General features: G+C 38.8%; 2 protein-coding genes across 3 annotated transcripts; one reads left to right on the forward strand and one right to left on the reverse strand.

Moving 5' to 3' along the window:
* Positions 1 to 1,392: 1,392 nt before the first annotated feature.
* pik3ap1 (phosphoinositide-3-kinase adaptor protein 1) lies at positions 1,393 to 16,327 on the reverse strand. Its single transcript, XM_008284620.1, has 17 exons — positions 16,176 to 16,327; positions 14,949 to 15,374; positions 14,009 to 14,256; positions 13,568 to 13,712; positions 13,300 to 13,442; positions 13,083 to 13,215; positions 12,691 to 12,887; positions 12,398 to 12,575; positions 12,240 to 12,302; positions 11,895 to 12,158; positions 11,736 to 11,792; positions 9,988 to 10,181; positions 9,826 to 9,898; positions 9,455 to 9,622; positions 7,107 to 7,177; positions 5,694 to 5,794; positions 1,393 to 2,249 (listed from the first exon to the last, which is right to left on the reverse strand). The coding sequence occupies exons 1-17, from the start codon at positions 16,204 to 16,206 to the stop codon at positions 2,138 to 2,140; spliced, it is 2,604 nt and encodes an 867-aa protein (XP_008282842.1). The 5' UTR covers positions 16,207 to 16,327; the 3' UTR covers positions 1,393 to 2,137.
* Positions 16,328 to 38,551: 22,224 nt separating this feature from the next.
* On the forward strand, positions 38,552 to 56,130 carry fam204a (family with sequence similarity 204 member A). Of its 2 annotated transcripts, none has more exons than XM_008284621.1 (7): positions 38,552 to 38,925; positions 39,234 to 39,318; positions 39,986 to 40,016; positions 40,653 to 40,758; positions 42,346 to 42,435; positions 55,413 to 55,522; positions 55,725 to 56,130. In XM_008284621.1, exons 1-7 carry the CDS (start codon positions 38,683 to 38,685, stop codon positions 55,774 to 55,776), a joined length of 717 nt encoding a protein of 238 aa, XP_008282843.1. In that variant the 5' UTR covers positions 38,552 to 38,682; the 3' UTR covers positions 55,777 to 56,130. The 2 variants fall into 2 exon arrangements, with proteins under 2 accessions (XP_008282843.1, XP_008282845.1); XM_008284623.1 differs by having other exon boundaries at positions 40,656 to 40,758.
* Positions 56,131 to 61,398: the final 5,268 nt, after the last annotated feature.

The raw sequence follows: 61,398 nt of genomic DNA on the forward strand, positions 1-61,398 counted from the left end.
TATTTATTTTTTAAAACTTTGCTTGTGGGAAAGAATATAAGGTTCCCTGACCTCGACACCATTCTAAGCAACTCTGGGTTTGTTTAGTTCTGTTCAATATTTCTAATTTAGTGGCTTTATAATATTACTATAAATCACTCACACTTTACAATATTCATTTTGTTTGTTTTGTTGTTACCTTTTTGTAAAACGTCTTTGAGTATCTTGAACAGCGCTATAAGTATTATTACTACTATTATTATTATGATCATTAATATAATATATGGCCCACACACACCGGATCATTTGACACCTTTCTGGTAACAGTGTGTGGTTGTGTGTTCCCTGAACATTCTGTTGCTATTAAAGCTGTAGTTTTGTTTCACCATTACACCACAACGAGCGCAAAAGTTCAAAGTAATGTTATTATATCAGTGAGCACAGCTTCACAATTATTTGTGCACATTTACTAATCTACTATGAACCCAAACACTTTTGTCTATAGTTGGTGTTAAACATGTTACTAGAAAGCATTCATCAGCTGCAGTGTACCGATACACTGAAACTTCTGTTGTGACATTTCACAGGACTTCCTATTTACAATAACAGCAACATGAAATGTGACTTAACTGAGTCCACGTCTGAGTCGTGTTTGAGTTTCTCATGATTAAGACGCCTTCACCGGTGGTTTTTAAAGGTTAATGTGGAGCCTAATATTATACCTGACCAAGTCTCAGGCCACTGAGAGGTTTTTCTTTTCAAGTTTAAAATGAACTCTGTCACATCTGAGAAGACACAGACCTCAGTGTCTGAGACAGAAATCACTGGAAACACACTTTATGGTCGCAAATGTGGACCCCGTTTTTCAGTTAAAACAGTGGAAGCATTTAGTCAGCTGTAACAAACAAACAAACAAACAAACAAAACCAACTTCATCACATCTCCCATGATAACAGGTTTATGCAGTCAAATCTGTTCAGAGTTTTAACTGTAAATCTATGCAATGAAAATAAATAAATATAAATGTAATTATATTGCAACAGATGATTTCATTACATGTAGGCCTACACAGGGTTTTCACTCCAATGCAGTGTTTTTCAGTCCAGATTTTATCTTGAAAATTTCAACCAGAAGTCCTGGCGGGCCACACTCTGTCACACTTCACACGCGTCTCTCCTCAAAACTTTACAGGGGACAGTTTCTGCAGTCAGGACTCATTTATATTCTGAAGAGTGAAGAACTTTAATTAAACTGCTGTATGTATGCCTCATGGGATAAAACTGAGAGAAAAGTTTTCACTTACAAAAAGATGTCGGTTGAAGTCCACCTTTGAAGGACAAACAGAGAATGTGGAGCACCATCAAGTGACCAAACTGTATAACACATGGAATAAACCCAGAGGTACCCAGCAAAAACAAGGACTGCTTCAAGTTTATGAAAGGAACATATTATCATTGTTCATTATGAAATTCAGAAATAACACAAAGACTGATGTACAACAAAGACGACTACCTAAAGGCACGAAGATAATCTGACAGTACACACGACTCAGATCATTCTTAAAGACACACAATGGTGACAGTCATTGAGGTAAAATAAGTACATAGAATATAATATTACAAAAACTGACAATTAAGTGGGAGCACAAACAGGAATATCTTATATATTTCTCTAAAGTCACTGCTCAGTTATCAGGAGATCCACCACACCCAAATAATACAATTAAGAATACAAACACAACAAATAACTGGCCTGTTTTCAGTATTTCAACACTTAAAACCCACAACAACAACAACAAAGAAAACAGAACAAAGTACTCAGAACCTAAATTACTTTAATTAAGATACTTAATAATTAATCTTATGGCGTTTGCTATAAACTCATTAAGTGAAAACAGTATTTTACAGTGAAACACACACACACACAAATAAACAGACCCACACACGTATTCAGTGAAACATTATGGATAGAAATACTCTGTTAAGGTAAACTGGTGCATAAAATGAATTTTTTTAAAAACTGAATGTAAAACTTTCTCTTTGCATGGGTTCATCTTAAATGCTGACAAAGGTACAAACCATCACCTCCTCCCTCCTCCTCACATAAAAATAACACTGAACTCAAAAGATTCAACAGAAAAAGTGACGATAAGTGGCCATCACCGCAGGCGTCGTGGCACAGGAGGTGCTGAGTCTGTTTGTCGGTGTGACGGTCTCTGAGGAAGCGCTCGCGTCGGGCAGGATATGTAGCGCTCGTTCACCTCTGGCACCCTGCAACAAACACACCGTTACTGTGATACCAGCTTATCCTGTCTGACGCTGAGGTAAAGATACCGTACAGGATGGGTGAATGGTTTTTGATCAGCATTGAGCAAAAATAAAATAAAATATAATTTAAAAAGAGGCAGTTATATCAATCCTCATAAGACTTTGAACCTGGTGTTTCAGACATTGTTCCATTTATTTATCCACAGAATTGTTTTACTTAACATTTGGGGACACTTATTGGTAAGTAAGACAAAAGAATATTTGCTGATTAGATAAATCTATGCAGCATGCGATTGTATTTTTATCAATTACAAATATTGTTGAAATAATAGTTTACAGTTACACTTATTGTAAACAATCCCTAATAGCTTTTATCAAATTGAAATTTCTCAAAACAATTACAATTATAACATTTGAAATCTAAAAATGGAGCTCAAGTTTTATATTTAGATTGCTGGTCTGAGCTACAAAAAGGTTAAGAGCAGTTCCTATAACTATAAACTGGCTGGCAGGCAAACTGTGTAGCAGTTCAATATTTAAATGGCTCACTAGGGGGACTAGTTTATCCACAGAATCATTGCAACAGAACCGACAGTACACGACAGTGAAAAACGCAAATACCTTTACATCTACAACAAGAAGCTTTTCTTAAGCTTTCATTCACATGAGAATGCTTCCACTTTGTACTTAATCATGTGTATAGATTTGACTGTACAGTGTAGTAATTCAAATGTAATTATTAATAAACTGAATTACAGCTACTAGAGATGAAAGTCTGTAAATTTAGCTGAGGTTAGCTGCTGTGGTTGTGTCACCGGCTTGTTCTGCCAGAAACACAGGAGTTCTGTTGTTTTAGCGATCGAGTGCGAACTTGAGTGCACTTACTGTTTGTCTTATCATAACTGAAAATGTAAAAAAAAGTACATGCAGTTTTTCTAAAGCATATAAAAAAGTTCTATTCTCATTTTTAACTAAACTTGTAGTTGTTGTGTGGTGTGTACTAGAACTTTAAATGGTATCATATCATTATTTTAGCCCTAATTGTTAAAAAATATTTTAAAAAACAAACAAACAGTGAGTCTACGGTAAGTTTACAGTAAATTATTGCAAAATAAAGTCGTAGCAGTTAGGTTGTTGTGTTCTTTTGTGTCTTTGGATAGGTCTGAAATAGTCTCCATATATTATTAAGCAAATATAAAGCCAATTTATTTAAATGTACCAAAAAAATTAAAATAGAAAATAAAAGTCAAGACTTCAAAAAAACCAAACAACAAATCACCTGTGCAGTTATTTTTTGGGTGGTGGTATAAGCAGATATTAAACTGCATAGGACAAATAAAAAGCAAAAAAAAAAGTTGTTGTCCAAGTGCTGAAAAAGAAAGACAAAGAAACAGACTCTGTCTCTCTACCATAGAACAATAGAGAGAAGTCTGAAGGAACTGTTTTCAGTGGAGCGTAAACAGCCGATCAGTCGTGTGATCATCACCGCCACGTTAGAGCTTCCTCAGAAGAATAGTTTCCATCGCCAATAAAGCTCTTTTACTCTTTTTTTTTTTTAAAAGTAAAAGAAAAACCTCAAGCAAGTGTAAAAGCATTTCTTCCTAAATTGGGTTAGTTGTTTTCTCATCTCCATTTTCTAATGTGGTATTTCAAAACGTGCATAAAAACGTGTTGAAGTCGTAGCTAGTGTTTGCATCCTTCAGCCACCTCTGGGGTTAGCTGAGGTCGGGAGTCTCTGTTAGTTTGAAGGGTCGAGGGCCGGGAAGTTTGGAAGCCCCTGGGATATTTTATTGTATTGATTATTTGGTTTTTAACTGTATTAATCACACAGTGTCCTTCCATTAAAGAAAATGCAAAATTCACAACAGTCACTCAAATAACTAAAAACTAAAAAAAAAAGCAATAAAGAAAAATTTGCTTAATTCTAATTTAGTGAAGTATGACATTGCTTTTGAATTGTGGTTGAAAAGAACAATTTAAAAAAACAAACAAAACTGTCCCAGACAAATTAGAGCAGTTTGCTGATGAGCAAGATATTAGTTTACGGTCCCATCGTGCTTGTTTTTTTTTGTTTTTTATACTTAGTTTATTAGTTTTAGTTATTATTCGTTATTAATACTAATAATATTTTTAATACTAATTACTATTATTATTAGTTATTATTAGTTTACAGTCCCATCATGCTTGTTTTTGTTTTTTTTTTCTTTTTTAAAAAAAAATATTTCGGTTAAACCACAATTCAAAAGCAATGTCATGATTTTCATTAAATTTTTATTTATTATTACTTTTGTCAATTTCAACTTATTTCAGTGACAGCTGTTTGTTTCCTTCTTTAATGGGAGGGTATGAACACATGTGAGGACGACTGTATCTGGTTGCTGTCGGACTCTATCGTGTCTCATAAAGTCACCTCGTTGCATCACATCATCCGTGATAACTGTACGTACATGCAACAAAGACAAACTTAAAAAAAAAAATCAAGAGTAAACTTTAAAATAAATTAAATCCGTATAGTCTAAAATTAAAAAAAAAAACTTCTTGATACGATCTCACAGTGCTGTAAAGATGCAAAAAATTAAAACCACAGACTGGACTAAATCACATTACTTCCAGCACTTCAAACTTTCTGTCCTCTTTAAAATGCATTTAGTAAATATTAAACTAAATCTCACAGAACTAGAATCTCTATCGAGCTACTACCCTGAAACTTCCTAAACACTAAACTTCAAACATTTTAACAGCATCGTGAGCTTGTGGGAATTTCTACATGTTGCTCACATCAAAGGTCTGACATTTAATTTCTGTTTTTCCTTATTACTGTAACTTCAAGTTTACAAAAACAGTACTTCACACACACTGACAGCACAAACAAGCAGTAAGATGACAGATACAGCACAAGATACCGTAATATACACGCAACGTTCAACGGTTGAGCAAACCAGGAGTGTATCAGATGCTGATGTTGCCCACATGACCTTTTACAAAGATAAGAGAGCAGCTTCTATCAGGTCAAATTATCAGACTGTAGAGTTTCACGAACTTACAGGAATTCACTGCAGGTACAACAACAAAACTCCTTTTAGAGTCACTTTGAACTTTGCTTTCATTTTAACGTGTTCTCAACAGAAGCTCTATCACCTCTGTGTAGAAGCTATATATATATACATGTTGATATCAACACCTCCATCACTTTCTCACTCAGGCTTCCTCTGCAGCGCACAGCTGTGAATCACTGGTGGGTGAACGTTTCCTCTTTACCACTTATTGTCTCGCTCGTCGCTGCTTGTAGATTCTTAAATGGCCTCTCTGTCTGCTTCTGTCAGACCTTCTCTCACACACTTATCATATCTACGCTTCTATTTTGATTGCAATGCGAAATATTTGCTCGATTGCACTGTTTCTTCTACAACAGCATCGATCAGTGATGCGACTGCTTGTTAGACTGACCTTCCTGGGATCCGTGGAGGAATCCTGGGTGGGAGAATGTGGGGCGCCGCATCGGATGGCCGTGGAGGTCGTGGTGGAGGAGGGAGACTTTCTAATGTGTCCTTAAAAAACAAACAAACAAACAAACAAAAATGTAATATGTGATTGCACCTCCAAATAAAACTTTTTGACAAGTCTAATAAAAGTTCATCTCTGTGTGTCAGACTTACACAATTAGTTTCCGTAAAAATAATCACTTCCTGCTTTAAAAAGGTTTAGCTGTGACTCTATGAATGAGCAGATCCACATATGTAGCCTCTCTCTCCACCCAGCCCTCCTCACTCACTGCAGCTGGAGCACACCAGCTCACACGTGACTCTGCTCAAACACTGTGCTGTGTGTTGTAATTTCTAACCACAAACGTATTCTGAAGAAGGAGAATGACACAGACAGAACGCTCCAACCTGAAAATCGACAGGATTAAATCCTTGTTACATATAAAACCTCGACTGTCTGATTCTGTGTTTCTCAGACTGTCGTTAGTACACTGCAGTTTTAAAGGGGACACTTTAAAATATTTTCAAAGATAATTTTACAGTGGCTCCCCTCTGGACGTCGCCTTCGCTGCCCAGGCTGCCGGACTCAAAGAATTTTTGTTCGCAGAGCTGTTCTCCTTCTAAACGTACAGCCATCTTTGACCCACTGACTCCCTGCCAATGTCCATGTAATATAATGTGATATTTATGATGTGGTTTATTGTTTTGTTTTAATGTCTTGACATTAAATACTCAGTGAGCTTTTGAATTGCCCTGAGGTGACAAATTAAGTTATTTGAATTGAAGTAAGAAGATGTTGACTGCTCATTGCATATATAATATGTCCTCTAACATATACAAAGCATTATACAGGCGAAGTCTATTGGTCTTCAAAGACCAAATGAATAATTAATTATTTACAAAAATCTACCATCTTATTCATGAAATGTTGATTTAACACTTTAGGTATGAGTGGGGGTTTCATTAGAAATCCTCAGACCTGATTACACCCGAATGAGTTCTAAGAACCTGCTGAGCAACGACACCAAGACTTTACAAGACAGGAACACACACGTTTTAGTCTTTTAAAATTCTAGAATATAGATTGATCTGTACTTGTATGTGTTTCAGGAAATTAAAAACGGACGTAGGCGTTAAAACAAACAAATAAAAAAAGCTGAACACTAGACTGTCCACTTCTCTGTTCCACATGTAGTTCTATCAGACGTTCCAGGTGCAGAGGTCAGACATGTGGAGCATCAAAGACAACTTGAACTCTGAGTTTGGTGTATAGAGAGCAAACAGCAATAAAAAGCCGTTCTGATGTAAGTCTGTGTGAAGATTACTGTTTCCACAGGCCGCGAAGATGCAAATGCACCCATCGTTAACTCGGACTTACCTCAAATTCGGGTTCTGTCCCGCTGCTCAGGCTAAAAGTGCTGTGAGTGCTCAGCCTGTTGCTCTCGGTACCTGGTGAGAAGCAAAAGCAGGTTAGTCAAGAAAACACGTGATTTCAAGTTGCTCTGAGGTTTGCTCTTGTGGTGAATTGTGTCGTAACGCTACTTCACCAAATGTGGGGTAAAAATATCTTTAAAAGACAAACGACAAAGGCGCTACAGTTGCACCAAGTGTCAGCAGGAAGAGGTAAGAGCGACGAGAGCGAGAATAAACACAGAAGCAGGTCGAGAGCAGACTAATGTGAGAATCACGAGGCTGCCAGCAAACGACACTTGAAATCCTGAGAATATATCAGCGTGTTTAAAGAACAGTGTCCGAACCGTTTAGAAAATCTCAAATTCAAACTAACAGCTCACGTCCTTACTATTCTGTCAGAAAGCACAAACACCAGATGAATGAATAGTGAGTATTTATTATTATTCTTAACATTATTAACTAAATGTCTGTCTGCTCTCATTGAACTGGGAACTCTAAGAAAAGTTCAAGTGCTTAAAATACAGCAAGAAAAAACCACAGCAGCTAGATTTTAGCATAACCTTTGCAGTTCCTCTACTTCTAACCACACTGTAGGTGTTTTACTGTATTTGGCTACTGATGAATGCATTCTGGGTATTTCAAAGGTTAGACATTGACATATTTCTCTGTTACTGTTGTGCCACAAAACAAAATGAGGAAATGTTTTTGTTCATAAAACACAAAGACACAATTATATTTGTATTATATTTGAAGTGACGGCGGGTTGGGACGTAAACAAACTTCACAAGAACGTGATATTCTGTGTGCAGGACGACAACGACTTAGGCAGGACGTTATGATATACACTGATCCGCCACAGCATTAAAACCACTGACAAGTGAGGTGAATAAAACTGATGCTATTCTGACATGTACAACTCAACTAAACACTGCTGCAGAGCTGTTTTAGCGACAAGACGAGGTCCAAAACAACACTAGGCAGGTGGTTTTAATGTTGTAGCTAACTGGTGTAGATTATATGTTCAACAGCTGAACAAACTGAAGGTATATCAGAGTTCAAACTCAGTACGCTGTAGTACAAAGACGATCGTTATCCATATTACCTTTTAAAGAGAACAACTTCTACCTTTGCCAGGACTTAAAATTAAAGATCTAGGCCAATTTTTGTAGATTTTCAGAAAACTTTTTTTGTTGTTGTTTGCTTGAGATGATATCAATCAAACTGAAGCTGAGTGGATCTGACTCAGTAGAAATGACAAAAATAGAGATAACTGAAGTTTGATTGGTATTGTCTCAGGTAGACGATGGAAAAGTGGGTTTTCTGAAGGTTTGTGAAGATGGAAATATCTGTTTTGCACATCAACTCTTCAAATATATTTATATTTACATTTTTCCTGGTACATCCGTTTTTTTAATAAAGGGAACATGTCAGAAGTCAACATGTGTTGCCTTTCTGGGTGTGAATCTGTCATCAAGTTGTGTCTGTTATATATCTATATATATGGAGAAACACTGTTCTCTCTTTAAGGAAATCGGAGATCCAGAAACTTTACAATGGGTTTCGTCATCTTTCACTTTCTGAGCAATCTCAGGAAGAACGCTTGTGCATTTTTTCTTTGTAACTGAGTCTGGTGTATCGTCTCCTTTCTCAATACTCAAAGCCCTTTTAGAGATTTAATCTAATTTGCATTCATAGGGGGGAACACTAACAGACTGAAAAATGTCACAGACATAAGGAACAATCATAGCAGGACTTGTTCATTAGTCGTGACATCTGTCAGAATCAGCTCGTGAAGCCTCTGTCCATGAGTTCATCTAGTGTTGGATTATTCCACTGGATTTAACTTTTCCTCCCACTAGTCAAACTACTCCCAGCTAGTACCGCTGCAAATCTAGTGCTTCTATGTGAGTGCTCTAGCGATCCTTTCTCTCACATCCTTGCCGAGTTCCTTTAACCGCAGATAAAAGAAATGTACAGAAAAGACTGACTGGTGATCAGAACTGGCACTTCTAGAGCCCTGTCACCTTCAACAATTTCCTCCACCTACTTGCCTGGGTAATGTGGAGGCAGGAACTCAAACAGCGAGCAGGTACAGCACCGTAAACAGTGACATACACATGTTTGAAGTCTGGAGCTTCTGACATATGTTTAAGCGGAAGTGGGAAGAACGCCACACAAACAAATGAGGAAAGAGCTGAGAACTTGCACTTTGGTTCTCTTGTTTAGTCATTTTTTGAGGAAGCAGTTGTGACCACGGAGCCATACTGCTACGAAGAAACACATGAAGGGAAACGAAGCACAATAAGGACTTACTGGATGTGCTGGATGTGCTGCCTGTCTTCCAGTTGCCCCTCTGGATAACCTGAACTGGTGTAGGGGGCAGAGCCGCCACTCTGGGTGCAGGCTCGTACACGGCACACTCTAACGTCATATTGGAGCCCCAGTATAAGTTCCTCTGCAGCGGAGCGCTAATCTCATAATCTAGGAGGGGAAACCACACCAAAATGTAGCACTTCTAAAAATACTAGCATGCTCTCTTTCACCATTAACAAGAAATTTCATTGCAATAACATATGTTCATAGTTCTTTCATCATGGCGACATATATTAAAGCTGCATTAGTGCAATTTGGTTCCAAGTAACACAATCGATTTACGTCAATAACAAACTATCAAAATGTTCTACCCAGTTCCTTTCCTGTCTTCTGTCTCTCCTTGTGACGTCTGGTGATGCTGTTTCGTAATTTCTTTAGATTATCCTTAAGAAAACAAAAAAGACACACGTTAGATTTACTGCTTGATAATCAATCGGCATCCGTCAGATCACAATTTTAGCGTATTTATCTACCTGCTGATAGCGTATGGAGTTCGCCCTCCGCTCATGGTCAAACTGCCAAGCCTTGAACTCCTGGACAGCCTCATCGACAGTAATCTCCCCGACTTTGACCCTCTCCTGCAGGGATATAAGCTGCCTCTGTCCAGGGGTCTTCATCCCAGCATAGGGGTCATAAGTAGGTGTGGGGGCTTCCACCACAGGCTGAGCTGCACGGGTGGAAAAAGTAGTGGTCATTTAACACAAACAGAAAGACAAGTTGTAAAACACTGTCAAATTCTCCACCTTGTAGCATTTTTTAATTTTTTTTACTGATGTTGAAAAAAAATTTGGACATCAATAAACATCAAAAATTAACATGAAGTAAAAAAAAACAAAAAATTGGAACAACAGTTTCATGTAGGAAGCTGATGCTGAGGCAGAATTAAACTCGTTGGTTAAATTAAACTTCAATTGGTAGAGAAAAAGATGCACTAGGAACAGTGCTTAAACATATTCACAAGTATTAAAAAGTATTTAACTGAAGATAATTTAACAAAAAAGAACTGCTTTGTTAAAATAAAACAAAAATAAACACAAATAATCTTTTTTTAAAATGTACTCAGGGCACTATAGGGCACGAGGGTAACAAACAAGCCCACCAAAATAACAAGAGTGCTATAGACTCTGCAGTGTCTCGCAAAAAGGTTTGAACTTAGAACCACAACCACAGAGCGTAGCGTAGCAACGCGTGAGAAAAAAAATTATGTGCAAATGCCTGTTGGCAAAACGATCTTGGTTTTCGTAGCGTGCAACGTTTCTGGAGCTGTTCCCACAATATCATGAGTACACAACAAAGATGTAATGATTAAATCACTGAAATGTCAACATTAGAAACTGTTAATCCTTAAAGTATATTTCAAACTCTGCAGAAGGTGTAACCTGTTCTGTTGATCAGCGTCACTGTTATATTGTATTGCTGCAGTTTCTTTGTTTTTTATGATGCTACAATGCCAGCTTTGCTATTTCATAAATCAGTTATTTCATAAAGTATCAGGGTGTCAGCCCCTAAATAATTTCTGTCTCTATTTCTAGCCATGGTTTTGCCGTTTCCATGGTGGTGCTGGGTTTTATATTGCCGTGAAAAATGAGGCCATGGTGGGTAAAAATGTTACAGGAGCAAAAAAAAAACACCCAAAAACTACTTTCAGAGTGTTCATTTCAGAGGGCGGAACAATTTCTTTTTAGCTTGTATTTTTAATAATCCTTTAAGTTTAATACATGAACAACATGAAGATCTTGCATTTTCTCCACCTGTGCCTTAGCTGCTGGGTCACGTCTGAATGTGGGCTGTAAAAAGCACCTCGAGGCACCAGAATGTGACTATTTCTCCTCAGCGCTGACATACAATTAGCTGTAACCATGAAGCTAACTACAAAGTTTATTGGTTTAATTTGACTAATTTGGTGTCACTGAAATAACATTAATACCACAAAGGATGATTTATTGTTGATTGGTTAGAATCAAGAAATTGAGACTGTGTTTTTACCATTTGTGGTCATGTGTCATACTTTAGCAAAGCAATGAGCAACCTCACTGTTGTATACAGCACGTGTAGGATGTAAAATATTGGGTCTTCCATGCTGAGGCTGTTTTAATATGTAAACTTGAATTGCAAATGATGACAAAACAGAATGAATCCGAGCATCTGACTGTACTGGATGAGGTCAAACGTCAATAAATTGAGACAAAAAGACTCTCATTGTGATTGAACTGTGCTTTACCTGCAGGATATCCCATTTCCATCGTGGCATTCTGGGGCGCACCTTTATCTGTAAATACTGTAAAAAACAACACAACAATTTACTACTGCTGCCTGAAGATCAGTTTTATGACACAAATACATAAAATGTAAATACATTTTTAAAAAGTCTGCACAGTACCTCTAGAGATGTATGTTACAGGCCTTTCAGAGTCAGACTCAGATTCAGGTCTGGGGATGGGGGCCGGTGGACGGTTCAGGAAGGCGGCGTTATAAGTGCTGTCTGCATCCACAGTATCGTAGATGTCCTCTGGACACAGGTTGTATGGATCCTCCTCTTCCTCTTCCCCTTGATCAAAGCTATGAGGCTCATCTTTTTCCTCATCCTCACTTTTCAGGTCTTTGTTGTTGTTGTTGTCCTGGACGTTTGTGGCACTGGGCTTACCTGAAGGACACGACGCAACTGTGTTACACAAAGGGTATCAAACAGTATTTTTAAAAAAAATATATGTATGAGGATGCACACCTTGGAAGAACTTCCTGAGCATAGCTTCCTCAGGGTTCTCGTCTACAGCACTCATCACCTCATCTGAAAAAAAACCCCAAAAAACAGCACTATCAGCCCCCAGTTTTGTAACTATTCAGCAATGTTCGAACCAATAAATAAAACCGTGTTCCTCTTACACAGGTCCTCTACACAGCCAGGGTCGATCTCCACCATCGACATGTATATATCCTCTGGGCAGCCTGAATACTTCTTCATGATATCTTGAGAGGTGGCTGACATCATCTCATACACGTCTGCACCATCGTCTGTGTTGATGGTTTCCTCAAAGTGAGACTTGAGCATGTCTGCTGTCTCCTAGATTTGTTTACAGATAAGACATGACCAGACACTTACAAAAACACGACCACAAGAAGAAAATAGCAACTACTCAATACAACGGAATAAGAAAAAAAAACCTCACTGAACTTACAACAAAGTCATCCATGAACTGTCTGAGATCGCTAAAGCCACTCTTCTCTGCCAGCTTGTTTGGGTAGTCTCCATGCTTGTTCATCACACTGTAAGCCTGCAGCGCCCCAGGACACTGCAGGAGAATGGTGGTCAGCTTCTTCAGGCCGTACTTAGCAGCAAAGTGGAGCAAAGTGGGAAGTTCCTCGTCCCGTTGATCTAAGGCACAAAAAAAACAAACAGACAACCAGCTACGTGACCACGTGTTGACTCTCAAAACCCCCAAAAAAGATCAAAAAGGCATCGCAGAGACGGAACAAACTGTGAGGTTTTACTGTTGTTTTCATAATACCTGAGCAACAACAGCGATATGTGGGCAAGATATAAAACAGCAAATGAGAGCGCTGAACTTACATGCAGACATGTTGTCTTCTTCAATCTGTACGATTCCAAACAGCTGAAGGCCAGCTGCAGGCATCCTGGATTTTATTGAGTCAGTTAGCATGTTGTCCAGTGATTCTGTTGTATTGGTTGTCAAGTTAAAGGCCTGGAAGTAAAAAAAAAAAAACATTACAGAAGAACTATTTAACTTGCGAAACAGCCAACAGTGCTGCGTGACATGATGTCTCACCTGACAGATGAAGTCGACAGGATCAGTAACGTTTTCAAGATACCGACTGACTTCCCCCATTTTGGTGTAATATGTGACAGGCTTCAAGCTGACACATGATTGGTCAGTGTGCAACGTGAGCGATATGTTCCCAGCAGGCATATCTGAGGAAGGCAAAATTAAAACCGTCATTTGAGCAAGACAATGATTTAAGTTCTGGAGATCACATTTTTAAAAGCAAAAAGACGTGTAACAGTTTAAAGTCCCACAGCTTCCTGTCGATACTTACCCGGTGCAATAACACTTATTGTGTATTCGTTCTCCATTGTGCCTGACACTCTTTTTGCAGGTACGTTTTCAGATGAAAACTCCACCTCTGGTACGACCTGATCATCTATTTTGTGTGTGAGAATGATATAAAGTGTCTCCTGCCCCTTAAAAAAAGAGAGAAAGAATACAATTAAATAGAATGAAATGTTGTGTTAGCAGCTGTTATCAACTCGGACATTAATAGTTCATACCTAAAAAACAGGGATTAGGGTAAAATATTTTATTGATACCAAAACAGCCTCTTTTGCTCTAATGCAACACAATGTGAACACAAAACCTCTCTCTAGCACAATTTTATGTAGAAAAAGTGGACATTAATCCTAATAACACACTTGTGGTATCTATGATAGACACAAACATCGCCGTTAATATTGTTGTTATGTAATTAATTCATTCTTACCCCGCAGAGAACTCTGTTTGGTTGAACGGTGAGACAGGTGAGGTGCGTGGGTGAACTCATTTCCTCGCCTGTTGAATTCCCTGTGCTCGCAGGCTCTTCATCCTCCAGGACAGCTTCTTTCTGCTCTTCTGACACCACTTCCTCTGTTTCATCAGCGGTGGGATTTTCAGCTGAAGGGGCTGCTGAAATGTGCAACTCTGCTGCGGCTGCACCACTTTCGCTGTTGTGGTCAGCTAATGCTCGTCTGCCTTTAAACAAAAATCAAGAAGGAATCTGTTATTGTTGTTGTTATTGTTGCTGAAATATTCTACAAACAAAAACACCTTTAATTCATTCTGCATAGTTTAAAGATGTTTTACTCAGTCACGAATCGTTCATAACAAGTTGCAGGTTTCCTTTATGCAAAAAAACAACCGTCTTTCTCACTTACTTCTGAAGATAGTTTCGGTTTTACCTGTTAACTTTTAGGTATTTAAATTTTGCTACCACCCTAACCCAACCAAGATGGACGTTATTTCATTTATACTTTTTAAAACATCTGAAAATCTCCAAGTAAAATTTAAAAAACAATCGATCTATCAGCAATCCCAATGAAACCAGACATTGTCTTTTGAACACTAAGATGCTTTTGATTTTTTTTCAAGCATTTCTTTCCAAATCTTAACCACCATATGAAATTTTGCTCACTGCAATTCTAGTGGATCAGATTTTAATGTTTGAAAACTTTAGCACATGGATTCCAAACTATCTACTTATCAAGATACTACTACAGATAAATGACATGTCTTTTTGTAATTTAGAAGAACAGAACCTAAAACTGACTGTTTGCTCTCCGGGCCTCTCAGCAGTTTATCTAAATATCCCATAGCTGAGACATGTGCCAATCACGATACAGCATTTTGTGTTAAGGAAAACTTAAATGTGAGAAAATGTTGCATACTGTCAGTGATTGATTCCAAAATGGTGGAAACGTAAACAGAAGGGTCATCGTCAGCGTAGAGTTTTCTCCAGCTTGCCCAGTCTATAAAATGTTCTTCTAGCGCGCTGTCCTCTGATATACCACACAACAGCGCCACCACTCTGTGCGGAGGATAAAGCAGTCTCTGAAGGGCTTCCTGCAGTTCATGGTCACAGAGGTTGTCCAGGAATGCTCCTGTGAGGAGCAGCACAATGCACTCGCAGCTTTGGAAAGATTCAAAGTTGTATCCGTGGATCTCATCGGCCGGGCCGACCGCGTACAGCAGAATAGGCCTTGTGTGGAATTCCTGAGAACTTTGCAGGATCTGCTGCAAATACGACGCCCATTCCTGTGCCTCTGCAGTGTGCAGAATTAACAGCTCGTATGTTGAGAGGGAGTCAGAAATGGCTGCAAAACAGAATATATTACAGCGCGGTTAGTATGTACAGTACATGTATTCAACCAGCTGCCAAATTGCCTTCGCGAAGCATAAAGCTGGAAAAAATTAATCATTAGTTCCTCTTAAACTTTGCTGATCCTGTCAAATGAATCACAGTCCTGCTCAAAAATTACACTAATGACATGACACTGGTGATATTATGTGTTGGCTCCGTGTAGCAGCAGGTAGTGTTTGTCATGGAAATGCTCCACGACATACCAGCTGTCCGGCTGTGGAATGTCAAGGTGACTGTGGTTGGAGAATGAATGTCCGATCTGTTTGATATTTCAGTCCAGAGCCAACAAGGAGTTGTGCAAACACTGCGCTGTGTCAACACTGGTCAGAGTAATTTTGTTTGACTCATTACAGTGTTTAATCAGGTCAAGTTCACCTCCGTACACGCTAACCGGGAAAGAAACCCAGCATGAGTATTCACCTTCATCACAGTTCCTGCTAATGACAGGGCACCGAGACCTGCCATCTGCTTTGTAATGAGCCAATAACATGACTGATGCAAATTCAGACGTGTGGGAAATACTGAACTAACCAACATATAGCTTTGCCTATACGCGACAGCTAAGTGACAGCTTCCTCTTTTAAAAGCTCGGATAAGAATTCTCAATGAAAGGAATCAAATTAAATTAAACAAACATGTATTCAAAACATTCTGAAAGAGTAATTAATATTGTTTAAGAGTGACGTTTTTGTTTTTCTAAATCTTTACTGAGTGAAAGTAATTTTAAAAAAAAGCACACATAAATGATCTTCACCTGATTCGGCGCCTGAGATGGACTCCTCCATGGTTGTAAAGCCTTAAAAACGCGCAGAATTACTCCACAACGTGCATCATTTGCCCAAAATATTTCCTTTCGTGTCTCAAGCGTGCCGGAGCTCTTTTACTCATCAACTGAGACTACATCAGCTTTCACCAGCTATAGCCCTCCGCTCAGTTGTATTAATAGCAACACTTAGTTTCCTGATTTTGGTGACTCTGCCTCACTTCCTGAAACACTTGAAGAAGTGAGAAAACGCACCACGGTCATGTCAGAATGTGCAACATGTGTGCGACTGCATTTGCCTTTGACTGCTCGACCTACATTAGTGCAGATGGTTAAATATGTGGGGCCAAATTACGACAAATGAAACGAAACGATGGACGAACTGAGAGTTGATGTGCTGAGACATACACTCGCAGATCAGAGAAAAAAGATTAAACAACGCCTCCAGTCTTTATTGTAGGCTACACTTCTCTGTTCTCAATAATACAAAGTACCACACACACCAACGATTCACCTGTTGTGAGCGTCATATATGGCTCTTCCGTTTTTTCACTTCCTTATCAAAACGCAGAGTGTCTGAAGAGTTTTACAGTGAGAGTAATTCAAATAAATAAATTCGCTTATGTCAAATTAGTAGCATCATGACCATGTCACCTACAGCGGCGGTGACATCAGAGTTGCTGTTGAACTTACATTTATACACACTTAAAAAGCTGACTTTAAGCATTTACATAAACTGTTTCTGTTTCCCTGCAAAGTTTATTATGTATACGAACACTACGACCACTTCAGAAACAGTCATGTGACACTCAAAATGTCTGTGTAGATTCTCCGTCATTCAGGTTATGGTAATCGTAAGAGCTTCCCTGGAAATCAACTGGACTTCTCTTGTAGGTTCGTGCAGGCGTTTCATGTGATGTGTTGCATTAATACACACACGCAATCACACACACACACACACACAGACACACAGACACGCGTAATGTATTTCTCAAGTAAAAAAGAAAATGACAAATGCCTGAGTCAATGAAGTGAATGAATCATCTGAATGGCGCAACTATTTCTCAGTATGTGAAGTTCCAGATTCCCCGAGTGTTTCTCCACGAACACAGCATAACTGATCACAGCGACGCACGGCACCGCACCGGTACAACCACTAGAGGGCAGGAGGCATTCACTCACATTAGCCATGAGACGGTCTCCATCACTGGTCGCCATGTAGACGACAGGCAGAAGAAAGCAGCGATCACAGGGCATGCAGAGCCAGGTACACCTACACAGGTGCAATAAGAACGCTAAATATCACACTATGATTCCACAACAGCTGTTTTTAGGAGGTTAGTACATGTATGCTCACTTGCAGGGAACTTTGGCTGACAAAACAATTTTCAATTCTTTCTCCTCAGCTTAAGACGATGTTGGTGTGGAACACTGAACTAAAGACATCGACAGTGGAAAATGTGTTTTTGGATTGGAGTCTTCTAGATGAATATGGACAGACCGACTATGAGAATCTGGATGCAGCCGTCTTGCATATAGTGATAAAGCAGAAGAATTGACTCTTCACTCATCTATGGCGTTCTTATACATATAAAAACATATATATTAATTTTTTTTCTATGGGAGACTGTATATTTACTGTCCTCAACTGTATTTGAAAAAAATAATAATAATAATTCAACAGTCAAACAAAAAAAGTTCAGCGGACAGTCCCACAAAGCAATTCATCAAATTATACAGAAGCGAAAATGACCGCAACTTTACACCTGCCCTTGATAGTGCAAAGTAAAGATAACTATGATGATGATTAAATGTTCACAATCTGATTTATTAGTTTTAAAAAATTATTAATTAAGTTAAACCTCACAAGCAAACTTACATTTCTTTGTACTCGGCCTGTAGTCTCGAGATTGACCGATCGATTGGTCGGTCAGGTCGTGCTCATCCGACTAAATTTTTATTGTTTGGAGCGCAGGTGTTGGTTTCATAAGGACACAGCAACAGCTTTCCAGGATTAATCCATTATTTTTGCCTGAAGGAGGCTGAACTCAGCCAACCTAATGGACTCTGCTATGTCTAACTTATCTAATGTTCACTGACCACTTACTTGAAGCTGGATCCAAACTAACTAGAACTACGTCAAAAGGAATCGATGTTGCTGCATTTTATTCAAACTGATGGCCAAAAACTTTAACTTTTCAGCGTCGGGATGTTCGGCCAACTTTTGCGTATGAGAACCGACATACTGCGCTACATTTGGTGTAATAATCGTTTGAACAGCTTTAGCGTCGGCCAGAAGCAGCAGCTACACCCAGCCGACGCTAAACCTCCTTTCTTATCAAAACAGAAAAATATCACAATGGGTATTGTCGAATTCATTGTTAGAGTTGTGGAGGCTGAAGGATTTAAGGAACTGATTCAAATGACAGTGATTGTTGAAAGCTGTTTGCACACTTCAACACCTGGTCCTGAACACGCAACGCTGTGATTAGAGAAAAAGCCACTTAACTGCTTAAAACTTCGGAATCTACTTTATTATAATATAACAAGGCAAAAAAATTATTTAATATGCTTTAAATACTAGCTTTGCAGGTTTATTATTAATTAATTTAGGCTCATGATGTTTTACTCCTCACAACCAACCAGTTTGTGGAACAGCAGGTACGATTGACTTCAGCCCTACTTTTTACATACGCTTGTGCTGCTTGTCATTCACACAGAAAGCGCTCAAGGATAATCTAGAGGTACACTTTCCTGGCATGACTTGGATCCACTAAAGCAATTAGAAGGTGAAGCAAATGCCAATAAACACAAGGCCATCATTGGTGATCGTGACCAGTGAACGAGAGTTGATGAACCTGATCGCAGCCCAACAATGTGCTCACAGGAGATTCAAAACAAAAACGCCCCATCGTCACAACTCTTTGAGAATTACTTCACCAAAACTTCAGGACGCTTGTCAAATCAAAGCCAAGGAGCTGTTGTTGGTGGTTTACGGATGAAAACTTTTCAGCTGGTGTTGGCACACACGTGTAGGTTTTCTTTGCCCTCAGTGTCGAGTTTCTTTAATTGTAGTCACAAAAGAGTTTATTCACTTGTCAAGCTGTGATTCTCAGCCACGAAATCAATTTGCACAGCTTTGCCTTTCTCCAATAACACAATTAGTTTTGTTTCTGCTTTAACCTCTCTCTACAATGCAGACCTTGTAATGGCCGCAGCAAAAGTTCACCGTCTGACTTCTAAAGCTGCCTGTGAAGAGCAGGGTGATCCATGACCCGTCTTTAAGTACAATTTCCTGTAGAAAAAGAATCCCCTAATTTCTTTTAAATCTGCCATTAGCTACCATAAGCATGACCGGCCCGTTACCTTTTGTTTGGGCTCCCTTGAAACCACTATCTATTAGGTGGCTCAAATCAAATCCCTGCAGCCTGAGTTTAATAAGAGAATATTTTTGCTCCTATATTTTAACCTTGTTATCCAATATCCTGCCTTTTTAGTGCTCAGTGTATTTTCAGTACACACTACCAGCGAGACCTGACATCCTGCCTCTCGTAGCACAAAAGTTCAGACACGGACTAACAGCTCTTTGATATTCTGTTATACAGGCACTGGATTAGCCAACGGTACATACAGACCGGTTTGCTCGTGCCAAAGCCAACTATTCGTTTTTAGCGTGACCCCTGCCTAACGGAATATGTTAGCTGAACTGCTTAAAATGAGGCTCAAAATAAACCTGCTCAACTATGTTTGGCTTATTTTTTTTAAAAATTTAATTTATTTGGACAATTACCTAATCCTGGGCAAAGAATTCTGTAACTTTTTTCTTTTTTTATTGAGTTAACTCATTGTTATTTAGAGCCTTGAAATCTCTGTCGTAGCTGACAGACACATAATTACTGCAATGGGTACTAGAAAATTGATTTGTGCCAATTTTTCAAACTGCATTAGATTTCAATAACATGTGAATAACGTGCCTCCTGGGTAAAAAAATAAAAAAATAAAACAACTTTCTATTTCCACAACGGCATTTTTTTTAAGCAATAGAAGAAATGCAGCTGGATTTTACCCGTGATGCATTTCTACACTTTGAAACTGAGCTTATGAAATTTGCTGCGTTCATAGAGAAGCGTGTAAATGACTGAAAACACGGAAAATATCAAAAAAGCACCGAGCACTCCAAGGAGGGAAGCTGCAACAACAACAGAGGAGGAGGAGGAGGGGGCTCAGCACTGTACACCTAATATCGCCGACATAATGGTCATGTTACCGTCTCGTTTACTGTACTTCCCCATCCCGGGAAAGCTCTACCTCGTATCTGCACTGCCTCTGAGGCTGTTTGGGAGACTTTTAAAGTGGAGGAAACTAGAAACAAAGCGCGGTCCGAGGAGATGGAGCGCAATCTTGAAATGGAAAACTGAAATGGGGAAAAGGGGTCTCTAGCTGAAATGTTATTTGGATGATAGCCTGCATAAGAAAGGAACTGTGTTTGGTTTCTCATTGAGAGTCACCAGCAGGGCTCATTGTGATAAGAAAATAAGTCTAATGTTACCTGATCTGGTATAATGTGGACCAATTACCACTCCATTGCACTTCATTACAGGACTGTAATAGGGCCGGGGGTCAGTGCTTGAGATGGAGTGGCAGAGGAAAATTGAGTCGTCATTGATAATATGATAAAAACTGACAGTGAGAGGCCCCTCCAACAAATTATTGAAATTTACAGTTGATAGGGAAACACTATAACCTCATTTGGTAAGCAGCTGGCAAGCACTTGTACAAAGCAGGTCCTCTAACAACAATGAGAGGCTTATGGAGAGCGAGAAATCCAAAACTATCACAGAATAGTTTTAGACTCCTGCTCATTGGCTTCTGGCGCTGAATGTGCATGTATTCAGTTTTTAGAAATATCTAAAGTCACACAAACTCCTCCGGCGAACAGTATTTTTCTCCTAAACAGGTGGATTGTTGAGACTTTTGCGTGGAACGACATTACCCCTTATTATATGTCGCAAGAATAATACGCTGGCAAAAAAAAAAAATCTTCTTCCACAAACAAATCAACTCTGGCCGACATTATTTTCATTCTTAGTGTTTCTCCGCAGTGCAATAGCGAAGTGCAGAGGCTAACAAAATAAAAATCTCAGTTTCTGTAAAGCCCTGTGTTCTCGGAAAAGGTATGGAAACCGCTTGTTTGCCTCAGTTAAAGTCCCTCCATTTGAGGTCCCTTGAATAAATAAATCTAATAAACTACCGTCAGACATACATTTTCAATCCATCAAGGTAATCTGATTCTGTTTACCTGAATGGGAACTATTCTAAAATGTTATTAAAAACTTAAATGGAGTTTAGGTGTGGAATAACTAGGCCCAGGAAATGATGAGCAAACAGCAGGATAAGATTCCAATTACTATTAAACAAGCATTGCATTGACTAGTAAAGAGGAAAATAGCTTTGACATTTTCCACAGCCGGAGCTCCCACCTGACAGGCTTTGTCGTGGGAGAGCACGGCAAATTCAATTCATAAGCTTTTAGACATGAGGTGGTAAAAGCTTTCTCCTGAAAAATTACCTAAAGGTCCGTTTTCAATTATTTGACCGGTGGTCAACACAAACAGGTACTTTAAGTGGAGTAATTGTTTATGTTTCTAAATGATGTTCCAGATTGTTGAAACCACTGAGGTGAATAGCACAGGTAAAGAAATACGAATTTAAACATGTTATCAGACATTACAAACTGAATTAAATACATAAGTAAATACATAAGGTAAAATAATTTCAAAATGCATCTTTCCAGCTCTTCTCCTGAAGCATTTACAATATGTCCCAACATTAGGAATTCAACGAGGCCACAAAGTCATTACCTTGTACTGAAGGAAATATAATTTATGAACCATTTAGAGGACCAGTTAAGTTTATCTCACATATCTAAATAGGCAATATATTGAATGCATGCTTCATTGATCAAAACTGTTGTGGAACAACTTATCGAGCAACCATCATTAACTACTATTTAAAGATCATTTTGCTTTCATCTACAGTCTCCACTCGGCTGAAATCACTTCGACATGATAAGGCAGTCAATTTGGATGTCAGCTTTGGCTACAGTAATCACACTGGCCACTAGATAAGTGTGACTTTATTTATTTATATTGAGCCCTGTGCGTGTCTAGTTGAAGATAATAGTTTCATTTTTCCAGAGAAAGTTTGCCAGCTACCCTCATTGTGGAGTAAATGTGACAGATTTCTGCTTCATTAGGATTCATCGGGCTGACAAAGATGGATTCATAAGATGAATCAACAATAGCAAAAGCAATATGCAGGATTCCATGAATCTCTTTACTTTCCTTGTAGCGACTTAAATAAGTCCCTTACAAGTTGAGATTTACAGATCGCGAGTGACAGCGAGGGAATGAAGATGAAGAGCCACAGCCCTGAAGAAACGCTTCAAGGAAAGCTACTCCAACATTTAAACAAGTGCCACAAAAAGAACACATTTTCTGTGTATTTTGTGTGCATGTGTGTGTGTTTTTTTAAAGCAAATTTATCTTCACATTCAAGAAAATAACTTAATAGCTTAAAGTATTGTCAGGGACCTGTTTAGTAAGAATTAAGGGCTTTTGCAAGTGGATATGTTTTCAGGATTTTTGTGGAAGGCTAAACAATTTAAATGCTGGGTTAGGGACCACCAGCACCTTCAGAGAAAAGGTTTTTAAAATAATCTAAAATGCTTTTAAATGTGCTTTAATCTACCTGTTTTTGTTTTAAAGTTCTGGGGAATTCCTCAGCTTGTTGTGTTAATATTAAAAACTATTACACGCTATTACAGCAAGTTAAACATAATTTATAAAATGGACACTCCATCCAGGAAGACACGCTTTTTAATAGTTTATCACTGAATTAGATATATTGCTGTTTGACACACTTTTATGAAAGGTAAATAAAATGGAAGCAGTTTGAACACATTCTTCCCTGCATGAACTGTGTTGTTACTATTATACAGAACAGCATCTATCTTACTGTACTGTTGTCTCCCTCCTTTCTCAGTTTGTGTACATTTTTTTTTGCAATCGTGAAATAAAGATGAAATGATGGTAGCTCTTAGAGAGGCAGTACAGCAGCACTAACTGGGCTCGCTGATGATTAAACCACCCTTTCTTCATCATTTTCCACATTATCTCGTGTTGTTCCTGGGACCTCTGTTAATCTGATTCCTGGAGCTACTTTGCAGTCCACAGATGCTGAGGTCAGCTGCCAGGCTCCTTCGGCTCCTCTTGCTTGAGAGCAACAACCCAATGCATCACTGCAGCGTGTCCTCCTCTGTGTTTGAAATATGGGACTTCTCACTTTGCAACACGCTTGGTTGTTTCTCTTATTGAATTTTCGCTTTTGTATATTTTTAATTATATCAAACTGGTCTGCTTCCAAAAGTGGCTTCTGAGTGACTCCCAGTGTTTCAGTAGTTGGCCCTGTGCCAGGCTGGACTGTTTGTCCAAGTTAGCAAAAGTAAAACTGAGTGGCCGAACCCACAAAGCAAAAGGTTGCTCATCCTATGACTTTGTTGCATATGGCAGGAGTTAAAGAAGCACTGCTGAAGGATTACCGAATATTAGGAATACTTAATGGCGTTTCTGCTGTGTGCAGCGGAGGAGGACGGGAATGACGAGACAGCTGTGGATGTCAGACTGCAAAGGTCACGAACCATGTGAAAGAATAGAAGCATTGGGCAACACTATACATAATTAAATGCTGATCTGATGATGACATTGAGTCCAAATTTTCCTCTGTTACAAGTTGGTACAGTAGTCTGGGTAAAGCAGCACCGGCATATGGCCTTTCAGAAGCTGATAAAGGTTCCTTCACAGTTCCAGTGTGAACATGCCATGAATGGATCCTTGGGGATCATTTCTTTGGGCTTTTCAAAATATCACCAAACCTGCTCCTACTGGGACTACTATGGAGGTTTTCTGGAAGTCACCTGAGGGGTTCATGAAGTGCCACATGTGGAGGAACTGTGAAAGAACCCCCTGAGAAGGTTTAATTTCTAAAATTAAAGTACATACTTACAAAGATATTGCATTACAGAGCTTGTTATGACCAGCTCTGCCAGTGCAGCACAAGGATTTTGCACTTCCACAATGAAGCACAAGAGGTCAGAGTTCCACTACAAATATTATGAAATACCTTCAGCGTCTGATCCACAGCCACTGTATGCCAGACATGCACTATTCATCGTTATCACGGAGACCATTGCCTGAAAGATGTCTGTTGAAATAAGTTTGCCTAAAACATCATTACAAATCCAATTAATACTGTCATTAAACGAGATGAAAATGGTGACAACATTGTTCGGTCGGAAATTCTTTTAAATTACTAAAAGCTTGTCCTGGACCAGGTAGCAATGTAATTTGTCAGTGATGGTGAAATGTAGATGTTATCGAGGACGGTACGGCTATGGGCTCTACTGTTTACATCATGAGCTGCGCTGCTACGTTACACGTTAATTATCAGAGTGAATAAAAATGGCAGACTTTATGTTTAGCTGGAGAGTATGTCAGAATTGTGTTGTTACTAACATTAACACTATATAATTTAAAACTGACACGAGGAGTACATTTAAAATTCATGTATTATAGCTCGCTGCAAACTGATCTTGTCATGAGTGTTTTAACTTAAACCCTTTGTCCACAGTCCATGACATGCGGTACCTTTGTGACCAGGTCTATCTCTAACAGTCCTCTTCTGGCACACAAAGACAACATAGCACCGCCCATGTCATGAGAGGATCAGCAGGCCAGAGGAAGTGGCTTACTAAAATTTTCCAGCTGATAAAACGTGTATTGTTTGCAAAAGCCACCTCTTAATGTTTCCTCGACGAGACTTTAAGTTAATGGAGATGCTGGCTTTAAATGGCAGACTGGTACAGGGTTCAAATTTCCAAAGCCAAAATTGTAGATAATATATAATAATGTTTTTGTTTTGTTTTGTTTTTTTAAACAAACGTGAATTTTGTTTTATGTAACATTTGGTGCTTTTTGCTTAATTTATATTGAATACTCACTATAAGATATAGTATATTTAATATTTATTTCATCTGACAAAACAAATTCTTCATTTGTAAAATTATATTTGTGTTTCAATATTGTACGTAGTCGTGCTGCCCCTAAAGACAACAATTTGTTGGCGCCTTTGATTTGCTAGAATTTCTGTAATCGTGAAAAAAAAAAAGTTTCAATATAAATAAATTGAACAAAGTCTGTCAGATGAAGAGTGACACAGAAAGACGATGCAGATGTGAGAGGTCAAGTCAAAGCAAGAGTTGCAGTTCCTGTCTTATGAAAACCAAAAAGGAAAGACAAGCTTATTTAAGGTAGTAGAGCCACATTAGGCATGTAACATTAAGGTAAAATGTTCAGGTGAGCAAAGAAACCTGCTTCAACATTAGGGTATAGAGCAGCAACAGTTAATCACTTCATTGTCAGCTAATAAATTAACTGTCAACAATTTTGATAATTAATTAATTGGCTTAAGTATTTTTTTCAGGAAAAAAGTCAAAATTGTCTAATTCCAGCTTCTTAAATTTCTTGACTCCTTTCTTTTGTCCTCCATGACAGTAAATTAAATATCTTTAGGTTCTGGGAAAAAAAAAAAAAACATTTAGTGAGGATAACTTGTGCTTTGGGAAACACTGATAGAGTTTTCTTCACTATTTTATAGATACATATAATAGATCAAACAGCTTATAGATTATTCCAGAAAATATTCAACATTAATCAACATTTATATAATTAATTCTGATTTCTAAATTTTTACTCGCAGCACCAACACTTACAGAAAATGGAAGGTGACAAATAAATACTACAGTATAAAATACTAAACCTGCACAGTGACTAGCTTTTTAAAAAAATTTTGCTAGATGGCCTATAAACATTCTATAAAACAATCATTTTGCCTCACTCGGTGCCACACAGGAGAACCTGAATACCCACAGGAGCGCATTAACACCATGTATTCCATTACAACTAATCTGTTGTCTCGTCTGGCTGTCAGAAAATGTCCTCCATCTGACACGCCATTCCCATTTTCTCCTCCGTCATTGACGACATTGACACTGAGAGGATTACAGGGTAAATCAATAAACACCACTGCTTCATGAATGAGCACAAGTCTCAGTGAAGTGATACCTTCACACCAGGTTAGACCTATTTACCTGTGATACCAATCCACAGCGGGGATCTCCAGGACCTGCTCTCTACAGTTAAGATTAGATGTCACCACGCTTAACAATGAGAAGACACCTCACTGCTCGACAGCGCAGATCCACATTGTGTTGGACAATTATGAGGTGAACATCAGCTTTACGTTAAATCAGACAGAACAGGATATCTCAATGTTATCTAACACAAAAGATCCTTCGTTATAACGCCCGCCTCTCTCTTTAATAAGCTCTTCACATGTATCCTAGTTGGAAGCCTTCGCGCCTTCATGTCTCCAGCTAGATATTCTTCACTTCCTGCAACTTTAGCAACTTCATGTTTCCATTTTCAGTTGGAAAGTAGATCTCTAACTTTCAGCAAATGGCACGGGACAAGAAGAGGCAAGACTGCCGACCAGACAGACGAGCGTTCCACTCTCCAGCTCTTAACAAGCATAGTAATACATCAGTCAAAAGCAATAATTTTACTATTAATGAAATTCCAATTTGCCTTCAGTGCATTTCACGTTGACATTTTCCACATTGCAACAGTGCTTTGATAAAGTTTTTAAAATGCAAAAACGCATCTAAGAGGCTAAAGACCAGCCCGGGTGTCAGCGTGCCTGGCAGAGGACTATGGTACTTAATTTTTATCGCCATGTGCCCGGGGCATTGGAAGCCTGAATGTTAACATTGGCTCCATTTTCATTATCATCATATGATTATGGATTTTACTGCATTTAGCTGATAATACAACTAGGAGCTCACCTTAAAAGAAGTTGCTCGAAGGTTTCATTTCTGCCCAAATGAAATTTTCATTTGACAAACAAGTATAATTAGGCTGCACTTCTTGTTCAGTGTCAGTCTGTTTTCTGATTGAACTTAGACCAATTTGCTGCCACTAAATGAGTTTGAATAATTTCCATTCTGAATGTCTTGGGGACATTAGCTTTAGGAGTGCTAAGTGGCAGCATGCTTTTTGAAGTTGCTGATTATTTGATGCCACCCCTGTCTACCTATACGTTTTTCAGCTTACTTCAAAGTTAACAAGGGAAAAAAAAAAAAGCTCCACATAGCCTACCTTGGAGTACAATGAGAATTTGAAAGTGTTTTTGGCCAGGTCTGGGAGGCAAAGTGAAAATTACTTTAATAAGTGTGTAATACACTTCGTTAGCTTCAATGCTCTTTGCTTCTTCACTTTATTTCTTTCATGTGGCCACTTTTATTGTACTGAATGAGCAGATTTGTTTCTGTTGAAACTGTGCACCTAATAACTAATATTGTGGTATCAGTTTCATTAAACCCGCTAATTATAAATTAATATATTATGAATTATGAAACCTGCCACAGCCTGCTCTCGTGAAGCCTTTCTGTTAATGATAATAACATGACGCAGTTCAATATCCATACTGAGCAAGTGGTAAAGCTGCTGACTGACTGGTGGGCAGTTATAACAAAGCCTCCGTGTCGCGTTTACTTCCCACAACAAAATGACTATAAATACATCAGGAGACTAAACCGTGGCAGATTATCTACTCCAAACATCACTGTTAAACTCTGCAGCCGCGAGACAGCAGACCACTATGGATGGCAGAGAAAAGTGGGGTTATATGTGTATTTTTTTCCTAATGGATTTGGTAGATGACCCAAAATCTGAGTAACAGCTATTTCAGTAAGGGTAATCCAGTCATCCTCGAAAATAAATAAATAAATAAATAAAATAAACACCAATGTGCAGCAACACTGAACGAGAGAAATGGAGTGAATAAAATGAGTGAGGGCAAAAGAAAGAGAGGATCACAAATAAAGCTCAGTGTGGGATTGATGAGAGGGAATGGGGATTTTGACAATGTGATTAAGTAATGGTTCCAAAATATGGAAGTAAGGGTAAAAAGGGAATAATTTACCGAGCATAAGAGCACTGCATGTCAGTAAAGGGTGGAATTACATTTCATTATCATAAATAAGGAAAAACCAAACTGTAGCTCAGTTATGAGGAGTTTACAAGCTGCTGAGCTAAAGACTCAGATCCTCCAACACAGCGGTCAATGTTTCATCCAGACTTTTTTTTTTGTTGTTGGCATTTGAACATTCGAGGTATGTAGCTCTGACTAGTTTAACAATATCAAACACTTAAACCTGCGAAATAACTGTGAGGTCAATTAAATATGCAGTTATACATCAAGATTAAAAAGAACAAAGCATTCATTAAAAGACCACATCTACTGTTCGTGCTTTCTTAGGGCTCCGAACGCTGCCGAGGAACTCTGTGCCCAGAAACACAAGATCAAGCTCCATCTACGTTCCTCAAAGTGGCACTAAATAACAGAGCTCCACACAGAGCACTGGTGGTTTACAGTACAGAGGACTGCTGGGCTAATTTGACAAAGGGCCCATAGACCACTACAAAGTGGAGATAATGGTGTGGAATCAACTCAAAAGACAGAATTACTGTGGGTCCTGAAGGACTGCAGAACATCTGTAATTTATTTGCATTGTACTTAGTTTTCCAAGGAAAGAAAGAACTCCAAACTCCACAACGAGCTGACTCACAAAACGATACACTGTGGCTTTGTCAGTTCTCGTACCGATCGCTCAGTGAAAATCATTAGAGAGGAAAAAAACCTCTTCAATCCAATCAAGTCATAAACAAAGCCAGTAATGAGTAAACCATGTTTCAGCATATAGCAGCATTCATTTCATTTAAGGTTGAAATCATAACATCAGTTTGCTTACGTTGGGTGCAACACCACTTTGTGGCTAAAAGACAGTGGAAAGGACCATTTATTTACAGTGGACAACTATTTTCTATGACAGGTTTTTATTGGGGTTTAATACTTTAAGTATATTTGACTATTTCATGTCATTATAAATTGTATTTGTCAGAATAATAATCCGTCTCACAGACTACACTGTGGAGAAAGTCGCTGATAATGTCAGAGCACTTACTGTACTGGTATTTATTAGGAAAAAAATCATATGTAAAATAATCTTTGTTCTACACATTAATCTACTCAGAAACGGCTATTTTTTAAGTTCTTGTAAAACAAATAGTGTCTTTTCCAATATAAATCATATAACAATGTTGTTCCTGTTTTTCCTCTTATGACTATTTCTTTAGCCAAAGTGCTGTGTACTGACAGGACATGCAATCATTACTATGAATTCTGCATCAGACAGATGTGAAAAGACACCTCTGAACACTACCCTACCTGAGAGTTTTAATCAACATGGGGACATTTTATGCATGAAGCTACGTCTGGTGTAATTCTATGGCAGTAGAAAGTGTTGACTTTTACATCTGCCATAATGATTACCAAGAGCTTCGCAGCATCGTGGAGACAGACTGAGTGCTGCTGCTTTCTGCTGCCTGGTTTTGAGATGTTGGTGCTGTAAGTCTCAACTAGACGCAGCACCAGCTGCTGCTCTTTGCCACATATATGTAGGGTGTCATCACTTGGATAGAACTAAAACACACTGACAGTGAGACACATCACAGGTAGCGGCTCTGAAGCCAAGTCAGCTACGTGAACAGGTGTACATGCACATGCTGGAGACATTTCTAAATCAGGTGAATACTGAACCAATGTCACACGTATGATCTGTTTTATTCTGACTCTTACTGGTTCAAGTTGCTCAGAGTCAGTTTTGTGGCTGGTGCATATTCTACATTGACAAAGGACACAACAGACTCTGTTCTGCCAAGTTGAAATGTCACAATCCTTATAATAGTAATAATTTAGTGCCTCTGCTCTCTGCACTTTGTGAATAAACTGATCTTCAGTCGTGCATTACACATCACCTCACCTTTGCTCGCTGACTGCATTGCAAACAAAAAGTTTTGGAACTAATTAGAACAAGTTAGAGATGATTTGTCATCTCCCTTGGTAAGGATTTCTAAAGATTAAATCTCTCTTAACCCACTCCACAAACACAAACAGCGATAAAGCCAGAATCAGATTTTGGTATCTGCAGCCCACAGTTTGTATCTTTATCCATAAGAAAGCTGCTTAGCCTTGGCAGCTAGCGGACATGTGAATTGCTCCAGAGTGCAAAAAGAAAAAAAAAAAAACACATCTGAGCTAACTCATGACCGAGCTGTTAGGAGCACAATGAATAAACAGGAAGAAACAATGAAAATGATTTACAGCCATAATTACTGGAGGCCCTGAGATGCGTCAGTTTAAGCAGCCTTTTCATCGTTAATAGCAGAGTCGATGGTATGCTATTGCTGGTGGGAGTTTACTCAGCTTCAATAACTATCGAAATTCTCCCTCTATTCAGATCTATGGCTAAATCCCAGGTGAGTGACAGGTGCCAGCTACAGGGCTGTTAGGAGAGAGCGTTTGTTGATATAACCGTGTTTTCCTCTCTTTGAGCGACTGATCTGCAAAGGTACACATAAAGGCCCTCCTTCAGCAATGTACACAGAGCACTTCGAAAGGAGTACATAAAAATGCCTCCCCCCCTCCCTCCCTGCAACATTAAACAGTGTGGAGGGAGGGGTGGGGGGGGTGGGGGTGGTTCAGTGGGAGCCATGGGGGGAGGCTGGGGGACTCAAACAAATGCTGGAGAGTGGCAAGTTTGCATTTGCCCATACCAACAAGCTCCTATCTCATTAACAAACCGCTGAAATAAAAGAGTGCTTTTTTGGCTCACAGCTATAAAAAAAATTATCATAGTGATGATGTTCCTCAGCCGTCAACAGAGCTGTGATAACGTTGTTTGATGATGACTTTCCCATGAATGTTAAGCAGCCGCCGCGGCAGAGGAAAGGAGCTTATCAGCGCCTAATGCCCATCTCTAATTCCTGCCCTTCTTGAACTAGCCATTTTCTAACAGCGTTAACTGTCAAATTTACATCCCGTCTTAATGCCACTAAAGAGTACGGGGGATGAAGAGTAAATGACAGCAGTGTAATGAGGAAGGCAAGGCATTCCTTCTCCCACTTTCTCTCCCCCTCTCTTTCACTAAGGAGAAGGAGATTTCCACAATATGGGGGCTTTTTTTCCCCCCTCCTATGCCATGATGCTGTGATGGAGAGCTTACCTGTGAACTTACTGTAGGTGTGTATGAGCTTAATTATTATTGGGCTCTTTTGTGAAGGAAGGAAGAAATAGAATTTATTCCCTATACTGCAAATACACAGCATACAGAATATTCTGACAAGGATTTCCTGCAAATAAAGCAAATGAATAGCAGGTTCTCGAGAGGCTAAAGGTGAAAGGGATCAACTTGGGCTGAAAAACTGCTTTTGCTAAAAAAAACAAACAAACACCCCATCATGTTAATATGATAAATGGAGGCCAGTGGGGCGTATTTAGAAAACAGCACGACTAGCAATCACATCATACGTTTGCTTTCCAAGAAACGCAGGCTGGATTTCCACTGAATAATTATTTTTCAATTCCGTAACACAAGGAAGAAGATAATCTATACATTGTGATGATTTACTCAACAATGATAATGCTTCTCCTCTGTACTTCACCTGATTCCTACAATCTTCACCAGATCACTGTAATGGCTTTTGACAGGCTTTAGTGAAAAATAGACATCCTCTTATCAAATCCCTTCCACTAAACCTCTTTTACATGTTGTGTTATTGGTCCCTGGTGCCTAGAGCACATAATAAAACAATACAATGAATTACAACCATATTTTGATTCAGTACATTTGAGCTTTTGTTATCTGGGAACTGACCACTTTAATTCCCTCTCTCTAAATTGGCATTTCGTGCAATAAGTCAATTAAAAATGCTGAACTACTGCGGGAGACAATCACTTTTAACATTCTAATATAGTGAAGGGAAAATTGCAACAGCTTCAATGTGAAAACAAATTTAGTTTCAAAATGACAGTGGATAAGCTCTGATGTATACATACACACACACACACATGCATGCATACATATAATCATGTATGTATGTACACACACATACAGACACGCATAGTCGTTTGTAATGCGTTTTACCTATTTCCTCCTCATTACTGTGTAATCAATAATTTATCATTTCTACACTAAATTGAATCGTGAGTGTACTTCCCTGTCTTCCAAGGAAATCTCTATTAATGCATATTTATGTTGTGCTCCTTTTATGCAAATTAGACAAGTTGAAAGTTTTCTAATGTCTGCATGTAATTTAAGATGGCATTTAAGCCTCCTACCCTAGATGCTATCATCATAATTAATTCATCAGGTAATATTTCCCATTATTCCAAGACATTATTTTATGTCAGGGTAAGTAATGAATAGCTACAAGGACACACACACTATTTAGCTATAAAATAGAACACCGTCCTCAGCGTACAACATACAGCAGAGGGCTGGAAAGGATAGAACGGGAATGTTTAAAAATGATAACGACAGTAAGTTCAGGAATATGGACCGAGTGGTTGTGTAAAAGCAAATGTGATTTGTTCATAGATTCATTGGACAATCAGCGAGGGGCAATTCTTATTTAATATTCAATCTTCACTCTCACATAGGAAAATTGGAATAAAGAAAAACAGAAGAAAGGTTGTACCTTCCATCTGTGCTGCTATAATCAACCATGCAAGTGAACCTATGAATATGTAGTCCATTTCATCTGAGGGGTCGGACTCTGGTAGGGCAGGCCAGCCAAGATTAAATCTCAGCAGCTCATCTGATTGGACCATATAAAGATTCAAACTGAGCTAATTTCATGCCGATCTGGTCGCCTCCAGTGAAACTATCCAAAAGGCAAGAGGATATAATGATTTGGAAAGGAACAGACAACAGATAAATGGTGAAATGAAGTTGAAGGGCCTTCTTACCTTTGAGAAGAAATATTTCAATTTAAATGTATCATTTTATCAGGGTAAGGTCCTCCAGCTTTGCAGCTGTGAGATTACACCAATTAGATAGCAAATATGAGACTAACTGCAAATGAACAAATGCCTTATGTGCTCCTGTTTGGCGTTCAGAGTGTTCAGAGACACTCAGATACAGCCACGCTCAGATCTGCTGCATGCTTTAAACAGCTTTACACTGTCCAGAAGCACATCTATTGTCACAATATGACTTCATTAATAAGTCTCGTAATGTTTGATTTCGCTTAGGATCGTAAATTAATTCTTGGTTTTGGTAATTTAGTCAGATTGAAATAACAATTATATTGATATATAGTTTTATGAAGACAAAGGGTTGCTTTTATTTTATAGCCAGTCAATACATACTTACATATGAGCCTGTGGTCGTGTTATTCATATACATACAGAAATAATGACATTCCTTGACTGTTGTATGAGAGCCTGGGCAGACTATGTCTACTGTACCTGTGCTGTAAATATATGTAAAAGTACTACCAAAGCAGCATCCTTTGCACTACTTGTATAAAACCATGTACATAGTGTACAGTGCAGAGGACACACATAGTATACAGATGGGCCTGCTGGTACCTGCAGTGTATATAATGGCTACACATTTGCTTGTGTTTCTTTAGCTTGCCTTTGTTTAACTGTCTGACTGTATGTTTCTGTATTTCTATCTATGCACTGTCTCGTGTCAATCATGGCTAATAAAGTTAATTATACATCTAATTCAGATTTTTAAACATGCAAATTAGAGCTACTCTGGAAAGTGATGCTTTTAAACTGCTATCTGTTGAAAACTATTATTTTTCACATTTTAGTAGTTAATTAGAAATTAATCAACTAATGACTAATCAACAAGTTAAAAGAAGAATCAATAATGAAAATAATCTTTTGATTATTCGAGCTGTTCTTTAATGCTACAGTATATTAAACCTCTCGTTATGTCTACGTAGCTCAAGCGGCTAAACATTTCTGCTCCTGTAAAGTAAAAACAGTGTATCAATATCAAACTCCGAGGTTGATATTTCAGCTGAAAGATTACCTGACTCAGTCTGGATAAACCAGGAAACATCCGGAGGACACAGCGCTGGTTTGTCTCCAACCCTTCCTTTGCTCTGCAGTTTGCTGCAGTTGAGCTCTGCCTGTGGGCACAATAGATTTGACACAAGAGTGCTGATGAATCTCATCAGTTTAATGTGTTTATGCTTGCTAAGCCCTAAAAGCTTATTGCTGTTCAATGGAGTGCTACAAAGTTACCTAATTTCCCCCTGGTCGTCTCTCAGCACGCAGCCTCTCTCTGGGTCTGCTGGCAACACAGACTCCCAATAACATGATGTACTCTGCAACCTGTGGAAGACAGAAGGCACGCTGTGTCTCACTGATTTGTGTTATCGGGCAGAGAATGGACCTTGACAGAAATACAGTGAGCACAGATATTACTGTTTTTTTCCACCTTAAATTCAGCCCATGACTGTCTCTCTCCCTCCACATTGATCCCTTTTTACAGCCTTTTCACAGTAAGTGCTTTAGTCTTATCTTCGCTGCCCCCACCTCGCCTGTCTCATATTCTAACCAACGAGGCTGGCTGCCTATATGACAGCTAACACCCAGTATTAATTAAAATGTCATGCCTCCAAATCAATATTGTAAAACAGTTCAAACACAACTCATCGCCACTGCTGTGATAAGTGCTTTTGGGTGACAGGTAAGTCCAAAGAAAGAGATGCAAGAGAATGGTGTGACGGAATTATCCAGAGAGAACATGTACATTAAAATTTATGACCCCCCTATGTGTTACTTCATCGCTCACAATTGCAAATTATCCACACTGTCATGAAGTGTGCAGCGCTAAACTGACAGATCCATAAGTCAGCAGCAACAGGCCAGGAGGCTTGACGCAAGAACTCTTTAGCCTCACGTCTGACTGCAGTGCGTTAAAAGTGACTAATACACACTCATTTGGGAAGGAGGCTGTCAGGGATTTATCGGTGCTACTAAAAAAGCTGGAATCCATCTGATTACGTTCATGTTAGCTCTGCTATATTAGCACAAAAATGCAAAATAAAAGGACGCCGCTTCATACCAGCTAGTTTCCGTGGACTTGTGCGACACAATGTGTATGCTTTTGCTACTGAAACTTTCCCTGAAAAAGTCAATAAAACCGAGAACTACTGTCATTTTTCGCAATAATCCAACTATTATAGGGGTTGAATCGAAACTTTGTAAGGCTGTACGTGTTCGCACATACTCATTGAAAGACAATGTTCAAAAGCAACGCTCAGGATATGGATAGAATGTGACAAATTCTGTCAGAGTAAATATGGTTTAATAAATGAATTAGCTTCATAAATAATGGCTGTAATGACATTTTAGGGGACAATAAGCCTAAGCGTTGTCAGGAAATAGTTGATGTATGAGTTTCATGCCTCAGCGGTTCCTCAAAATGAATAGGCTTGGGAAGATAGCAGGGGCCTGCAACCAGCCTATTTCCTCGAATTATCTACTTGTTGTCAATTTGCACAGTGGAATTACACATGCAAATTGAACTGCCTGCACAAACACCACTTGGAGATGATAAAAACAAATTAACAAAGGCTATAGAAGGAGGATTTATTTCACTGGCTAACCCAGGTCAAGCAATACATGTATTTTACGATTGTGTGTACCCAATTTTGGTGTAATTATATCAGCAAATTATTCTTTGTAATCTTATTATTTTTTCCCCAACCTTCTCCTTACACACATAATTAACTTCCTTCATATCCTCACAAAAAAAAAAGAAAAAAGAGCTTGCCTCCGCATCAGAGTAACACAGTTTAATCTGATTTGGAGTTCATTTTTATCACCTTCTTGCAGCTGAAATTCCGAAGAAGGTGAGAGGTCAACAGTTTAGTGGCACTGTTTAGTGTAACTGCTTGGTAAAGGAGCAGACAAATCTACACAGCAGAAGTCACAATGTTAAAATATATATAATCACCTCTTAACATCATCCCTCATACTGGGGAGGAAATTAAGAGTCCCCAGACCTCCACGTTTGCTATTAGATATCTCATTTACTTTGTACACACAGTGCTAATCTGCACTAATGAATTCTGCCACACCAAGCCAGATCGAGATGACTTAAAATTATTACCACTTCCACAGATATGCCTTTCCTCATTTGAGGCTCAATTTGGCTGGCTCGCAAAAACAGTCTGTCACAGTAAGATACTAATAATTAGGGTTTTAAGATGATTAGTTTATCTCTGTGCTCTTACAGTCCTGCCTCTTATCCACCATGGCCAAAACTTAATAAGAGGCTCTAAGTTTTAAACAGCCAACTCCAAATTACCAAGAAATGACAGAAATAATGAACTGGAGCACATGCCAGGGAGAGAGACACAGGGAGCGAGGGAGAGACAGAGAGATGGATGGTGGGAAAGCTGAGAGACATTAATTCAAGTGTGAAATAGAACACAAAGTCTAGTAATCAATAAGGAAATGATTCAGACCTGTAATGCCAAAATTGTTTAGTATTACCAGGACTTTGTGACTCTCATTTACCTTGAGACGCTGATGCGCTCATCAACTTGTCACACATGTAATTAAAGTCACGATAATGCTGAGTGAGTGATACCAGTTAATGGTTGCATATTTCTGAGGATGAGATAGAGATTTTACATGTTCGAGATGACATTCAATATAGCATAAGCCGTATCAGGCCAACTTTAATATGCGCTGCATTTTGCAAAAGCGAACTGAGTAAATCTCTCATCTTGGGCCACGGGAAGGTCAAGGAGAGAGCAAGGTCTGCTGCTTTTATTTCTTTTACAGTTGGGCCAAAAAGACCTCAATACTTTTTTTGTTAGAGACAAAAATGTCTGACTGAAAGCTGGCACTGAATGTCTGATCTGATTCATGATCTATCATCAGACATTTTTTAGATTCTTTGTAGAATGACGTGTCTTTTATCTTTTTAAAATCTCTAATTTACACATTAAGTCAATTTTAAGGTCTAAGTGCTGATTATTTTCATTATTGGTTAAGCTGCTGAGTATTTTCTCGACTAATTACTCTATTAGTCATTTGTTCTATAAAATGTCACAAGATGGTAAATTAGTTTTTTCCTAAAGTCCAATTGCTTCATCAAAAACCCAATGGCATTTAGTTTACTGTCACAGAGTGGGAAAGAAATATGAAAATATTCACATTGAGGAAATTCTGAAATCAAACAATCAATTATCAAAATAGTTGGACATGAATTAATTAGTTGACAACTAATTCATTAAACAATTGATCCCTGCAGCTATAGCATTGTGAATGTACGCAAATAAACACAGAAAAACAAAACAGCAACAAATACTTGTGATTTTAGAATCTGCAGTCGCTAAATACTTTGTATTTTTACTTGATTAAAGGAATTCCAAAGTTAACTAACTATTACAATTGTTCTTGATTGATTTTTGATTTGCTGTTTTAGCACTATCTCATTTAAATCTTTTTTTTTTCTGGCAATTAATTGTGTTTTTTAGACAAAGGTTATGGCTTATTGACATTTGAGAGGTTGGGAATACTAATAAAGCTGGTGAACATTATTTTTCTGTCCAATCAAGTACAGCTATCTTATTGGTTAAACTCAAGAAAAGTCTCTCATACCTGAGCCTGACCACTGACCTGTACATGTATACATATAGGTCTCTGCCTTTATATTACATTCATACGGCACAGAAACTACACGCTATAATTTATGTATATTACGGGCCCTGCAATAAGATGCAACCAAAAGAAAGCCTAATGTGAATGAGTGTGAAAGAGCAATTTAAGGGTAGATGCCTGTGCCAGTGCCAGGGGCTATACAAGATTTGCATGCTAATCATTCTAATAATAATGTAATGCCCAGAGCACTTTGAGCAAATTGCGAACCATTGGTCATAGAAGGAAGCTTATCTCACCGAGAACATGACACAAATATAGGTTAACATTTGAATGATTCCTGGTAATTCACGGACCTGTCAGTAGCCTGGCTCACCTCAATTAGAAATGCTCCACAACAGCTTGTTCTTGACTTTACTTTACTGGAAAAGGCGAGCTCAGAGTGCCACACGCCCCTGAATGTCCTTAAATGTGAGCGAAAAATATCACCATATCCGAATAATTACACCAAAACGCGCCATGTTAGTTAAAATAAAAATAAAATACACAAGTTTGACTCAAAGTTGTCAAACGCCGCTCCGACCAAAAACAGCCAATAGGAACTTCCGTTTAATCTGCATGCGCCGCTGTTAGGACAGTTCTGATTGGACAATGTGCTCAGCGCTGCCCGCTATCAGCCAATGAGAGCTTTCTAACAAGACGCGTCACCGTGTTTACCCGGAAATGAGCGTCTCCGGCAACAACTGCGGTCAAAATCTTTATTTGTATCGATTTTTAAGCGTTTTTATTTTAGTAAAATAATAAACCACAGTATACTATAGATGTAAAGTTTAGACTCGCAATGTACAGCGGACTCTTGCCCAAAGGCATAACCGAAGACGACCTCAGTCCAGATGAGGAGGCTGAGCAGCAGGAGGACGTGGAGGAGAGAAGGGAGGGTGAGAAGGGCTCTGCTGAAAATTTGAGCTCTGCGGCGGAAAACACAAGTCCGGTGCTGGAGACACAGTCGACTTACAATGCCGGTGATGCAGACAGTGATTCTCCGACATGCAGCATGCCTGGTATATCCCAGGAAGCGTGGCAAGTATGTTGTTTTTGTATACATGAGCTAAACTTAGCGGTTATTTTCTGAGCTGCATCCGAGCTGCTGTGGTTGTGGTGCTGCCTGTACTTGTAGAAGTGAGCCTAACTATCAAAGTTACATTATTAACATTTGCCATTGCTGCAGTATCCCCAGCCCTGCTTGAACTTGAGCTAACAGCTAACTTGAAGTGATTAACGAGAGGCTGTGAAGCCCTGTTAGACTGTGTGTGTATCACAACATTGTATGTGTGCAGCAGAAATAAATCAAGGACTGTGATGTTGTGAATTCAGTCTGTGTGTGTATTTAAGAAATTCCAGGATCTACGAAGGAAGAAAGATGACATTAAGATGATGAAGATCCCCGGGAGAAGAAAAAGAAGGCGGCACAAGAAAGGTAGCAGTGATGCTACAGTAGAAATTCAATTCTGGGTATTTTTTTGTACCTGTGTTGTTAAAAAAAACATCTAACTTAATATCTGGGACATAAGAAAAGACAAGACAAGACAAGATGAATAATACCAACCCTGCCCATGATAGAAACTTAGGTAATCACCTTGTATATGTTTTTTTTTCATGACCAGTACTAATACTGATTATTAATAATCAAGGAGAGCAATAACCAATAAGTGGAACAATACAAATTTTACAGTAAAGGTGTCAAAATGTAGAAGAACACAAAGTTGAACACCTAACTTCTTTAACAAGGCTTTGCATAGTGACACTCTACAAATGTTTAATTAGAAACTAACCTTTTCCCCAATCATCCTGCAGTGTTGATAAGCCATTACTCATGACGTGTACACAGTCAGATAGTGCTGTGAGTGGAACATCGCTGAAGACCACAGAGCGACTACAGATAGAGTTCATTTTACAAGAAATCCGTTTAGAAAAGAGAGAGAACAATACATATAATCAGAAAAATCCTGAATATTAGATCACATAATCAGTCGACCTCTACTACTGATACACCGGGTATGCTTTGAAACGTTTGTTTGTGTGTTGCTAATATGTATCAAAGTATTTTACAAACCTTTAACTGTGTCTTTCATGTCAATTAACAGGAACAGAGAGTGAAGAACCTGCAGAGACGAGGTACAAGCACATTGCAAAGGCCACATGGGGCAGTTTATATTTAATAGCTGACTATAAATAAGAAACTAAAGTGGGACACATTTCTACTGCTAATTGTCAAAAGGTTGTGTACAGCCAAGTGTTGGTAGTAAATGTGCAGCGAAAAGTATAGACTGCAAGGGAAACAAAGCCTGTATATGCAACACGTCTTGGCAGATGGCTCTGAGATCTCATCAGGTGAATGTTTACACCAAACACGTCAGATTCTTCACATTTTCACATAATGATAGCAAGTTCAGTTTCATACCTTTAGAGAATCTAGTGGTTACCTGACCAATAGTATGCTTTGTATATGGTTGATTCAAAATACATAGTGTTTGTGTTTTGCAGGGAACATAAAAAAACAGTGATGATTATTGTTACATCCTCTATATATTAGCAAGTTTTAATTATCAACCAGTAAACTTCCTTCTGTAAACTCTTTCACAGAATGCTGATACAGTTAGGTATGAAAACGTAGATCTGGTTTCTGCATTTGGTAAAAAAAATCGGAGTCCAATTATAAGACGAACATTGAATGGAACTACTAAACATACTTAGCCTCATTATAATGCTGCTCTACGTGTTATGAACCTTAGCAGATGTTTTGTCTGTCAGCAGAGAGCGTCAGGAGGAGCGGGAGAAGCACTGGGATGAGCTGCAGCAGTATTTTGGTGTAAATGATCGATTTCATCCCCCTGCATGTTCCAAACCTCCTCCGAAGGTAACAAAGACTGCCTTCCAACTTATCTTCTGAGGTTTAATACTGTGTCTGTCGTCGCCGTTTCTAACACCTTCACATCCTTTGTGTTTCTGTGCCACTGTATCTCCTCATTGTTTTATGTGATATGACATATGGATTAGAAGAATCGTTGTGGTAACTCAACCTGACACTGAGAAGAATATTAGGGATTATGTTCAGCTACGTTTAGTGATAAGATTAGGGTGAATCTCCTTTCTAGTGTGGTTAAGATTAAAGTGAGATGTAGGTTTTCTCTGCTAAAGCCTAATGGAAATCTAAATGTTGCTCGACAAAAGAAGACAGCGTTAGACTACCTGGTGCAGCTTCTGTAATTGCAGCCAGGACATTTAAATTAATGGCTCGGTAATAGATAGCAATGTGCTGCTCCTTCTGTGGAATTCATAATTTACAAAATTAAAACTAAACTTTTATCCTCTCACATACATTTCTGCACTTGAAGATGAATGAACATTTTATGCAAAGGCTTGCAAATTGCCAATGAAGCAAAATATTTGCAAGCTTGATGAACGTTATAAGTGACCCAGTGAATGGGAACTGTTCTCATTCCAATTTGAAATCCTTTTAATGATTATTTTGGAGTATTTTGTGCTTAATTTATCTCAAAGCAGCATAAAATTGAGTTTTTGCTGATTTTAGCCTCATTTTGAATAGGCCAACTATGAAGGGATAAAAGAAATGATTAACAAGCTGAATGAAACAGAACTTGTCACATCAACATAATGAGAGCCTCCTTCATCCCTCAAATGCAGATCCTTGTAATTAATATATTTTTTTTTTATTCTGGCAAGTCTTTCACACAATCATTTGAGGAAAAACTATATCATAGCTGCCAGATGCCATTATACATCTGCCAACAGCATTTCTTCAGTGACCTTAAAAAATTCTAATAGCATAAACGATGATGGTCTGTCAGTTTGTTTGTGAGATGCAGCAGACGATAATTGAGATCACGAGTCAGGTTGTATCAGTGTCAGCTCCAGTATGTATGCAGAATAATAGAGCATGCTAAGGCAAGGTGAATCAACTAAAGTTATAGAGAAAATAGTTTTACTGAAATAATTACTCTGGTTTTAAACCTGATGCTATTGTCCCTGTTCTTTTACAGTGAGTCAACAATACATCAGAGGGGACACATTAATAATTACAGCCTCTTTCCAGTGTATCTTTTTACCATGATGAAATTTTGGGGGCTGAAGAAATCTGGTGCTCGGATTCCTCAGATAGTCTCATCACAGCAGAACTGCCTTGCCATCAGTAACCGGGGGCTTCTCCGCACCCCCCTCTGCTTAGGCCTGTAATGGAAATGTGTAATTAAAGAGTCACATTTATGTTTGGTAATCTCCTGTAGCATTTCTAAGATTTCCCCACTAATATCCAATCAAAAAGGTTTTCATTTGTGAAGCAAAATCTACATATTTGTAGTAATGGCAATCATATTAAAAATAAGGCCCTGAGGACTTTTGAAGTTACTCTTTGATTTTTTTTTTCTCGCTACCCCATTTCAAAAAAAAAAAAAAAAAATCTGAATTTTTTTTCCCTCTTCTGCAGTCCGGCCTAGAAAAGAGCATAGAGAGGGCCATAGCTGAAGGGGACATTGCAAAGGCGGAGGAGATGAGCGACAGACTCGCCACTCGAGAGGTACGTTGTGCTGATAAGAGATCTTTGGGGTGCTCCTGCTGTGACAAATCAGGCTAATGGATCCGTGGCCATTTCTGCTGCAAAGACATAGAGGAACAAAAACACACGCAGACATCCACCATTCAGTCCTGCAGCCCTTTTCCATTGAGTTAATGGAAAGCCCTCCCCTTAGTTTTGAAGTGCTGCAGTGTCTAAAGGACTTTTGGCTCTGCTTTTTAATGAAGGGTACATTGCTTTCAAGCCAACTGTTAAATCATTCTCCAGGTAAGAGTTTCATACCTTTGAAGTGTACATGTCCCTAAATGCAGTGCCTGAAGTTTTGTAACTAACCGCCTTGGCAGGCATCAAGGATCAAGTGGTTTGAAACTAATTTAGCATAAAATGTAGCCCACACACACATATAATTGTGGTTAAAAAGACATACAGCCGCGGTGTTACTTCTCCACTGGGGGAATTGCTGCACTTGAAGCATCAAAGTTAAACTTCTTTGTTTTATGATGCATGTTGCTTACAGCATCACATAAGCTTTTTCATTTTATAATAGTGGCAACAGAAAGATGGGACATACTGCAGGCTCAGGTTTTATTGTCGGTCAAGGCTTTCAGTAGAGTAGGAGGGGCCACTGGTTCCAGAAATATTTTTTACTCTGAAATTCCTTTTCACTTTTGTCTGTTAATGATATGTTCAGTTTTGCTCAACATAAAAACACAAGCATCTGTCCTATCATGTCATAATCCTGTAAGTTAGACTTTGGTCACCGGTTTAAGTTATTTTAATTTTTGTGTAGCGGACAGCTCTACTGAAGTACCCATAAGTCATCATTGCTTTGGAGAAGAAGCAAATCAGAGGCGCAAATTCATTTGAAGGCTTTGCCATTGTAGTTGTGAACAAAGCAGCGCGCACTAGTTTAGTTCGTCCAAAACCGTGTATCTAAAAATAACTCATTTAGGCAATAGTTCAACATCTTGGGCATAAACTTCAAATAAATGCATAAATTTACTTGGGAAAATCAAAACCACTCATGTCTGCATGCTAAATGTGAAGCTAAAGGCAGCAGTCTTAGTAAGCTTAGTTAAGCACAAAGACTGCAAACAGCTAACCTGTTCTAACCTTTACATTGGTTGCCTGGCAACTGGTCCCAGCACTGTGATTGGCTGTTTCTCACCGAAATTCACCTTTGAGTTGTAGCCAACTTCTCTTCTTACGTTTTTATGTCCTTTTATGTCACCTTTTGTGCTTTTTTTTTTTCTCTTTAGAAAGAGTTGTTAATCTTTGATCTGTTTTGAGGAGTCATTTGGGAGTTAATGGGGAGTCGTGTAACAATATCTGAGAGAATAATTAACGGTAGTTTACTTGTAGAACCAGCAGCGCTTGAAATAGTTGCCCCTGTTTTTGCTTTTGCAATAACACTGCAATGATGAATCAGAAATCAAGAAAAGATATTTAGCTTGTAATGGCATCATAGACTGTAAATAATAGTCTGAAATGTGCGCTTTCATAATATTTAATCGGTACATGTTTTCCTCTTAAATGTCACCCTCTTAAATGTGTATGTTGGCTCTGTGCTTAAAGTGGGGAAAAAAGCAGTTGTACTATTCATTGAATTGGCATTACATATGTGCCCCGGTATCTGTAGTGTGTAATAGACGTTGATGTGCAGCATCAGAGCCCTTTCATATTCCCATCTTAACTGCTAGCAGAGTGGTCAAATATGGAGGAGTTAAATGTAAGCTCTTGTGAGTGGCACCTGCGCTGTACTTTCAGAAAGCCTCTTAGAGCGCTGGTGGATTGGTTTTAGTCTGAGCTGAGGTTCTCGCCTCCCTGGCACCTGCCTTGTGTCTTGCCAGAACGGTGATGGGACGTGACAGCAGTTTGGCAGCCGCAGCTCATTGTTTAGCAGTGATAACTTCATTTCAAGAGAGTATAGAAGTGACCATTTTGAAATCCCAAAAACCCGAGGTGATGCAAAGTTGTACATGTTTACTTTTGATCGCAAAGGAAGGCAGTCCTGTGTGTGGTAAGAGGACAAGAGATAGCAGCTAAAAGCCAAAAAGTCTAAAGGATTCTGAATCAGTTAGAAAGGATTATAGTATATCTTAAATGATGCAGCCTGTAATGCAGATAGCTTTAAGACCAACATGTTTGTTTACAGCGCTCCTGTTCACTTTTGACAGGAGCACTGTGACAAACATTTAGAGGATCAATAATCTCCACTGTGGCCAGAATCAATTTCAAGGTTATAATTGAGTGGCTCATTTGGTACGGAATGGCTTAGATGTTTAATTTGTTTACGGTCATAACACCAAGACATGATTGTGGCAGGCTTTTCACTGGAATGGTAGGAACAGGTTTTCTTCACAAAAAATGCAAAAGCATTCCGACAGCTGTGAAGAACTAAAGAGGCCTGTTTGTCCCTCTAGGCATTGTTTTGTAAAGAAAACGCTGGTACATGTTGGATGACAATGTTTCAGTGTATTTTCATCCTCAATCTAACGGATTCCCACTTATCTCCTCAAAGCAAAGGGAAATGGGAGGAAGATAGAGAGCTTGCTGTCAGAATCCCTTCTTTTATAAGACGAAAATGTTTGTTTCTTCTGTTTTGAGCTCCCTCAAATCAATTAATGATTTCCATTTGCTCCACTTTCTTTTCTTTTTTTAATCTGAACATTAAAACAATTTGGTACAAACCTGTTTTGAAGGCTCCTTACAAATTCTAAGATACGTGCTCTTTCATCTGTCAAACTTCTGAGACGTGCTGCTTGGATATTGCAGGTTGAGGTTTTTTATTCTCATTACAGTTTTTAAATGTTTCCCAAGGCTGAACGTCTTTTGTTTTAGATTAATTCATGAAGACATGTTCGGTTTTTCAAGTGAAAGTACTAACGCCCCCAAAGATGGCGCAAAGAAATCACATCCCCTTTTAGGTAACAAAATATTATTAATGTCTACATTGCTTAGACAAAGCTCCCTAATGTATTTCTTTAAACTGTGCAGATAGGGTTTCTTTTCTCATAAAGATGTCTGTTGATCCTCCTCGGCACGTTTAGATTGCTTTTCACAAGCCTTAGAAGACACAAAATAATGTGAAAAGCTTCTTGCCTCTAAAGTAGTCCTAGTAGTTCAGTAGATTAAAAGGTGCAAGTCCTCCAATTAAGAAGACTGGGTCTCCATCCTTTGATTACTGCACATTATTTTACACTGCAGCAAGTTGCATGTGGGCTAATTAATTCTGTAATTAGCATAACATGGAGTGACTGACACATAACAGTATAAACGGCTCAAAGCCTGTCAGGAGGCTTGATAGCATCCAGCGGCTCATATTTGACAGACAGATTTTTCAGCTATTCCTGGTAAATGAGCCAAAAAGATGATTACTGATGAGTACTGCAGGATACTGTGGGGCTTCCCAAGTCTGTGGTTTGGTCTGTCAGTTATTAATTGGGCAGCGTTTGCCAGTAACATTTCTTTATTTCCCTCTGTGAATTTGAATCGGGCGTTAGATTTCTGGAAAAGCAGACTTACCAAAATATTTGGATCAAGCAAAGCACCTAAGTCATGTACTGAGATGTGCACTTCATTTGAAGAACAGGCTTCCATCTTGAATCCATTGCAGTTGTCATTAAGAAATTAGGTCAAAGCAAGTTAATTTTTTAAGGCAAGTAAGAGAGGTAATTTAGGGAAATGTACTCTTTTTCAAAAGCCACATTTTGCTATCACAAAGCGGCATCATCGGCATAGAGGTGTGGACTAGCCATTAGAAAGTTCGGGAATTTTTCATTCGGCTGGTCTTGTTAGTGCTGGTCTATTTTTGCCAAACCCGGCATTGTACATCCCACATGCAGACATTCAGTGGGTCACCTTAGCTGCAGTGACATGGTTGGAGAAATCCATAATAGCAGGCAGCAGTTGCCGTCACAACTGAACGTATCTATTGCAGTTCTTATCTAATACTTGTTAAAAGTACGTGTCATAGGAGGGGAGTGAGTGTTTTGTCATCGTCACCAACTTTGACTGTATCAGCCTTGTAACCTGTAAGGAATATATTAGTTGACAACAAGGCCAACAATCAAAATAATTTATTAAATACTCAACCTAGACAAACAGGTAGACATGGCTGTAAAGAAGAAAGGGAAAGGATGGAGGAGGAGGGAGCCGGAACCAGCACAGATCTAATCAGAGGAGCGCTATTACACAATACATCATTCATATGACCAGGTTGGATTACTTCATTCAAGCTACATATTGTTGCATCACAATACGTAGAATGAATGGCAAGTGTGTTGCAGTATTTCAGCAAAGCAGGCTATTAGGTGTCAGGTGATCATCACATTATCTCAGCTTAAATTTTTTCCTTTTTGCACATGCAAATTTCAGGAGGAAAGCCTTGTAGAATTAACACAAACAGCACAATTTAACTGATTGTGTGTATGTCTTTTGAAGAAACAAATGATATTTTTGATTGGTGCAGGTTTTGTCAGTTCAAATTTGGTGTGTCAAATTTGCCTAACAGCTAATTCCTAGGTTGCTTTTTGTTGCCTTTCCACCCCTGTCAACATGTATAACACACTCGTGATCGTCTAGATTTAATATCATTTGCATTGGAAGAATAAAGGCTCTAAGGTAGATCCCTGCGGGACACCTTACGTAACCACTCACACTCCTGGATCTGAAGGGGCGCCTTTTATGTCTACACACAAAATATGATTACTTAGGTATGATTTAAACTACAAAACTGGTAGTTTAACAAAGCTAACCACCTTAAATCAATTTAATCAAATTAGACAGTTTACTACATCAATAGTCTTATAAGGATGGATTAAAACTAAAAGATTTTCTGAGACTGCATTGGTGTTGCCACTGAAGGTTACAACTAAACATATAATGATCTTTGCAACCTAAACTGAGAAAATAAACTCAGCTCGACAAAATTTGCCTTGTCTACTTCAAGCTTTACAGTATTTTTTTGACACGCCAATCTTCTTTCTCGCAGTATTTCATTCAACATTATCCTTACAATAACTATTTGTTTTATAAAACAGAGCCACTGAGTTGCTTTAAAATTGTCAGTAGCTGTACTTTATATACTGTAAGTGGGTATATTTCTTGACAAAAGACCGTCATGCTGTGTTAGAGCTTACAGTTCCCCCGTAGCACTCATCACAGCTATTAGAGTGGCATTACCACTTCAAAACAGAAGCTCTCTATAGTCTCTCACAATAGGGGATGTCAAGTCCATTTCATGACTTCCAGGAGCTAAACAATATGTAAAATTAAAAAAAAGTGGTTGGATCGCTGCTGGCCTCGCTTGAACCAGCAGGAAAGAAACACACCTGTAAATGGTACCAAATACAAAGAAGCATGTTCTGTATGTTCTCAAATGTAGTTTTTCCTTTTAGGAGTAGAAAGATAGGCTCCAGGGAGGATCAGTATGTTTCAGACGTTTCTGGTGTTGAACTGTTTAGGCAGCTTTATACTATGAAGAGTATTGTCTTGTCTAGTTGGAACTGCCACCAAGTGTCTACTTTTTATGAAAATTGGAATTTTAAACAATTAGCAAATCACAAAGGCTGCAGTTTATCAGCGTTATGCAGTTCGTCTGACCCAGGGTTTAAACAGTCATGTCTTTGGTTGTTACAGATTCAGACTGTTCTTCTTGTGTGACAGTCGTGCTTTGGGTTGTCCTGTGGTAATGAATATCAAACTGCTTGACTAAAAAGAAATCTATCGCAATATCTGTAGCTAAATCATTCAGTCTTTCTGTAAGCCTTCACACAGCTCACACAGGGCAGTCTGAGTGGCCTTTTATTCACATTATTAGACTTTATTAGATTTTAAGTGTTGTGAATGTTTCCTGCAATAAGTTGACCTCATAGATGTATTGAGAACAATCAACCTTTAGCGTCCAACTCAGGTCTTTTTTGTCTGTGCAGAAACAAATGGAGTATAAATAAGATATTACAGAACTGAACCACAGTTTATTTACGAGTTGCTGTTGTGTTGGCTTCTTAAATGAATGCCTCAACAATATTTGTGTCACCCCAACAGCCTAATGTATGAGCGGTGCATTCCTGCAGTCTGGATGGACCTTTGGGGGTGGATTTTTCTTCCGACACCATTTTGACCAAGATTAACCTGATTAGTCAAAATGGTTCAAAATTGGTCTCTCCCAATAGTTAGATTGTACAATAATTAGCTATATGAATATGTATTAACTGGAGCCCTTTATGGCTTCTGTAGCTTTTGAACATGTGGATGGTTATAATATCCCTCATTATGTTCTAGCTCCTATTTCAATAGAAGCAGCAGCTGAAAGGAAAAGCCCCACTGTCCTTGAAATCTACCCTTTGGAAAGCCTCGCTTTAAATGCTGTGAAACAAAGGTGGCGCGGCATTTTGTCAGAGGAGACATGGTGGCTTAGTTGAAACAAAGAGCTGAACTAAGAGTGTTTCATGATATTTATGTTATTTAACACCTTTTTCTTCCCACCACCTTCTCCCTGCCATGCCCCGTGTTTGTAATCAAAAAATTAATGAGCAGGGCCTTTGTGAAGAGTGAGCTTTATCAGATCCTGACTTTCCCCGCCCCACATCAGAGAAGGAGTCTGACTCTGTCTCCCCTGCTCGCCCCCCCTCCGGGCCACCTCGCAGAGAGTTTAGGGAAACTCTCCTCTTTGTTCATTTTTCCTTCAGCATAAGCAATTTATCACTGAATGAACTTTTATTGTATCTCTGGATGACTCACATTAAATTTTCGCCCATTAATTTTGAAATGGATTTTGAAATGGGTACTAAGCTTTTATCAAATGCCTGGGAATCTCATTTGGATTATTGTATTTCATTAATTACTTGATAGACAAAGCATACTTTTCAATGTAGATTTGTGTGCTGTTTAATTAATTAGCATGTTTTCTCTTTTAATTAAAGCCATTTTTTTTTTTTAAATTAAAGCCCACAGCAAAACACATATATAATTTGTTTGTAATTAGGCCTTAATTGGTGGTAGTGGAAGCTTAGCACCCTCGGTTTCTTTTTTCATGATTGCCATTTTATTGCCAGTCACTCATTAATTAAACTGTTTTTTCTAATTAGCTTATAAAACTGTTGATGGCATATTATTGTAAGTGTGAGTTCAAAGCTTGCTAATAAGCCTACCCTACTCAGAAGAGGCAAGATAATGGAATGTGCACAAAGCAGGCGAACTTTCAGAGATTTTTTTTTTTTTTTTTTTGTCTACTCCCTAAAGATGACATGTCATGTGTATCTAGCATCAGATTACTAGAAAAGAAAATGGAGACATGGCTTTTCTTCTGTGCCTTCCCTGGAGTGGCTGTCTTTTTGCTTGCCATGTAATTCTGTTTGTCAAAGTGGAGGAAAGATTACAAAAAGCTCTTATAAGGCCGCCCCAAAGAGCACTGATAAACTTTTGTGGGAATATAGCAGCATGAAGGTGATATTTGGACTCGTAATAGAAACAAGCGTGTATGGTAATTGTTTGTCGTCTAATGCTGGTGTGTTCAATCAGCCATTGTTCAGGTAGTAAACAGACCCCAACACACCTGAGCAGGAAATATTGCACCGCACTGCCTTTATTTACCAGCAAGTTGACATGTTAAGATTTTACACACAAAGCTTATAAAATATGATGTATTTATACATGAAGCTGCTCCACAGTATATAAAATTATTACTTAAATGCTTCATTGATGAATACAGAATTAATAACCAACTGTTTTTAGAGGTAAATAATAATTTAATGCAACAAACATCTAAAGATTTTCTGCTTCTCGTTGTCTTAAATAACACAATCATTTTAGTGTTTGGACAAAATCAAATTAAGATATCCTTTTGGAAACTGTCTTGAGCAGCTTTCATTACTTGTTGACATGTTGCAGACCAATAAAGAGACGGCATAGACAACAGTGTGTTGGCTGATAATCTAGAAAGAATAATCCATAGTTGCAGGTATAGTTAAGATTGTTTCTGTTTCCTCCACTTCAGCAAACTACAGCAGAAAAATGCTGCTTAAACATAAATTCATCAAGTAAATAAGGAACATTCTTAGTACAGGAGTAAATTTACACTATTTTTATGGGGTGATTCTTCTACTTTCACTTTATTAGTTACTATTATTTTGATATTCAGTTTAATATTTGAGTCAGTCTTTAAACATAAATGGATTCTTCTGTCTTTCTTTGTCTTCCATGATAGTAAAAGGGACATCCTCGGGCTCTTGGACTTCCCAGTTATTCATATAAATAATCTGTAGATGAATCGGTGATGAACATAGCAGCCTGGTAGCACTTTTAACCCTGTTTGGTCACATCAGGTGATTCGAAGACTTCAGCTGTGCTTGATGGGCGTCTTTTGTGTTTGTTCCAGGCTCTCGCTTTACTTTAGAGATTTTAAAAATGGACTAACTGAATGAAACATTGTACTCCTCCCTTTTAAAAGCGATACGGGTGGTATTGATTGACCCTCTGATCCTTTGACCTTCCCAGTGTTGCTGCAACACCGAGGCTCTGCAGCCAGAGACACATTTTTCTCCCTCCTCCGCCTCAGTCCCAACAAATTATGCTGAAATAACACACAAGCTGCCTAATCTGATATTCATTCCTTTCTTATATAGCCCTGCTTTCCAAAGTTGACTAAGGCCACATTATTTAGGCATTAAGGTAGTGTGATAAGGGAATTAGGCTGGTCATTAATCGTTTACACGTCAAATGCAGCAGAGCAGCTCGGGGAGGTGATTTAGCGAGGCAAAGCCATATAGCCCTTGTTAATCCACCTCTCACACGTTTTAATTGGAAGAGGCTTCCTGGATAGGAAATTTATGAATGGGTTTAAGGCCATTTCTTCCTTAAAGCCATCATTTATTTCATATTGTTAATAGGAGCTTTAACACTTTATCCACATGGAGACGTATTTTTCTCATCTTTCATTCAGCTATTGTCTTTTTGCACTTGCTGTTTAATTGCCACAGTGTTTCCGTGATCCCTGTGCTACTCATTTATGAAACGCCTCGGAAATGATGCAATAAAACAGACACACACATGAAAACAAAGTGTGGAAATGTTATTAAGATGGATTCGGTATGTCTTGTGTATGGTCTACACAACAGCAATGCTTTTTTTTTTTGCTTTTTTTTTTGTATCAAGGCCCCATGTTTGGGTCTCCACTTGAATCTCCATGACGACCCAAACATGAATGAACAGAAAACGGTACTATTGACTTAACCCTCCTAGTGGCCTTAAGCTGCTGCTGCTGCAGTGCCAGCATTGTGCAGGATGAATTTTTTTGCCTTCAAATCTTCCAAAGGTCAGAGAATTAATCCTCTGAATAAACCTTGTTTTTAGCAGGGCTGTGCACAGGCCACACAGGAGAGAGAAACAAGGTGCAGAAACATGCCTGTGATGGACACTTAATTGTACATTAATATGTGGTGGAGTGGGAAGAATTGCCTTTTAGGAGCCACATAAACAAAGAATGCAGGAGGTTTCCTGTCTCCTGCCTTTATTCCTGCTTTGTACTTCCATTCTTATTTTTCACCAGCCTCTGATGTGAAAGGATTTGGCACTAAGATGCACACAAGGGGAGGGGGAAAAATCCTGAAAAGTGGATCAAAAAAGTAAATGAAAAATAATGTCATATTACTGAAAATATGAGAGGCTAATTTGTGCCGACTTTTTGCTAATTTTGTTCTCGCCACAGAAAGAGGAGCCGTCACCTGCTCGGCGCCACAGCGCTGACAGTGCCAGTGATCCATGAAATAAGCTGCCGCTGGCTTTGTTCAGATAAGAATGAACAAATCTGCACAATGTACTGCTCTCGGAATCTCATTTTCATACTTGCATGCAGGCTAAAAGAAATAAGCTGTTTGCAGGCTTGATTAATCAGACATTTGAGGGTTTTTTTTTGTCTCTTTGATCTGTTCTGTCTCCTAGGTAACTTGGTTGACATTAATGTTGAGCCCCAGTAAAGACAATCAGGGAGTGTAGACTAAACTGATAAAAAAAAAAAAAAGGAAAAAAAAATTAAAGACCTTTAATGCTTTAAATATAGGAAAGGCTATGTTGTGAATTTAAAAGAGGGGGAAATGAGGGGCATGGAAGTGGGTTTTAATTTTGCTTTTGGAATGTTGGGGAAGGCGTGTTTTCAAGACCTTTTGCATTTCAAATGCAACCCCACAGGAGAGCAGGTTAATGTGGGTAATCCTGGTGTAGGAAAAAAGAAAAAGCTCTGTCTGTAAATCTCCAAATGAAACCATTTAGCATCATGCAGTTTCGTTTGATTTGCTCCCAGAATGAGCCGCTGTTTTTTTTTCTTTTCTTTTTTTTTCTCCCCCCTACACCGAGAGCAGGAGCTGTTCTCGGATTTGTCAACAATTTAATAAACGTGTGCTTTATAATCTCCACGTGCATCGGAGCCACTCAATAGCATTTAGCACCTACACCGCTCCAACGAGGAGCCGGGAACACCCTGGAGTGGTTTTATCTGCTCGCAAATCAACTGCAAATGTGAGAGCAATCACTCGTTCTAACTCTCTTTAAGAGGAGAAAACATGATTTGAGGAATTTAAAACCTATAAAATGGCAAAGAACTGGAGAACTGTCATAGTATGTACGCTTCAGGTTATGCAGACGCTCTCACAAATCTTCCAGTGACTGTATAGATGAATGCCTTGAGGGCCCAGCCGGAGCCCAGTACTTGCAGCCAGCCGAAGCCCTTATCTTAAATCCAAGCAAAGTACCATTAATCTTTTTGAAAGACCTTTATGGCTTTTAATGTATCCCAAATTAGAACATTTTACACCCTTGGTTCCTGAAATATGGTGATAAAAAGCCTTTAGAGTTTAATTTTTCCTGCCTGCTCGCTCTGACCTGCTTAATCCCAGCATGCATTAGGAGATATTTTAGTTTCAGTCTTTCTAATAAAGTTTATCCCACTTAATTATAATTGAAACATTTTTTTTCCAGCAGGTCTTTTTTTTTTTTTCCTTCTTCTTCTTCAAGTGGCGCAGTGGTGGCACATTTCTTCATTACCTTAAGACTTTCTTTCCCCCCTGATTGTACTCTGAATATTACAGAGAATTACCCAAAGGTTTGGTGAAATTGTTCCAAGTTGTTTATCAAAGTTTGCCTTTGCTTGAATAATAAACCTATCTCAGGAGTGAAAGAGGAGGCAGGATTTTTCCCTTTGTTTCCTGTGCTTCTGTGTGACTGGGGTTATTGGGATTATTCTGCTTCACAATACACACATGTCTTCCCTGGGATTTGAATGTTTGCCTCTTGCAGTCACGGTCATTCTCTTCACTGCTGATTCCAGCGGCTGCCTGCGCTATTCCAAACAGAAAAGTCTCTTTTACATCGGCGACGAGCGAAAGAGACATTTCTGATACGTACGACAATTTTTGGAGACGGGAGAAAAAATGGCTAAACGCTTGACATTGTTTCTCTCGTCGCTTGTTTGTTTCGTTCGCACGTTAAACTTGAAAGAAGCAATCTGCGAGAAATGATGTGTGGGAGCGACTTCAAACAAAAGGCGAAATAGATTAGAACAATTTTAATAAAACAACACTGCTATAATTTGTGTAGCTATGGGGCATTTCACAAGAATAAAAACACACACATTTATACACTCGCACACATATTCACCGGTAATATTGCACTGTTGTCTTTACTTTCATTTTCACTGGCTCTTACCGCATAGAGGTGTTTGGGGCTGCAGAACACTTTAAAAAATCTCCGTCTCAACTAATGATTCTTTTCCCTATCAATTAATGTGACAGTTATTTTCCTCAGTTAACCACTAAATATGTCAGATGGCAGTGAAATGTGCTCATCACATTTTCCCAGAGTAACATTATTCAAGGAAATATTCACATCTGACAAATTTAAAATGTGAATTTTCACATTCTTAAATGATTGAAGATTGAAAATTATCATTTTATGTTCTGTCAAGTCAGAGATTTTGTAAGATACAGTCCGTGATTATCGAGAAAGATTGTTGATATTTCGCTAGTTAGCATATTTAGCTAGCTAGCATTAGCCAGATCAGCCATCCCTCCTGCTCCCCGTCCTCCTGCACTGTCCAGAACACGCTGGCGTAGAGTTGTGTGGATCGGCCTGTTTGTTTGTTTGCCATTTCCAGAGCTAGAGCTACGAACACTGGATTTTATTTCAGAACAGGCGGCTCTTTCGACCGCGAGAAGATGTTCGATTTGTCAACAAGTGTATTCGATTTGAATTGCTGACTCTACCTTTAAAGTTTTAGGCTCTTTACATGTTTACATTCGTCGTGCAGTGTTGTAACGGAGGCTCGAGATTCATTTGAAGGCATGACAGCGGCACAAACATAAAGAATTATATCCTGATGGTCTGACCTCTACAGAGCCCCGAGATGAGGAGTCAAAAGACAATAAGTCAGTCCAAGATGTTTGTAACATCATTCCTGCCAAGTACCGAGGAGATTTGTTTTAAAGGCACCGCGTGGCCATTTGGTCATTTACTTTTGTTCTGATTTCTGCACTTAGAAATATTCATAGAAGCTGTTATTGCATTTATTGAAACATTCCAACTGTTTCTAAACTGAATCAACAACGTTATTTATATATATATCATGAGAAATGTTCAGTTTATCACATTATTCATGCTGCATTATATCTTCCTCATTGATACTGGTATATATGATGTATGCTTTTGTGGTGAAGCAAATTAACACTGCATGTTTTTTGTGTGCTTTTTACTCCGTCTAAGGTATGCTGCATTTAATCACCAATCCTAATTTCTCCCATTGTCATGCAAAACTTGCTAAACTGGAGGACAGTACGGCATTCATGGTTCTGCTGTGGTGTGGAGGAGGCAGCGCAGGCAGCAGAGACAAGAAGAAGCCACCCTCACACATCAGTCAGAAAGGTTTTTTTTCTTGCCACAGACTGATTTCCATTCTCTAATGGGCCTCTCGTCTGTCTGCCTCTAAATAGATGGCTGTGAAAATCGCTCAAGCTGCTGATTGCCGTGACTTTGTGCAACGCAAACAGGAAGAGGAAGCTTTGAGGGCAGCGCAGAAAAGGAAGAAGCAAATAGCCTGGGGGTACGACGTCTCCTCTGTCCTCATGTTTATGTTTGCCATCATTTCTGCCATGTGTGACACTCTGGGTTCAAGTGCAGTAGTGATAGAGCCACTGAAGCCTGAATGAGCCGGACTCTGAATGATTACTCATGCAGTGATTGAAGTTGACAGCTAAAATGCATTCATATAAGGCCCAGTAATTTAATGTTTTTCTGTGTTGCAGGTTTGAGGCGAAGAAACGATGGGAAACCAAAAGCAACATGGGCTTCATGTGAGACACGGAAAGAAAAGAAGCAGGACTGTGATTTTTGTAGCTAATTTGATAAAAAAAATTGTGTTTTTTTTATAGAGAACTGATCGTGTTTCTTTTTATTCTTTTTGTATATTTTGAAGACTTTACACCAGCAGCATGTGAGGGGGGGAAGTCACGCTGTTGGCTGTGGGAAGGAAAAAAAAAAAAAAAACCCAATCCAGTGAGTACAAGAGAGAGAAAAAATGATGGAGCATTCAAATTAATTCCTAAGGCGCCCATTGGTGTCTGCATTGTGTTATTTTTCATTACATTTCAGTGATTTGAGCGTTCTGGCCCCCTTTTTTTCCCTTCAAATTAAATCTGGTGTACATTACTGGATGATGCGTTTATTTATTGCTGTAAAGTGGGTTAATCATGAAGGCGCTCCTTTCTTCTTCTGAGGAAGAGAAAGGAAAGATTAGGGCTCTAATGCAATGTACAGGATAATGTGCGATAGGATTTGGGAGTAGAAAATGAAATTTGGCTGCTGTAAACTGTTGTGAGCGGTCGTAAACTGGAAGTTTGAAACAGAGGCTTTGCTGTTGGCCCTCGCCCATGCTGGGAGACTTGCTATTGTTTGCGAGGCTGAACAAGAGCCGCGCGCTGTTTCTAGAAGCCTACACTCGCCGCTCATTGTGCGATGAGCTCTCTTCAGCATCTGTAAACTCGTCTAAAAACCCATCGATTTCCTCGCGCTGCTACTTTGATCCTTTTTGATCTGCAGCGTTTTGCCTCCGCAGCTGCTCAACACTTCTGAAATGCTCATTCAGATTCCAGGAAGTGTTAATTGCAAACAGCATGCAAAAAGAAGCATAAGAAAGATAATTACTTTTATTCATAATGCTTGCTTCTTTTTTTTTTTTTTTTTTCTCAAACCATAGAAAATGATTGCTTTGCTTCAAGGTAATGAGAATTAAAATTAATCCACCTAAGTTGTTTGCATTGCACATATTTGGGCACTTTGTCCCCTGGTGAGGTGGGTTAGTCTCATAGCTTTGCTGCGTCGGCTGAATCAGGACGAGGAGAAATTAACAAAACATCAGCATTAAAAGTTTGTACGCAACTACGACACAAAACACCTGAGCTGAAGAAACCTAGATAGGACCGTCAAAACACGTGCAGAATTTTTTTTAAAACATGCCTTTTGGTATCATTTCACATCACGTGACTGTGCGTCTGAGAAGCTGTCAGTTGGTGGGAATTGGTGCTAATTAAACTATTAATTATCTCTGTAATGAGACGCAAGTTAAAACTGTGTTAAGCACATCAAAGTGCAACATGGGATTTCTTCACTTTGATGACTGCTATGAAAAATATATCTTGACTGAGGAGTGAGGAAACATCAGAGATGCTTCATTAACGGGACAAAAGGAAGTAAAAAAATTTGAGGGCCTTTGAAAGTTTTGAACAAGTGCTTAAGGTTTATTTACAGAGAAGTGCCGGATGCAGGTGTTGTTGTTTCATATTTCACAGATAATTCACAAGAGTTTTTCCCAAAAAAAAAGTGATGTTCTGTTTGAGCCGCTCTCGGATTACATTCATCATCTCCATGGAAGCGGTTGCCAGAAACAAAAGCCAAAGAAGCTTCAGAATATGCGTTTTCCACATGCAAAAGCCATGTAGCCGTTTTTTAAAGCTAGCAGATGTCAGTGAACATGACCAGCGCTGATGCAAGAGCAGCGCAGAGGCGTATCAATAGCATCTCACTTTATTAATCTCTTTGAACACAGCATAATGCCTTGAGCAGAGATGATTCTGCTTTTAAGCTGGAAAATCCACTTTCCCCTATCGTGGTGTTGAGGAGCTGTTTTCAATAGTCTGTTACTGCAGGCCAATCTTAGCCCCTGACCTAGGCTGATTTGTTGTGAAACTCGAAGACAAATTCCTTGGGCACATGTCGAACCACTTCTAGGAAAAGTGTTTGTTGTGTAAAGCGGGGTTTTAAAAACCAACAACAACAATCCCATTAAATGGTTGGAAAGCTGCTGTTGTATGAAAGGGAACATATGTCGCTGGTAACGAGACATCGGCGCTATCGCTCGCTGCTATCGCCGGCTAGAAGAGGATTAACTCCAAGGAGAGATCTCCGAGATGCCGCTGATAAAACGCTCGCGACGTTCAAAACACCTCACACCTAGAGGAACGTGGCTTTGTTTATCTATTGTTCCTTTATTTCGTATCACGTTTTAGCGACAGTGTTGTGTTTTATCATGTAAATTCAACTTTTTCACACTTATTTCAATTATAGTTCCGATTGGAGGGCGAATGTACAGTGAAGCTGAGAGGCAAAACAACATTATGACATTTCAGAAGAGCTGTAATTACGCTCCAGAAAAGCTTCGAATTAGATCAAAACAAATGAACAAAACTAAAAGAAATAATAATAATTTGAGAAAATGTGTTTTTAGAAAAACATTTCAGAATAATTTCATGTCATTTTAATACCTGTTCACCGTTTTATTAATGTGTTTCGTCAAATGTTGTTTTTTTTGCACCTCAGGGCCTCCGTAGAAAAACCCAACATGCTAGTTTTCATATGATATTATGTCAATTATGAGCACATTCCTGCACACAAGAGGTATTTTTGTTTCCTTCTCCTCAAAGCAACATACTGTGGGAGCGACAGGCAGTGTGGATGTTGACATATTCCTTGGCTGATTTAATGACCTGTTTAATTCTGGCACGTCTGCAGCCCTCTCAGATGTTTTGCAGTTTTAATTAGTGTAATCATCGCTCTTGAAAAAGGCCACAGGGTTGTTTAATGGGTCATGTTTGTCAAGATGCACAGAATTATAACACAAAAGACATGCCATTTATTTAGTGCTACAGTCTTCGAGTGATTATGGGTGTCACAATTGATAATTAGAGAAAGAATTGATTCATCTGAAAGCCAAAATGAACCTCGGTGGTGTGAGGAAATTAGTTTGACAGTGTTTGGATGAGCGGTGTTTACACTGCAGCGTGCCGGTGTGGGAACACTTTAGCACTCCGGTGCTAACTGAACCAACGTGCACACACTCGCTGCTGCTGTTTGTGGAGACTTTTGATGTGACATCTGGAGCAGCAAATGGATATTTTCAGTAATGACAAAACTTCCCATGAAATTATCAATGCACTGTTTCATTCTGCAGGCGTTTGTCACACGATAAGCAAGAGGTTATGGTTCCAATTTCCAGGCAGCAAAGTACAAAGTACTTCACACAGTTTCCTCAAACTGTGGGAATTAGGTCAGGCTAACAGTTACAATTTACAAAGACTGTTTAAATGCACTTCCTCCATAATTAAAAACCATACTATAGTATGTGGGTTACATATACACTATCCTAATTGTTTCTTAGTTCAAAACTGCTTGGAGAGCAGCTATTTTATCATTTAGCATAACTTGTAGAACAAAAAAAAAAAATAATGAAAATGAACTTTCAATTAATTTTCCTCTTTTGCTATCGTGAAATAAAAACATTCCCACGCACAAATATGCTGAGCATGCACTCATTATGTATTCATCTTCATTCTGCAAACCACATATTGCATTTTATCTGAATGAATTATTAACCAAGTTAATGAATATTTCAATTTTCTTTAAGGAACCATTTAACAGGCCCAACAGAGGTAATGACATCTTAAGCAGGGCAGCTACCTGGAAAAAAGGGAAGGAATCCACCATTTATTTGACCAGTCAGGTTAAGTGCTGCAAAACATGTAAGAATTATGAAGCTGTGAAAAGCTTTTATTGTATTTAACAGGAACATATGTGAATTTAAGACCTCCCACTCGCAATACTGTACAAACATGCCTTTACTGTATAAGTTACACCGACCTGGTTTTATTTCCACCCACCTGAAATCCCCTTGTATCTTAAGAACGGACACAGCATGATCTAGAGCAGCCGGGGGGGATTTACACTGAGAAAATGAATTTAATGGTGTAATTAACATTACCTTGATTTGTCCCAGGAAAGACCTCGGTAAGTCTGGCTTGTCTGCTAATTTATTGCTGAGTTCCTATATGAAGAACACTCACCTACTGTACGGCAGGTAATTACAAACACAGGCTTGATTAGAGGGGGGGGAAGAAACTGCTGCACACTTGTTATTGATCAATTAATACTGATAATACTGCAGTTACAGTCCAACTAGGCAGCAGCAATTCAACGTACGTTCAGTTAATCCTGAGATGCATGGCCCCGCCCCCAAAAAAACCTTGATTATACATAATTAATATTGTTATTTATGAACATACATCTTATTCTATACAGCTGGTAAAGTCTTTTTCATGGGAACATCTGAAGTATTTGACAACGTTTTTGTCTCCCTTTCAGGTGGATGTAGCTTTTAAAGGAAAAGGAGAGACTGTCCACAAACTAAAATCCACAATAAGATGCTACAGTTAGGTCATTGTGAGCCTTTTCTGTACATTCGATCGTCGTAGAACTGGTGAAAGAGCAACCTCTGAGGCTGGAGAACAGAGATAATGCAGCAATGCCAAAAACTGCAGTTCCTTGAATGGCCACTTGAGGCTGTTTGGAAAAGTGAGTCAGTCCCCATAGACCTCCATGTTAAAACGTCCAGCTTCACCGCAGAACCAGGCAGGTTTACAGCCTGCGACTAAACACAGTTTTGGTCTCTATAAATAATAAATATCCCATTCATGACAACTATAAAGGGTGATCAGTTTTCATATACTTCCCCAGTTTAAATTTTACTCGGTCTTATAATTAACCATTAATAAGGGCGTAGTGGCTTAGAGTGACAGGTGGGTGTATTCCTATCATATCATATCCCACCGCAGCTCAACTCATACTCAACTTTGTGGCTTGTTTCTGGATTAGTTAAGAATTAGAGTCAAGCACTGCCAAGATGGCGACGGCCGCAACCACCACACTGAGCTTCAAAACCATTTTTCAAGTAGTCTGACTCACTGGAGACTGCGTTTATATTCCGGTTACTTCCCAAGCGGATATCACACAGCATTCACCTCCTCTATCTGCAAGTTACCATTTTCGACTCTGACAGCGATGTTGATCTGACACAGCCATCCTCACTTGGAGTTTATTTGCCGCATCTTTTCACTCTGGCAGCGGCATCTGCCAGGGACACTACCAATGTACTGATCCGTTCCACTTCCCACAAGCTTCTGTGGTATTGGTTTAATACATTTCGGCGTAAGGCACATACAGCAAGCAAAGCATCTGTAGTTCCCCTTTTGGGCAACAATTATCAAATTATGTTTTTCATTTTAGCAGGTAAAGTCATGTCACACAATCCACATATGTTTGTTGTTTTGGTTTTTTTTTTGTTTTGGTTTTTTTTTTACTATTATTGATTTTGTTGTGGGGAATTAGCCATTTTAATAACCAAAATAAGTTGCACCCGACATTGTTTTGCTTAGGTAAGTGTTTGGTTGAAAGAAACAGATTAGACCAGAGTGTTTTCTCGTATATGATAATGAGTGCAGTCAGACCATTCTCCAGTACTGACACATCGTTGTGGAGATCGGTTTGGCTATGGTTCAAGAAACCTGTGGGTAGCACCATGGACGGTTCGTCCATCTTTATATGCAGTCCATGATCTGTATATATATCCATCTGTTTGTTTTTTGCATGACT

Source organism: Stegastes partitus, unplaced genomic scaffold (assembly GCF_000690725.1).
Source record: "Stegastes partitus isolate 25-593 unplaced genomic scaffold, Stegastes_partitus-1.0.2 Scaffold367, whole genome shotgun sequence".
Taxonomy (NCBI): Eukaryota; Metazoa; Chordata; class Actinopteri; family Pomacentridae; genus Stegastes; species Stegastes partitus.

Coding starts and splice junctions, on each gene's coding strand:
- pik3ap1 (XM_008284620.1), bottom strand. CDS start 16,206: ATGGAGGAGTCCATCTCAGGCGCCGAATCAG. Junction 13,443..13,567: donor AATAAGTGTTATTGCACCGG/GTAAGTATCGAC, acceptor TGCCTTCCTCAG/ATATGCCTGCTGGGAACATA. Junction 12,303..12,397: donor TGGCTGTGTAGAGGACCTGT/GTAAGAGGAACA, acceptor GTTTTTTTTCAG/ATGAGGTGATGAGTGCTGTA.
- fam204a (XM_008284621.1), top strand. CDS start 38,683: ATGTACAGCGGACTCTTGCCCAAAGGCATAACCGAAGACGACCTCAGT. Junction 40,017..40,652: donor GAAGAACCTGCAGAGACGAG/GTACAAGCACAT, acceptor TTTGTCTGTCAG/CAGAGAGCGTCAGGAGGAGC. Junction 40,759..42,345: donor GTTCCAAACCTCCTCCGAAG/GTAACAAAGACT, acceptor CCTCTTCTGCAG/TCCGGCCTAGAAAAGAGCAT.